At 34.7% G+C, this 50,696-nt stretch overlaps 1 protein-coding gene across 1 annotated transcript; it reads right to left on the reverse strand.

The window, feature by feature from the left end:
- Positions 1–3,270: 3,270 nt before the first annotated feature.
- LOC129226154 (E3 ubiquitin-protein ligase UHRF1-like) lies at positions 3,271–37,992 on the reverse strand. Its single transcript, XM_054860755.1, has 9 exons — positions 37,840–37,992; positions 31,218–31,340; positions 23,402–23,556; positions 16,182–16,400; positions 10,649–10,761; positions 7,792–7,978; positions 5,019–5,250; positions 3,466–3,570; positions 3,271–3,381 (listed from the first exon to the last, which is right to left on the reverse strand). The coding sequence occupies exons 1-9, from the start codon at positions 37,990–37,992 to the stop codon at positions 3,271–3,273; spliced, it is 1,398 nt and encodes a 465-aa protein (XP_054716730.1).
- Positions 37,993–50,696: the final 12,704 nt, after the last annotated feature.

The following is a 50,696-nucleotide window of genomic DNA, read 5'->3' on the forward strand; positions in this document are numbered from 1 at the left end:
GTAGGTATAGGGTAGCTCATGTTAAAATAACCTCAAACTTCCAATGTAATTGAAATATTTCCAAGATGAAAAGGGATTGAAATCTGCTGCCATTTTCGGCAGAGCACGTGCTTTGTTGAACATGCAATGTGGAAAGCTTCTAAAAAATTTAATTTTTACTAAATGAGTTATTAATTGGAAAAATTCTTATTCCCTGACATTGGTAGACAAGAAAAGGGTGCCATCTATTGACAAGAAAGTGAAACTTTTTGATGATTGACAGAAAAAAGTGCAAAAACGGGAAATCGGGAGCAAAAAATGGGAGTCTCCCGTTAAAAACAGTAGACTTGGCAAGTATGGATATGAGGATGTTATTAAATGCATTTAAAATATTTTTACAGGCAAATCATAAAGTGACTGGAGACAAATTTAAAAAAAAAGTCGACCCATGATTCAAAATTAACAAAAATAAATGCATTCATGAAATAAGAAATGAATGAGCAGATGGAAGGTAGCAAAGGCTAAAATTAAGCTTTTTCTACTACCAGAAGAAAAGAAATAGTCGTTTTGTTAAAACAACAAGAAGTTGGCTTAAAAAAGTGACATTTTCGGTCACCGTCTCTCTACGGATTCGGATCGATCCGAAAGTCTCGAAAAAAAGCGGAAATCTTTCTCGCCGGGTCAGTCATGGCCACGATGTTGTAAAGAGAAGGGTTTGAAAATATCACAATATTTCCGAAAATATCCGATATTTTGATATGTATCCAATATTTTCAACCAACACAAACTTAAGTCTTCAAAATAGTAAATGCATCCTCAAATCACTCTTTAGTTTCTAAAATTATTATTACAATATGTAGAGACTTAAAATAAGGTGTTATTTCATTATTTATATCTAATATTACATTTCACATTTTTATCAGTTTTAATAGAGTTTATTTAGGATTTTAGCTGTTTTACTCATATTTCTTCTGCTATCTACTTTTACACAGTTATGTGATTCAGACATAAAAAATATGCATTTGTCAGTGTATAGTCATCAGACACATTTTCTTTTTTTCTGACCAATATTCAATATTTGATTAGGCACTTTTAATGTGAATTAAAATTGTTACGTTACAAATAATCTTACGACATACTCGCCAAACTCCGAAGGAATAAAAACAGGAGATTCCACTAGAGGGAAAAAGGCAATTCACCAGCAACATATCCTCACAACAGAATTTTTAAATTATGCTTTTAAATAACATGAATACTAAATTTAAAGTGAAATGGAGATTTTTTTTACAGATGTAAGCAAATTGGTAGCAGCAAGAAAAATATGGTGCAACGGAAAAACCAAATAATGAGTGAATTAGCTTAAAGTTTCGTACATTCCCGAGTCTCTACCAAAAAAAGTACAGCTACAAAAATTTAATTACTAAAATCCAAAAAAAAAAAAATCAATATATAATGAAAATAGTATATATAATAAGTAGGTTTTGGGTAGCACATGTTAAAATAACTTCAAACTTTCAAAATAATTGAAGTATTTTCAAGATGCAAAAAGATTGAAATCTGGTGCAATTTTCGGCAGAGCACGTGCTTCGTTGAACATGCAACGTGGAAAGCTTCCAAAGAATTAATTTTTACTAAATGAGTTATTAATTGGAAAAAAATCTTATTCCCTGACATTGGTATACTAGAACAGGGCGCCATCTATTGAGAAGAAAGCGAAGCTTCTTGATGATTGGATGAAAAAAGTGCAAAAACGGGAAATCGGGAGCTGGAAGTAAAAAACGGGAGTCTCCCGTTAAAAACAGTAGAGTTGGCAAGTATGCTTACGAATATAAAATAGAAAGAAATATCATATTACTTTGTTTTATTATTGATATATTAATAAATCATAAAGATGTAGCACATCACTTTTTGTTTATTTTCCTCAATAAATGAACACTATTACTATGATTAACATAATTTTTATATCGAAAATACCACAGTTGTAAGAATAAATATCAAAAATATAAAAATATCAAGGTATTTTCAAAATAAATATCGGATACATATCAATTGATACATATCGGCAAACCCTGGTGGAGAGTACTGTCTGACCATCTATTACATGGAAAGGCTAATATCCGGTTTATAGGCGGAAATGGACGAATCTATTAGTTTATAGGGCTGTTAGTTGGTTTGTTTCAGATGTGCACTTTTGCCTCTCTATTATTTAGCCTTAGTTTTGCAAAAATCAAAATTTGCTCACAGCAACATTTTATAAATCTAAAGTATATTCGATCCATATACTTACGGCAAAAATTAACCGATTCATTTATTCACAACAAAGTTTTGAGCTTACCATTTTGCTTCTACGTTCCTGAACGAAATGAAAATATTTCCTTTTCTTTCTGTTGTTTCCATGGTAACTATATTTGTTTCCCCTTATTTAGTTTTGAGAATGCAATAAATGAACAAGGCACTAGTGACATCACAAAACGCGTGCATCGAAATCCCATCGTTAATTTCCCTTCTCCCCCGCTAGATTCATTCAGATGGAATCGTCTTTACTTGGCAGATTGCCAAATTACGTACAATCCGTGGTCAAACAGTACTTCCTTTCATGCACTCTGTGTATTTAATACGAGCTTTGAGTTTACGAAATGTCCCTATGGCGACCGGCCACTAAAAGCAGTCGCTTCTTTCCCTTAAACAAGAAGTTCTGTCTAGAACTAGACGAGCCTACTTTCCCGTATACCCATACTACTTTCTAGTACCTGATCAATATTCTCAAAAATATTTAAAATCGCAAATGTTTTCAAACATATTTTTAAAATACTTTAAGCTGATTTCTAGGAATAAAATATATATATATATTTCTCACTCATCTAAAAAAATTAAATGCGTAAAAAAAAAAAAAAACTGAACAAATAAAATAGCATCTTTTAAACAAAGCAGCTAATACACTTTTTTCCATTTAAAAAATTTTTAACAGCTTTCAAATTGAAAAAATTATAATTAAAATTAATAAGCTCATTAAAATAAATACATCATATTTTTAAAAAAAAAATATTGCTTCTTTTTTCCTGTTGCCAAAAACAATTTATTAAATGAATTAATGCACTTACCAAAATAAATAAAAACAATAAAATGTCAACTTAAAGAAATAATTTTCATTGTCAAAAAAAAAAAAAAAAAATCTTCTGCGCATAACTTTGTGTTGAAACATAAATGACTTCGAGTTTATCGGCCGAAAACCGAATACCTAAATTAAAACTTTAGCGATTTAAATAAAATTAGCGAACTTTAAATTAAAACTCACCTGTTCATCCTGGTGAGCGTCTGGTCGCAGGACTGCTCGGCGCACCGCTTGTTGCCCGACAGGTCACGGCCCCCGCTGCCCGTGTACTTGAACTCCTCGCCCTCGTCCTGCGTGGGGGGAGAGAGAGAGAGAAAGAGTGAGAGCGCCGCCCGGGAGGGAACGGGGAGCGACAGAGAGAGAGAGACACTCACCAGGTCATCCTCGTAGCCCCCGGACAGCACGATGGAGAAGGCCCCGTCGCCCTCGCGCCCGTGGATGCCGGCCACGTGGGGCCGGTGCACGCCGCTCTCGGACACCTGGGGGAGGGGGAGAGGAGTTAGTGTTGTATAATGCACTCGATCTGATTTGGTCTTGTCCATAGACTAATAATAAGAATAGACCGAGCTATGGCAACCCTTTTGCTGTTCATAAACCAAACCATGTGACTGGTGGATATCCTAGCAACAGCGAGAGAAATAAAAGAAATAGAATTGATGGAACACGGAATATTTATGGAGTCCGATTTGTAAATTTGTTATTCTAAGTTGTAAATATTTTGTTAATATAGCGAGTTTTTCGTTTAGATAGTATCGAGCATATTTTCTTTATTCAATTTCAATAACTTGCTAAGCAATTAAAGATGCAAGCACCCAAAAGGAATCGGCAAACGTTGAGATTTTTACCTGCCATTTCAATTTAAGATACCGATTAGTACATTTTTGCGTTAACGCAAAATGTTTACGCTATTACGTTCACGGCAACGCTGATGTAGCAGTTCCGAATGAAATAAAAGTTACTGAAAATTGTGATGAAAAACTAGTTACTGATCTCAAAATAATGCATAACTAAAAGAAAAAGAGTTCAATCTCTGCACCTGGAAAAAAAAATTATCATGAAAACACATTACTTAAAATACATGTCGAGTGCCAAACTATAGATAATGTTACCATCTAGCAACCATGCTGCCAAAGTTTTCGCCAAGCCTCCCACCAGTCACATGATGTATCCATGAACCCATTTTTTCATCAGCAAGTCCGAGAAAGCTCGGTCTACTCTTATTATTAGTCCATGGTCTTGTCCTTCAAACAAACTCCCGTGATCATCATAAATGTATCGATTTTTCAATTGTTTACAGTAAATCCCGGTAGATGGGGCCACGAGTATGTGTCAACTCAATTTTTTTCTGTTCCTGATCATATGGTTTATCATAGGAAATGCTAAGATATAAAAGTGGGATCACTGGGAGTTCTGTGTTAGTGTGTGGCTGTCTACTTTACCGTCCCGTAATATCACGGTGCTCTTTCCCCATGTCCGAATGGTGTATGCAATTAGAATATTCACCTTACAGGTATGAAGTTAAGATTCATCCACCCTGGTTTACAATATAATGTGATTTTAACTTGCCAACTATTTTAAACAAAAGCTTTTAATAGAAAAAGTATCTTTTCTTGTAACGTTTATTATTCACTACTTAGCGACAGACAGTATTAGAGTGTGTCGGATATCTTAGCTAGTGGCGTTTAATATTGTGTACACAGCAACAAGAAGTACGAAAGGAGAGTCATCATCGCCCGTAAGATAGGCTCGCACGGTACTCGAAAACAAGCGAGTTTTATAGAAGCAGATGCAATCAAATTTTGATATGTGTTGAAAATCGGCAAAAATCCATGTTTTATTGAAAGTTTGCTCGAATCGGATTGATATTGCAGATAAAAAATCAGGACGACACGCGATAAGTGTGCCGAGGATATTGTAGGCGGCTCACCTGCACCCTGAACTTCCAGAGCGTGCCCACCTCCACGCCCGGGATGGGCCCGAAGTGGTTGGGCGGCACCAGGGTGCACTCCCGGGTCCTCCCGACGCAGGCCATGCCCTTGCCCCAGTCCCGGGAGGAGGAGGAGCTGGCGGACGCCATCTTGGCCTTCTTCTTGCTCGACTTGAGCCTCTCCCCGGCACGCACCACCTCCGTCTCGTCGATCTTGCACCCGGGGCAGTACCTGGGGGAGAGAGGGAGAGATCCGTTGAGAGACGAAGAGACGGATCCGCGAATGGATCCCACGCTCGAGTGGATCACGCCCGTTCCGCCGTGCCGAGCACGAGAGTCGTGTCGCGGCCCCACCTGATCCTCGGAGGCCGTGACGATCGCCGGAACTCATGGCAACGAAGAGGGCGCTACAGGGAACCCGTCTGCATCGATTGGTGGATGCAGGGGTTCCTTTCAGCGCCTCTTGCGGACAAAATGGGCGACATCCAATCAAAAATAAGCAAAATTTGAAACGCTGACATTGATTGGTGGATGGATGAGCTGCATCGGTTCAACACAGAAAAGTCATAAATTGTCAACGCCTGTTAAGCGTCAGCACCATCTAGTGGGGCCATGCACGGTCTCATGCTCGAGTGGATGATATCCGTCCTGCCGCACCGAGCACGAAAGTAAGAGAAATTTTATTTAAAAATTCTGAAAAAGTAGCATTCAAATCAAATAGATGGAGGAGCAAAACTTTAAATGGCCATTTCTCATTTTGAACTCGGCAACAAACTTTTGCGCTCCAAAATAGTAAATGATTCCTCGAATCACTCTTAATTTTCTTACATTATGAAAATATGAAAACAAAGTTATTGTTTCTCTCCTAAAATACATATATAATATTTCATTCTACACTAAACGTGTCCATTTTAATGGAGTTCATTTAGCATTTGCTGTTTTACTCATTTTTATTCTGTTACTTTTACACAGTTATGTGATTCAGAAATAAAAAATATGTATTTATCGGAGCACAGCCATTAGACATTTTCTTTTTTCCTGACCAACATTTAATATCTAACTAGGCACTTTTTATCTGATTTAAAATTGCTACATTACTAATAATTTTTATGAATATAAAATTTAAAAAAAAAGAGCATTATATTACTTTGTTACATTAATGATGCATTAATACATCATAAATATAGAGTCCATCACTTTATGGTTATTTTTAATAATAAATAAACACTATTACTATGATTAATATAACTCTTATGTTGAAAATACCCTAGTGAGAAAAAAATAAGCATAAAAAAATCATGATATTTCCACAATAAATATCGGATATATATCGACCGATGCACGGAACACGATTCAAACGAATGGTCATCAAACAAACGAGATACTTGCTGTTCCATTAACGAGGGGCAGATGTCACCAGAGTCGGATAAAAATATAAAGTATCTGCGCATGCAACTCAAAAGTATCTGCAAGCTACTCATTGTCTATCACGTAAAAAAATGGGGGGGGGGGGGGAATTGTCCAGCTTTCAAAAAAAAAAATTTTCTCCTTAGAAATAAGTACTCTCAGGTATATGCTTTGAGGTTATAAGGAACTAATTTTCATGCCAATTATGTGAGCCTATGGATGCTCACATGGTACTATCATGGCTATGGATACTATCTTGTAATAATCTTGTATCTTGCGATAAGGGGCTTTCAGATGAGTAAAAATTGGTCAAACAAACGTTTTTTCATTCATTATATTTCTAAAAATTAGACCTTTAGCTGAACCGTTTGAAAAGAAAAAAAACTGAATCGGTGGAAAACTGGCGAAGTTATGACACTTTTTGTAGGAGCCACGCCCCCTTTTTTTTACTAAAAAATGCATATAAAAATGCATATAAAATGCATGAGTAAAAAAAAAGCATATAATATTTAAATTTTTAATACTAATACCATTTTAAATGAATCATTAGACCTTATTTGTGGTGAATTTGTATTTAAAACTAATTTGTTTATTCAATAGTGAAATTGGCAATAAAACAGAAAATGTTGATTTCCTCAAAACTTAATTTTCGACATAATTACAAAATTCAAACTGCTCCTTGCAAACGAATTATTATTTCAATTTGCTGAAAATTTTATGCCAAGTATTTAAGCGGTTTGTTAACATTTTGTTGTGAAAGATGTTTCTGTTTGATTAGTTTTGTGGATTATATTTGCTATATTTTATTGAAATATGAACATATTTTATCGAAAACGTCTAGTTTTTGGCTTTTCTTCTCATTATTTATCTTTAAGACAAAATTTTGAAAAAGTAATTCCAACGTCCTAATTTCGGTTGTTTTACGTATCATATTTTGCTACTATTTTATAAATTTGATGAATTTTCGTTTGCAAGGAGTAATATAACAAAAGCGTTATAAAATCTAAATTTAAATTTAAAAAAAAAAATTAAATTTCAAAATAATTAAATGAAATTTTATATTTGAGTTACTGTTAGCATCATGTAAATATGCTGAAAATTTCAAAGAAATTCATTGAAAATTACTTTAAAAAAAATTGAAACCCCCGTATCGCCTTAACAATCTAAATAAATAATATCAATATCAACAAATTGCTCTTCAGTTGATCTAATCCTTATCTTTTATTTAAGAACTTTTACGATTATTGGGTGACGTGCGATTCCTCCACGAATATATCCACACGTCGGCGGACGCATCCGCGCACGGCGTGCGTCCACATTATCTAGCTCTGGACGTCACTAAACAAAAAAGGAAAAAAAGACTCGCCATTCGTCTTCCTGGGGGATGTCTTTGAGGGGCGGGTGCAGGCACCAGAGGTGGTAGGGCAGGTCGCACTCGTCGCAGATGATCTGCTTGCCCGGCTCGTCCTTGCCCCCGCACACGCTGCAGCTGCACACCTTGCACTTGCGGCTGGGCACGTCCTTGCAGTGCGAGCACTGCGGCTTCTTCAGTCCTGGAACAAAAACATTTCAACCGTCACGTAATACATCGACTTTTAATATGTACTTTATTTTAGTTCAATTCGGAAACCAGCTTTACGTCACAACATTCATCCCATCTCGAGTCGTTCCGACACTATTTAAAAAACCTAAAGTCAGGCTCAGTTGCAATTATATTAAAAGTAACATTTGATTCACTAATTAAATACTCAACGCTAAACTATGTTACACTTCGTTCCCGGAATAGAGATTATCATGTGAAAACGTTTTGACTTTCTCTTAATGAGGTGGAGCATTTTAGGACTTTTAGTGGTACTGTTTGACCACGGATTGTATGGAATTAGCAAACCTCCAGTTAAGGCGACTCCATCTGAATGAGGGGGAAAATAAAAATTTTATGCGCTCATTTGAATGAGACTCTGCTTAATTTAGAGGCTAACATACATCTGCAAAATCTGACATCCCTGAAAACTAATGGATGTTTCCATGTTGGGCTAAATGCCTTTATTTTTGGTTCTTGAAGGATTTCACCAATATTGTTTAAAAGAAAAATCATTTTGTGACTTACCTTTTGCCATTCCGAGAGAAAACTTTGCGCGAAGAATCCCATCCACCTGCCGCCAACACTCAAATGTCCGAGTTTGAATCGGAAGTGTTCGGAAAACATGCGGCATGCTATGATTGGTTGTTGTCATTCGGCAGATGTCGGTAAATTTCCGAAAGAGCACGTGTCAATGACGTGATGAAATCATGTTGAGGTGTTAAGTGCTGAATGCCAAATTAAATAATGATTGTGCAACCGGCAAGCTGTGTTTTCTTCGGGTTGAGTTGTTTTGGCAATATGCAAATTAGGTAACGTCACATTGTTTCTGGAAAGGCCGAATCGGGCTATAAATACGCCGACCGGCTGGAGCTCAATCGCTTCGCTTCGTTTTTTCTACTTGTCTCCTCGTCTTGTGTTGTGTGTTGTGAACGTGTTCGTCTGATGTCCTCCTAAATTTTTGTTATTGGCCTCTTGGTGAGGTCTGGTTTTTCCTGGAAAAGCACTGGTGATGTTTTGAGTTTGGAACCCGTGTGTTGTGATGACGTCTACAAAAGCAAAGAGTTCTAAGTTTCCCTGATGTGGGTTTTTTGTTCTCCTGCGGAAGAAGATCGCGTCCATCCCTGGCATACCTTTCCTTGATGTGGTGAACTGTGGCTCACGCTGTGTGAATCGACCTGCCTGCAATTCGTGGAAATTGCCATGCTGTCCAACGACCGGTGAGACGTCACCTTGGAACACCAACAGGACTTTTAATCCATGCATGGACCCATTGTAAGATCTTTTTTCTAAATTTTTCCCGGGGAACAAATCATTGTGTTGTAACCAATTTTCAATATGTGTCAAATAAATGTTTTTCAGTGTAAAGAATGATTCATGTTTTATTTTCTCCGGGCAGACCACTACCTCAAATTTTTAGTTGGAAATGAGTTGCCTAATTTTCAGCTTAGCTGTAGGCCATAAACCTCAAATTATATCCAACATTCCATTTCCGCGTGTAAACCGGATGTTTGCCTTTCCATACAATCCGTGGTTAGACAGTAAAGTCCTATTAATGTTTACAAATATTTCTTCATTACTGTTTGCCCGAAATCCGAAAACTCGAGAAGTACGGACCGTACAGAAGCGGCGAACGTCCGGTCGAGACGAGTCCATCCGAATGAAGTTTATGCCACATTCGAACGAGACTCATCGAGAGGTTGACATACGACCACAAAAGGCGACATCCCCGGAAGCCAGCGGACGCGTCCGTTTCCGCCCCCGAACCGGACGTCTGCCTTTCCGCACGATCCGTGGTCGGACGGTACGGAGAACGCCTCGTCGGATCCGAAACGGATGCGATTTAAAATAGGCCCGGGTGAAGCCCGAGCCATCTCGTCCTCGGTGCGAGCCTTTAAAAAACCCCGTCATGTCTTTCTAGTCTAGAGGCTTGATTTTAAGGTGATTTTACGGGCATAATAGAAAAAAAAACAAGTAGCTATTTTCATCATCCATTTTTATCAGATTTTTATTGATACTTTAAAAGTATACAAATGCATAATAGTTGAAAAAAAAAATCGAAGTTGAAGTTGGTGGAGACTGACTCGTGGAGTCTCCCGGTTGACGAGATTCCAATCCTCCAAGTGGTCTGAAACATGTAGTTAAGGTTACTTCTTACTAAACGAGGATGCAGAATTGTCTGGACGTAGCCGATTTGAAAAAAAAAAAATCTTCACAACACTTTGTCGTTTTGAAGAAAAAAAAAGTTCAATTTTTGGCTCTTTTTTTGAACTTTGGTATTTTAAAAAAAATAATAAAAATCAAAAAATACTCAAAAACCCCTGCGTTGAGACAATTTTGATAGTACTAAGAAAGTCTACCAAATTTCAAGTAAATCAGTGCTTTAGAACTCGAGATACCTCGTATCACAAAAACTTGTTTCGAGAAAAGCGCATTTAAAGTTTGCGGTCTCATTTCGGCAAAAGAGTTCATTTTAACAAAATTAACCGTGTCTCCAAAACTAATTCGAGTTTCCGCAAATCCTCTCAGAAACCTATTCTTAGAGGTCTAAACTTTGAGAATATGAAAGAAAAAAAAATCAATTTTTTTGAATTTCTAGACTAGAATACCCCCCCCCCCCTTAAATGAGGGAATGCAAACTCACTCAGGGGCTGCTGCCCGTCCTCCTGGTGTCGGGAAGACGCCACGTTCTCCTCGATGGCGAAGATCTCCTCGGTGAACAGGATCCTGCAGTCGTCCAACCTCGCCTCGCTCGGCCTGCAAGAGACGCCGCTCGCATTCATTGATCGGGAAATCGAATCGATGCGCATCGGAATCGAGCCCCCCCCCCCCCCCCCCGGGGGAGGGCCCGACTCCGACGTTCCCTCGTCCAGGAGAAAATTGGTTTCTTAGGAATGGTAACATAAATAGTAATTCATCCACGCTTTGTCCTACCGATACTTTCCGCTCCGCCGGCATCCCGGCCGGGATGCATATAAGCAACCTTTACTCTGCTAGAGACCATGTTAAAATTTGGAGACTGCTGATTGGCTACCGTGTGAAAACATCATTCATCTCCTGTATAGCTTGTTTTGCGCGCTCTAATTATTGTTTCATTTCAAAACAAAACTTGTCTTCTAGACATTATGAAAAGAGAGGGCGGGAATTTTAATTGATTGAGTTTTTCGGTGCAAGAGCCTTACTAGGCTATACTGGCGAGAATTTAAAACATTCAAACATAAATTTATAACTTCCGAGGAACAAAATTTGTTCATTCAGGGTTCGTGGGCTCCAGGACAACCTGGAATTGTCAGGAAAATGATATAGTTAAAAATGTCAGGGAAAAGTCAGGGAACTTTTAAAAATTCTCCCCCCCCCCAAAAAAAAAAATTTTTTTTTTCCAATTTTTGCTCATGGAATTTTGTACTATGAGATCTATTCTTCATTTTTGTCATTGTTTCCTGAAAAAAAAAATGGTAAAAATTTAAGGCAAAATGATGCTGGCAATAAAAAAGCGACCACACAAAAAAAATTCCACAGTCGTCGTTTTTGGTCCTCAATAGTTCCCAAGAAAAAAATTCTTGAGTGAACAGTAATTATGTACATACTCAACAGAGAAGAAGACCACTTACAGCTTTGAAAGCACAAGCCTGACGATGGGAGTTTCGATCGTTTAAATTCGTTTTTTGTTGGGAGTCTTTTCAGCTACGTGTGAAACATAGTCGCCATTTTTGGTCATTCACGAGATAAAAGAAGACCCGATGCATATAAACAACCTTTACTCAGTTAGAGACCTTATAATAGTTTTGGGACTCCTGATTGGCCAGTCGACGCAAATGTGTTGGCCGTGCTATTTCCCCATCCAACGTAATGACAGGGTTCATACACTTGTGGTTAAAAAAATTCCCTGTCGTTTCCAGGTTTTCCAAGTTGTTTTTTAGAAAATTTCAGGTTACCCGCTTCATTCAAAACTAAGTTTAAATAACAATATTTTTAAAAGAGTAAGAATTATTTAAAGTAGTAAAGTGGAAAACCAAAACTTTTCCCTCAAATTAAAAATAAATAAATAAATAAATAAAAAAATAAATAAAAATTTAAAAATATTGGATTTTTTTTCTTCTTTAATTTTCCTCAAAATTTTATGTTTTTTTTATGTTTTGTTCAAAATTGTTTACATTCCTTTTTTACTTGTTGAAAACAAAGTAGGGGAATATGGGGCAAAGTGAAAAGATGAAGTATTTACTCTGCGTTTCGCACAACATATCTGGCAATATTTTAACAAGTAGTTGCACACATAGTCTATTCCAGTCAGAAAAAAAAAATGCTGCAACAGATTGAAGCTTATGATCAGGCAATTTTAAAAAATTGATACTCTTATTGTAATATTTGTTGCAAGTCAAAAATTATTTTTGATATTATGAAACAATCAAGTTCTTGTTATTAAGATTTTAAATATGATTTGAGACCTTCTAATATGCAGTACAGTATTCATTTAGTTAATATTTATCTAACTTGCATTTTAGATATTTTGCTGAAGTATTCGAGTACATGCGGAGCAAAGTGAAATAACTTATTTCGTTTACTCACTCAATCATGTACTAAAACATTTACATATTCATTTATTACTTAATTCACGAACATTCCTTCATTCAGTTATTCACTTATTTATTCATCCATTCACTTATTTTCTTATTCATTCACGCTTTTACTCACTCATTTGTTTTTCTTCAATATAAATTTATTAACTTTATTATCCGTTTATTGTTCCATTTTTCTTTTCATTTACACAAAATTTTATTTACAGATTCATTTGATCAAAAATACTTTTTACAATCAAATAAAAACCATTTCATTACAAAAATATTTCATTTTTCACTTTGCCCATAAAAAAAAAGTGAAAATTTTCCACTTTTTTTTTTTTTTTTTTTGAAGGCTCAAAATAACTGCCAAAAATAAAAATTAATGTTTCCATGCAAGGTTAATCATAAAATAAAATGTTCTTTCTTTATGTGCTGTAATTTTCAACACAAATTTCCAATTGGTTCAATTTGGAAAAGATCAGTCATCTTAAGAATTTCACAATAACAAAAATCAACATATGTCGATCATAGACCAATGCTAATAATCATCAGTTTTTTTTATTCTTTTGCATACCAAAGGATACCTACATTGAAATTAAAATTTCTCTTTTCAGAAAATTATTTTTAAAAAATTATAATTTATTGCACATTTTTGTTATTTCCAATAGTTTACATTGAGATAAACATCAAATTCTATTTTTTGGAAATTTGTCTACTTCCATCCTGCAAACATACAAATTATGGCGACTTAATGAAAAATTTAAGATAATAAGTAAATTTTTGAATTTGCAGCATAAAAGCAGTTATAAATAATTAATAATCATTAAAAAACTACAATTAGCACAAAATAGTCAGTTTTTAGCACATAAGCATCTAAATTAATTAGAATAAAAAATGTTCTGAAGATAAAATATTTCATTTCTCCAGAAAAAAAAACTATGAACTATCCGGAAAAAAAAAAGGCACACTTTGCGTTGTTTTCATTAGTTTGCATTGCAACAAACATCCAATGCCGTTTTCGGAAACTTAGGCACTTAAAAAGTCTTGTGTACTTCCATCTTGGGAATGACCAAACATGGCGGCTCTGCCACAAAATAAGAAATATTTTTATGAATTTGTAGCATGAAAACAATTTGAAAATGATAAACCTTCATGAAAACAATTTGAAAGTAATAAATCTTCATGAAACTACAGTTCAGTTGAAAAGTTTTTAGCACATTTACATCCAAGGCAATGAGGATAAGATTAAGTTTTACGAACAACATTTTTCATTTCTCAAGAAATTATTTAAAATAATAATAATTTAAAAAAAAAATGAAGCACATTTTGTGTTACTTTCATTAGTTTGCAGTTAAAGAAAACATCCAATTCTGCTTTATTTCGGAAACTTAGGCATTTTAGCATCGGGTCTACTTTCATCTTGTGAATGACCAAACATGGCGACTACGTTTCACACGTAGCTGAAAAGACTCCCAACAAAAAACGAATTTAAACGATCGAAATTCCCATCGTCAGGCTTGTGCTTTCAAAGCTGTAAGTTGTCTTCTCTGTTGAGTTTGTACATAATTACTGTTCACTCAAGAATTTTTTTCTTGGGAACTATTGAGAACCAAAAATGGCGACTGCGGAATTTTTTTTGTGTGGTCGCTTTTTTCTTGCCAGCGTCATTTTGCCTCAAATTTTTACAAAATTTTTTTCAGGGAACAATGACAAAAATGAAGAATAGATCTCATAGTATAAAATTCCCTGAGCAAAAATTGGAAAAAAAAAATTGGGAGGTGGGGGTTGCAATATGGAAAATTCCCCGACTTTTCCCTGACATTTTAAATTGTCATTTTCCTGACAATTCCAGGTTGTCCCAGAGCGCACGAACCCTGAATGAACAAATTTCGTTCCTCGGAAGTTATAAATTCACGTTTGAATGTTTCAAATTCTCCCCAGTATAGCCTAATAAGGCTCTTGCCCAAAAAAATCAATCAATTTAAATTCTCGCCCTCTCTTTTCATAATGTCTAGAAGGCAAGTTTTGTTTTGAAATGAAACAATAATTAGAGCGCGCAAAACAAGCTATACAGAAGATGAATGATATTTTCACACGGTAGCCAATCAGAAGTCTCTAAAATTTTACATGGTCTTTAGCAGAGTAAAGGTTGCTTATATGCATCCCGGCCGGCGATGGACGAGGTCGGGGGCCGGTGCGGATCTCTGTCGAGATCCGCACCGATGTTCTGCAACGTAAAATCACTTAAACGATATTGTTCTGCAAGTACTTCAAGCATTGTAGGCACAAGCAACCAACGTGACCTTTCCCACAAATCGGGAGCTTATAATCAAAATTGTTTCACACAAAAGTTTTTTTTTTCTTATTTTTCAGTTTTTAAAACTCCACTGTTGCTTCGCATTTTTGTGGAACCTAAACTGGTTGATTACATGCTTTCTCAAATGCATAGAAAGAGCATCAAAGATGCAAAATTTCATAAAAATTCGAACCTAGGAGTCAAATTACGTTTTTTTTTTGGTTAAATTTACATGGCATGAATGAGCAATTAAAATAATGTTACAAAAAAATACTAAAACATTATATAAAATGAGTCGAGTTAGGGTAGCATATAATAAAATCTTCAAAACAATTGAAATAATCAGGATGCAAAAGAATTGAAATCTCAAACAAGACACGCAATTTTCGGCAATAGACATGCTTCAAATATTGGCATGTTTCCAAAACATACGTTCATGGCGGAAATTGCAGCGGATGAAGATCAATTGGGAAAAATAAGGGAAAGGGGAACCGAAAACGTTAGAAACTTCAGAATCTTTTCAGATTTAGAATATGAAATTTCTGCAGAAAATGTGTCCGAGTTTTCCTCTCACATTTGAACAGAATTGTTCTCCAGCTCAGGCATCTGTTATGCGACGTACGTCTCAAATTTAGTATTCTGAGTATTTTCAGTAAGTTAATACAGTAGAAGACCGTTATAACGCCAACCTATACAATGCAATTCTATAAACCGCACAACTTTTCAGAAGTAAACAATAGGTTTTGAAGTTCAAATATCCCTTTGTTTTTCTTTGCAAGCATAAAAATTGTAAACCTAATTAAATTTTTAAACAGTTTGTCATCTTTCCATCTTAATTCAAAGCTTTTAAAGGAAATTGAGTACTCACAGTAAACAGAAAATACCAGATGGCTCTTGAAAATGCAGCTGTTATGCTAACCATGGAGCTAGCAAGAAGTGCAGGATAATTCCTTTTCTTTTCATTGTAAAGCATATTTATTTGTGAATGATTAGTTGTATAATTAGTGTTTTAACACCCATTGCAGATAGAACTCATTCTGAAGTGCTAATATATATATATATATATTCTGAATATTAGTTTCAAAATTTGTGAAATGATCTGTATAACGCAAAAACCTGTATAATGTAAAAGCTCTGGTCCCAACGTGTGCGTTATAATGGTCTTCTACTGTATTCTGCTTTGGAAGTATCCAGAAACAAAGGATTTCAAATTGAATGAGAACGTGGTTGAATATCATTCAACGCGGCTGAATATCGTTTAACGTGACTGAATATCGTCTAACGCGGGGGAATATCGTTCACCGACGTCCACCAATACTCACCCCATAGCGATGGATCCCAGCAGCTCCTTGCGGGTGCGGGTGTCCCTCTTCCCGGTGACGGTGCAGTCGTACCAGAAGCCGCGCTCCTTGGGCTCCTCCACGTTGTAGTTAACCATCACCACGTCGCCCTCCTTCACCTCCCCGAAGGGGACCAGCCTCCTGGCCCTGGGGCGCAGGGCCGCCAGGCGCACCTCCACCGGGCCCTCGGAGTCCTCGTAGCTGGAAACGGAGGCGGGGATTGGTCAACGTTTTACGGGAAATGAAATTCAAAAAAAGGAAATAAAAACCTGCTGTTATTTCTTCAAATAAAATATGTTTTTTCCTCACGCAGATTGTATCGCAGAATGAGTACAGTATTCTTTCATGTAAATAAATAAGAAAAATATTTAATTATCCATTTAAAAGAAGTATAAAACTAAAGTATTTCTTGATTTAAACTCAGTGATTCAGTGTCTTTAACTGTAGCCAACACGTGATTGGTCAAGAGCTAGAAGCTCATTTAAATAGGATGATGCCAATGGACCAATCAGGTGTTGGTTGTACATGTACTGTACAACTACAAATGTACTGCTACTACTGTTGGCTTTCAGCCACATGTCTTGTGTTTTCACTACTTTCAGTGCTGTTATCTTGCAAGAAGCAAGTTGTGTTGAATAAAAAGGTTTCTACTGAAAGTTCTTCACTCTGCTGCTTTGAAACAGATAAGTCACTTTAATTTAATAACATTTTCTGGAAAGCAAAATTTAAAAAAGAAGTAATAACCTGCTGTTATTATTTCTTCAACTAAAATACATATTTTCCCCATGCAGATTGGATCGCACACGATCGCTTCGAATGTAAACGAACATCATCTCGTGTCATAATAGAACCTCATTCAGGCAGTTCACTTTTTGAACTGGCTAAATTGTTGTAATAATAACAATAATGTCCTAAATACGTAATACTGTGCGAATGGCAACAGATGTAGATGAAGTTTGGAATGAAATTAAAAGTGGTTACTTAGATATAAATTGCACGTTACATAAAATGCATTACTTTTTAGAATTAAATGCATTTCCTAATACAAATTTATTGTACATACAGTCCATAAAAAACACCATTTTTTAAAGCATTTAGCGAAAATGCATCATCCATAAATTTCGGTGAATTCGGCCAGTGACTAGAAGACGATGCTTGTCCATTTTTATTGTTCCCGTTGAACCGGATTCAAAGTCGATGCATTGACTCATATAGATATCTCTAGAAAATAAATGGATCATTTCCTTCGGACATTTATTTCACCTGTGACTCTGCTTCCTGTTTTCATGGTCTTAAATGCTTCCTTCCGACCTAATGGGACGAGGGTTCGTACTTAATTTCAGAAACAAAATGAAGGAGTTTTAGAGGAGTTTTGAAGGAGTTAATTGGGATTTTGAAGAATGGACTGTCATTAAATGATGTTGCACTTTTTTTTCAACATATTTGAATTACATTATTATTACGCCTTTGTCACACTTCACCTAACTCCTCCTGTCACATGTCACATTTTTCATAAAAATATTGTTACAATAACTGTTACTTTGTCATCCTCTCTCTTTCCCTTGTCAATTTCATGAACCCATCTCCCCTCAAGGCATAACATCACTTGACACAATCACTTAATGTAGTACATCTACTTATGTATTTTTAAATCTTTAAACAATAATTAGACAACCTGAGTCTAGCTGCTGAGAGTGTGGTGGAGGGAAAAATAATGATCATAAAACTTGAAAAAAATAACAAAGCACCATTTAAGCATGTTTTACTTTACTTATGAAATGTCTTAGTCATCCAATAACATTTTCACCTTCAACTTTTTATGATTTCTCTGATCAATTTATACATCACATCTTTATGAAAACAAAATAAATGTATGAAATTACTACATTAAAATCGCTCTTATACAACCGCCCTCGTGACTAAGTTAAGTTGTCGATTGAAGTATTTAAGTTACCGTCATAGAGGAAAGTTATGTAGTCTTCAACTAAAAAAGGAGTTTTGAAGGAGTTAAAACGGAAATAAAGGAGTCTGAAGGGCCCTTCAAAAAATTTTCCTGAATGAAGGAGTATTGGAGGAGTTTTGAAGGAGCGTACGAGCCCTGGTCGAAGCAGTTTCATAATTTTTTTTCATTTTTAACCGTCGTGGAAAAAATAGAATTCCTCGTCTTACATAACGTGGAAACAGTTTTATTATTATATTTCAGTTGCTACTGTTTTCAAACAACCGTGCATAGTAAGAAAATAATGATATCCATCAAGGGCAAATAGTCAGGAGGGGGAAACGTTGCAAGAGCTCATAACGAAAGGGTGTTCATGATTTACTTAATTTACGGACACCTGCCGATGCATTCGTTTCTAGAGTTCGGGAATTGAGTTGGAGTACACGCCTTTATTTTTTTGATAGAAAATTTTAGCGTACGCAGGGGTAGAAGTGACCGATTTGTCACATGAAGGAAATTTTCCGCAAAAAATATAGGGCAAATATAGGACACATTATATGACTAATTTTGCAATGAAAAAAGAAATAATACATATCATGTATTATTTATTTATTCTTATCAATGATTTTGTTTAAAAAAAAACCTCAAATAAAATTATTCCTTACATCTGAAATGACTTTTCTGTAGTTGAAAGAATAATTTTTGAAACAAACAGTGTATTTTATAGACGAAATAATTAAACAATTTGAACAAAGAAACTTTTTATTTTTTCTTCCTCACTCATGACCCAAGTACTAACTCCACTGTTCTTTGATTTTATATCTAAACTGAACCCTTTAACACTTGTATTAAGAACAAACAGAGCTTGCAGGGGCCAATCCAGGATTTTTTTCTCGCTACCTATTTTTGTGAAAGTATTGTATCATTCTATTTTTGTGAAAGTTTTTTTTTTTATCAGCATTGTTTTTGTAAAATTTTAGACGCATCCTAATTTTTGTAAAAGAAGTAGTGGAACAAGTGAAATTTTAGCTCGAAAAGTGTAAATGTCATCTAGCATTATTTTTAACAGGTGTCGTTTTTTTTGGGGGGGGGGGAGCTGAAAACTTAAGAAGTGGGAAAAAAACCATCGTCATTTCAGCTTAATGGTCTATGTACTGCGTACAATATAGGAAATGATGAGAAAAACAGTTCCTTAAAACAGATGTTTAAAGATTGCGATACTATTGCATAAATACACTTTGGTGTGAAACAGCTAAAAATGAGTTAAAATACTACAAAAAGGTTTCTATTTAAGGGATTTTATTGTTCATATAAACCTGCTTGTAATTTTATTTTATGAGTATATTTTGTTTTAAACAGAGAAACAAATTTTATATTTTAGAATGCGAATTTTTGAGAAATTTTTGATGTTTTTGTGAAACTACTGATTTTATTACTTGATTTTTGCGAAAGTACCGATTTCAAAATAAGATTTTTGTGAAGGTACCGAAAAACGGTAGCAAAATTAGCCTGTATTGGGCCCTGGCTTGAGAAGGATCCTCTTGACGTTTTTCCCAGTTTTCTTTATGCTTGAATGTTTTAGCATGCTGCCTCCATTGCGAAAATCCACAATTGCTTATGGGCACTGCACAGTTGCAAAAATGGCAAAAAGCGGTAAAATCATCTTTTCCTTCAGTGCACCAAAATTTGTACTATTAATGTCCTCCTGGTTCAACAACAACAAAAAACGGAAATATAGGAAATATAAGACATTTTTCAAAAATATAGGAAATATAGGACGATTTTGATGCTTTTCTTGAAAATATAGGATATATAGGACTACTTCGACCCCTGCGTACGGCAACAAGTCACGTACAAAATTAGTGGAGTTGATTTTCAGCATTCATACAATTGACCGAAAAGATCGCATCACGAAGAAAGCGGCCCATCAAGCAAAAAGATGCAATTGCCGAGTCACTCACGATTCAATGCATTCGTAAAGAATTTAAACTCTATGTCAATGAATTACAACGGTTTTAAAGTTTCGAAGCGCTCAAAACTTTTTCGAGAGCATACGAAACCTGGAACAGAAATAAAAATGTAAATACAGGTGTCACGACAGGGCCCAATACAGGCTGATTTTGCTACCGTTTTTCGGTACCTTCACAAAAATCTTGTTTTGAAATAGGTACTTTCACAAAAATCAAGTAGTAAAATCAGGTAGCTTCACAAAAACATCGAAAATTTCACAAAAATTCGCATTTTGAAATATAAAATTTGTTTCTGTTTAAAACAAAATATACTCATAAAATAAAATTCTAAGCAGGTTTATATGTACAATCGCTTAAATAGCAACCTTTTTGTGATATTTTAACTCGTTTTTAGCTGTCTCTTGCCAAAGTGTATTTATGCAATAGTATCGCAATCTTTAAACATCTGTTTTGGGGAACCGTTTTTCTCATAATTTCCAATATTGTACACAGTACATAGTCCATTAAGCTGAAATTATGGTGGTATTTTTGGTACTTCTTAAGTTTTTAGCTCCCCCTCCCCAAAAAACGAAACCTGTTAAAAATAATACTAGATGACATTTACACTTTTCAAACTAAAATTTCACTTGTTCTACTTCTCTTTTACAAAAATAGGACACCTCTAAAAGTTCACAAAAACAATGCTGATAAAAAAGAAAAAAAAAACTTTCACAAAAATAGAATGATGCAATACTTTCACAAAAATAGGTAGCGAGAAAAATATCCTGGATTGGCCCCTGCACGACGATGCTGACTCCAATGAAAAAAAAAGTAAGCCAGATTCAGATTTCCACTTTTTTGACAAAACTTCAGGAAGAATGTCATTCAAAAATTTTTGATTTGTGATTTTAATAGAAGAGACATTTTATCGACTTGCCTCCGGCGGAAAACGAGAAACTTTCGATCCTCGCATCGAACGTGGATTGATCTCTTTGGCATGGGGGGCCTCGAAACGACGAAAACGGCATGTCGATAAATGTATTCAGGTGACATTGTTTCAGAATGACATTTCAACAGGTGATTATAACTGGCACTCATGAACACGATCAGCGAACATTTGGAGCAAGAAAAACAATGGAGAGTTAAAAACTGTGAGCATTATATGTAGTGAAATTAGACATACTACACCGCTAGTAGAAGTGAACTTGCAAAAAAAAAATGACCACAGCCTGAAGTTGGAGAAAAAGAAAAACACGTGAAGCATTTTTCCTCAAGGAAAATTTGTATTTATTATCTTCAAAAGATTTCTGAAGTTGACGAACAACATCTTCATTGATATTTAAAAAAACATTTAGAAAAATAAACAAATATTAGCCGCTATTATGCCACGAAACATTAAGTTTACGAACATGCCGATTCCAAGGAATATAAGGCATTACCGTAATACACAAAGATAGGCCTAAAGGTGTATAACCCCCTGCCAGGAGTAAAGAGCACTGGCAGACATCACGAAATCACGATGAATTACTACGTGCAACACATTGCGGCTATGTGAGGTGAGAGAGAGAGCGAAAAAGATCGCTCAAAGTATTTAAAGTCTTCACATGGCTTTCAAATTAAGAATATGCAAAATACAAGATGTGTTGCCAATGAAAGAAAGTTAAAGATATGTTGCCAATCAAAAAGTAACTCAATCAAAAAAAAACTTCGCGGTTATAAGATACAATGAACTGGTGACTCGGTTCGCCCAGAAGTTCATTCATTTGACCGAGTTATCGCGACTGATCGCACGAATGATGTCATAACGTGATTCAATGTTTACATCGAAAAACGATTGATTCTGCATGATGCAAAAATGTATTTTTAATGATTTTTTTTTTTCCAAATTAAGGGATTCTTTCACTTTTTGTGAAAGTTTAAATTAAAAATCTAACAAAAACATGACCGGAAAGATGCCGGATTTCCGGGCACGAAAATACCGGATAAGATCCACCACAGTATAAAATGAGACACATGACGCTCTACGTAATCATGTATTTCACTGTACGGAAGACATTCGTTCACCGATTGAAACATCTTACATAATTAGAAACCGAGCGTATGTACCTATCTATGTCCGAGTTACTTCTTCCGAACGCCAACCATCGAACCAGATATCGATGGATTCGTCATCTTCCCGTCTTTATGTTTGGCTATTCGACATCATCCTCTGATAATAACTAGCGGAGATATTCGTTAAAAACCATCGATTATGACGCTCGGATTTCGACACAAAATCCCTAGTTTACAAAAACTTTCCACCATTCAAATGATTATTCAGTGCTTCATCTCCACTTTCTGCAACAATGCTTTTATTTAAATTTTTAGCGCGAAGAAAATCATCGAGTCAAAAAGTCTGTTAGCATTTTTTTTCTCGAATATAAACAAATAATTTTCTAGTTTCAGTTGAGGTTTTTCCTGTCATCGGGCGATTTGAAACGTTTCCTTTTTGGTTATTTTTCTGCAGTCTGCCGTAACATTTTAATGATTAATTTGACCCTGATGAGATCTCTCTACGTAATCGTGTACAGTAGTACCTCCTTTAAGGGACACCTCTGAATAAGGGACACCTCTATTTAAGGGACAATTTTTCAGGTCCCAGTCCCTTTGAATAGGGACCTCCATGTATTTGCCTCTCATTAAGGGACACTCTATTTAAGGGACAGTCACAGAGAAGAATTCGAAAAATAAGTATGCATAATTTCATTAGAATCATCCAGTATATTGGAATTTAAGATCCTTTTTTGCTCAAAAATTAACAAAAAAAAAAGTTTGTCTTGACATTAACATGCAAAAAAGACAAATAAGTATCCTAAAATCCTTGCTGAGACCTAACATTCATGCTTTACTTACTCATTCATAAATTTTTCTTATAGGCTCACCCCGAAGATATTAGGCACCCATGGCAAGTTTTGTATGGAAAACTTGAAATGTGATTACACTGTTGCACTGTTTTTGCATTGTAAATTAAATGACATTCAACAAATCAATGTAATACATTAGTTCAATATTATAATTAATGAAAATTGTTTTTCCTGTTTGAATAGTTCTAAATTTTATTAAGTATACATAGATGAAACGTTTTCAATAATTAATCTTAAATGTTATTAATTTGCGTTTATTATGAAACTATACTGACTTTGCATTGCATGCATAAATCTATCTACCTCCGAAGAAGGGACACCTCTATTTAAGGGACAAATTGTCCGGTCCCCTGAGTGTCCCTTATAGAGAGGTCCCACTGTATTTCATCGATCGTAAAATGAAATTCTTACTCTTCGAAGAGGACGGAGTAGAGGAGGTTGTCCTCCTCCTGGTTGGAGGAGGACGGCCGAAGGGTCTGCTTCTCGTTATCGGGGAGGATGTCCACCACCTTGGCCTCGAACCAGGCACCAGTACCGGAATCCTTGGCATCCACCCTGTCCCCCACCTGAAACACAAGCGTTCGGGAGATTAGATCAAATATTGAAACCGTTGAAAGGTTGTGTAAAGCAGAGATTCAGACAGCTGAACATAAACAAATACAGTATACTCCCGATTAATCCGTGTGCGGATTATCCGTGCATCATTTCGGAATCCCACTTTTCTAAAGCTTCGATGATAACATCATTAATCTAAATATCTATCGATAACATCATTAATCAAATATAATTTTTCTAAAGCTTCGATGATGTTATCGATAATACAGTGAAATCCCGTTACAACGAACTTCAAGGGACCGCCAATTTTGTTCGTTGTAACGAGAATTTCGTTGTAATGGAATTCAAATAATGTAATGGCAATTATATAGGGACTGAGAATGTATTTCGTTGAAACGGAAATTTCGTTGTATTGGTATTCGTTGTAACGGAATTTCACTGTATCGATAACATCATTGAAGAAGTTAAAGAAATCGAAGGTTTTGAATCAGTTGACGCCGAAAATGTCGAAGAGTGGTTTAAAAGCGACGAACGTGAATCAGGATTTCAATGTCTGACGAAAATATCGTTGAACTTGTTACCGAATCAAACGCAAGTGATGATACCGAAAAGGAAGATGAAGAACATGAAGAAAATACAATTTCACATTCTACTGCTCTACAATCTGTAGAACATTTATTGGATTACATGAGTGAAAGAGGTTACTATTACGGAGAAATAATTGCAGTGAGAAAAATTCTACGGACACACGCAACAATTTAAACAAACAAAGAAAACAAAAATGTATCATCGTTTTTTTAAGCAATAAATTTCGAAAAAAGTTCCTGGTTTGTGTGAGTATATACATAGTTTTTTCTAATTTCCCCTTAAATAGTTATCCTGCATATTCCTTAAATGATTTTTTCGGATTATCCGCGTTTTCCGATTATCCGTGCTACGCCGCCCGGTGGTTAGCACGGATAATCGGGAGTATACTGTACGTTTAATACGAAACATGGGGACACACATACAGCAAGACATAGAGAAAAGTAGTGAAGACCTGATAAACAAGACTGTGGCTCTTTAAATAGAATAGAGGGCAGATTTTCGGCATCCAATGATGTTTCTCAAATAGCAATAAGCTTTCTCCTAAGTCCGATGGTGGATTAAAGAAGAGATTTCGCGAACTCCGTAGAAAGCTGCAAATGTCTCTTCCAATAAGAAATAAGCACAGTTCTTTCTTTTAAACCAATAGAGAAAGCGATTACATGCAACAGAAATACATTCATTTCATGAACGATTGAAAACGACCACAATAAGGACAAGCAGTCAGACTGACACACGTGAATCAGGATTTTATGAAGAGCATTCAAAAATACTTCAAAATACACAAGAAAATGAAGGAGCGAGACAGACTTAATACGCATATGTATTCTTTCGATCCCTAAAAGTTATCATTTCGAATGGATTTTCCAAAATAAAATAATCATCCAATGTTGGTAACAGACTTCGATAAAATGAAAAGCTTTCTGCGAACACAAATCCTAACAGGAAAATTTTCTGCACATAATTATTTTGCCTAACTCACCCTTGAATAAAAAATTAAATTCATTAAGAGGCAAAAAAAAAGTGCTTTAAATCATTTTTTTTTTACAATAACATCTAGTTTGCTTATTTATCACCAACTGAAGAAAACTGCCAAAACCGTTATTTTTTTTATACATGTGTTTTAAAAGGCTTTTGGAGAAAGGCTTTACAGAAATAAACTCTAGAATTTTCTTTAAAATTCCCTAAAAAAAAGTTTTTTTCTTTTTTTAAATCAACGTTAGCAGTTTGAAAAAAAATTTCAACAGAGCCAAAAATTTTCTTGTGAACGCCATTCGCACGTTCGTCTATATTATGCAAGACTGGTTGGCAATACTGGCAAAAAAAAAAAAAAAAACAAGTGGATAACAGTTCTTATAGTTCCTAAATCTGACTTTCCTATGAGTGAAATGAAATAAATAAAATGTATCATCCAGAGCTTGCACATTTCCATGGTTTAAAAACTTCCATGGTGTTAAACTTGTGCAATTTTGTTTTTTAATTCATGTTTTTAATACAATACATTCTGTAAATACAATGGAAAAAAAACTAGAGCAGCTTGACAATCTTTAGAAACAAATGATTGGCATTTTCCAAAAGTAGTTTGGTGGTCATTTAGTTTTAGATCACGAAATGGCGCCATGATAAAATGAAGAAAATCTTCACAAAGCTGTAAAGGATTCACAAATATATATATTTTCCCCTCAGTTCAAAAATTGTCATTTACTGCATTTAAGATTAATTATTGCACTGTATTTTGAACACTTTCAATTGCACGCATGCATATATGATAAAACATTTGCTTACAATGATGCAAAAAAAAAAAATTTAAATTTTTAATGAAGAATAGAATCAGCAGTATAAATAAGAAAATAAGTTACATATATATAAATATTGGAACGTTCACATTCATCAAATCTTCAATGTAAAACATAACTTAAGAGTATTTTTTTCTGTTTTTGGTATTTTCTCACAAAATAGTTTCTCTAAAAATGTAGTTTCGGACACAAGGGCTTTGTACAGGACGGTAAAAACCATGGTATTTACTGTGGTTTTCACCGTAATGTCGAAAACCTCGGAAACCCTGCTCGGCATGCCAAACATTACCAAAACATATTATCAAATGATCAGGCCGAGTTTCATTGTTCATGAGCGTTACTCAATCATTGGCTACAGGGTTCGTGATTTTTTTGAATTAAAAAAAAAATCAATCTGATTTGTTTTTATTTAAATCACATTTCTTTTATTTTTATTAAATTTATAATTATTTATTACTTTACATTTATAAACATAATACATTTCATACAGTAGATGAATCTATTCAGCTTGCTTTTCAAACTAAGATAAGTTCTATAACTATTCAATACATTTTAAAGATTTTTAAATACGTCATAACACTTCGATAAGAAGTGATTTTGTTTTTTGCTTTGCTTAAAAATATGGTTTCCATCATCATGTACCTTTTAGTGTAAAAGAATATGTTGGCAATTACTTTTCATAATTATATCAGTGATGGTGTATGAGAAAAACTGAACATTTTTATTTTGGTTCTATACTGAATTGAACTGTAATTTTGGAGTAAAAGCAATATTGCGAAAAGGAAAATCTGTTTCACACACATTAAAAGGGATGTATGTAGTTTTGTAGTTGTACAATGCAGTGTAGTTAAATTTAGAGCAACACACATTCTAAAAATACAAAATTGATTTATAAAAATAAAGTAAACTGATTTTAATTAAGGATATTGATTAAAAAAAATGATTTAAATCAATTGAGATAATAAATGATTTGATAAAAAAAAAAAAACTATTCAAATCAATGATTTAAAAAAAAATATTCAATTGATTTAAATCAAGCTGATTTAAATCAACAAACTCTGACTGGCTATTATGTATATGAGGATGAAGAAAGACAACTGACCTTGAAGTAGCGACTGGTCGTCTGGACAGAAGTTTTTGCGGGATCAGCATCGGATGAGGCCGCTCCAGAGGGCTGTGAGAAACAGAGAGGACCGTTCATTAAGAGTGTTTTTTTTTTTGGCTGGGGGGGGGGGGGCAGGAACTCAAAATGGAAATGAAACATAATAAAAATTTATTTCCCATCAATGCAGACGCTTGGTGCATCCCGGTCGACGTTTGGCCGGGATGCATATAAACAACCTTTACTCTGCTAGAGACATGTAAAAATTTTGAGTCTGCTGATTGGCTACCGTGTGAAAACATCACCCGTCTTCTACATAGCTTGTTTTGCGGACTCTAATTATTGTTTCATTTCGAAACAACACTTGTCTTCTAGACATTATGAAAAGAGAGGGCGATAATTTAAAACATTCAAACGTTAATTTATAACTTCTGAGGAACGAAATTTGTTCATTACGTCGGACAGGGAAAAAACACGGCTGACACATTTGCGTTGACTTGCCAATCAGGAGTCCCAATACTATTATAAGATCTCTAACTGAGTAAAGGTTGTCTATATGCCGTCCGGCCAGATTTACTGCCAAAAGTGTGCCGGTTTGAAAAGAAGCTGCACCCCACATGGATTGAAAATAGTGGCAGTAAAAGTGAGATATGAGGATGCTATTCAATGCATATTTGATACTATTTTTACAGGCAAATAATAAATTGAATTGAGACGAATTCTAAAAAAACTAAAACACCCCCATGATTCAATAACAAAAATGAAGGGGGAAAACAAATCAATTCTCGAAATGATATATAAAATGGGCAGATTCAAGGTAGCAATGGCTAAAATAGCTTTTAATTCCCAGAAGAATAGAAATACTCGCAGGATACAAAAGGATTGAAATCTGGATGTCTTTGTGCCGTGTTTGGCCATGCAAGCGTTCGATTGCATTCCAAAATGAATTTGTTTTTCACTTATATGATCTTGAAATGATAAAACTTCTTTTATAAGAGTCCCCCCCCCCCCCCCTGCAATTTCGGTCACTATTTCTAGGCGGATTTAGATTGCTATAAAAAATGACCGCAAAGCCTTTAAAAAGAGCGGATCTCCGCGAAAACATTTGCACCAGAGTGTGTGAAATTGATGTTGGGATGAAACCCATTTCTAATATTTTCATACATTAGCAGAGTATAATAAATTAAAAATTACTTTAAACTTTTTAAAAAGAAGAAATAGCTTTATTTGCTATCAACACTTAAAATAAAAAAACACAATCATTTTAAATAAATACTTCTACGATGACCCATTTAATCTGAAGTAAAAAGCTTTAAAAAAACTATAGCGCTATTTATACGAGTTGCCGAGATAAAATGGATATCACCGGTAAGAATCATTTTCCTATTATTAAATAGACTAGCTATGTAAAACTAACTCCTAACACAATCCCATTGTGAGGGAAAAAGAGCGAAGTCTTCCGACTACCCAAACATCGTGTACTAGATCGCAGAGTGAAGAGACGAAGACCAGTTTCTCTTTTATCTTTCCGCCTAATTACCATATCATTCACTAATGCCACGTAAGACCACATGCCAACGCCCACTACACGTGTCTAATGCAATTGGTTCGAGTCGGCAATGACGAGATAAGCCCCTCCTTCTTCAACGAGATAAGCCCCTCCTTCTTCAGAGTCACACTCGTGCCACTCCCCTTCAATGACCTTCACGCGGGGGACGAAAAGAGAACGAGATAACATCTGATTAGTGATGTCATATAACCGGGTATTTTTAGGGGTAAATACCCAGGTAAATACCCAAAATGGGTATTTACCAGGGTATTTATTTCAAAAATTTATATTCAACTAAAATACTTTTCTGTATGTATTGCACTATGTATATATATAACCAACCATATGCAAAACAATAAATTTTTGTCCAAAAATTGTATTTTAATCACATATTTAAAGAATTATTGTGGGAAACAACTTAGCAATTTAGTATGATATTCACATTAAATGTGTTGGATATGCCTAATCACAATGTTGATAGCCAAATTTCAGATATAAAAAGCCATTCTACAAAAAGTAAAAAGCTTAACTGGTAACTAAAAAAAATCAATTTTTTAAGGTCCTATTTTTTTATAACCCAGTAATATGTCCCTGCATGACATCAAAATGTAACGAAATGTCGCTCAATTTATTATTACTATTTATTTACCTATATGTTTTGCAGATTGTTAATGTGAAAACTGTTTCTATATTTGCCACGTTGTCACTTAAACAGCAATAAAATAAATAACATCAGTCTTAATAACTTCTCAGTTTGTTCTTCCAAACATCCCTCATGCTTCCTTTTTTCTTATTTTGGATATGACTAACCTAGCTTGTGATTTTGAAATCCTGAAGTTCATCATTGAATTGCTTATGCTTCTCCAACTATGACATTGAAAAGAAAGATTCTTTGGTTTACACGATATGTTTCTTTCAGAATTTCATCAAGTCTTTCAATAAAAAATATTATAATCCTCCCACTCATATATGTATGTACCAGTTTTACCAATTATTTCATATTTAGCTTGAAAAAAAAGTCCCATTCACTTTTTGCATTTTTTTTTGTTACCCAGTGTTTGGGTATTTACCCTGGTCTTGGGTAAATACCCAAAAAATATTTACCTACCTGCTGGGTATTTACCCGATCCACATCACTACGTCCGATATATTTCTGATTAATAATCGGTGAAAAATACGATGTAGGAAAGTACCGATACTAGATTAATATAATGCAGATTGAATAGTAAGAAGTGAGAAACATAATACAGCATTTTTATTAGAGACGTACTGAGTAGCACTTTGGCCGAGTAGCCGAGTACCGAGTACTCGGCCTTTCACTACTCGGCCGAGTTACCGAGTACCAATTATGTTTTAAGAAGAACCACTGACACACATGTGATGAATTTCGAACTTATTGGAAGAGTAGTATAGACCTCCTTGTCCATATAATAGTTTTTAAAACTAAATTACAGCTGAAATTTAATTACGCATTGTTTAAAAAAAATTGTTTATGCTAAAAATTTTACAAAAAAAAATTTTTAAAATTAAAAACTAATAAATAAAAGGTATGATTAATCAAGTTGGAATTAAAACAAATTATACCAATCTATTATAGTTCTAGTCTGCCAAACATAAATAATTTTTAAAAGCAAATAAAACAAATGTGCAGGAACACTGAAGAGACGTGTTTCTGCGTTACAAGGAACGTCTTTTCCAGTGCATAAAATGTGAACTAAGGAATGTAAAGACATTCGAGAGAAAAAAATCCGACTTTGTCGGATGCCTTTAAATCCATGAGCTCCCATTTTGTGCATTGAAAAAGGAATTCCTTGTAATGCTAAAACACGTGTCTGCACTGTGCTTTTAAACGTTTTATTTCCTTTTATTTTTTAAGCATAAGGTATTTTTATATGTTTTATAACTAATTTTTGTTTGCAGCAAAAATCCATTTTTTAATATAAAAAATTCCATATTTTCTATACTTACCTTTTTTGCACAATTTTTAATATATAAGTTTTATCAACTTTGAGGACATTAAAATAAAGATTTATTCCATTGAAGCATCACAAACGTCATTATTCTCAACATTTAAATTTGACATGTAAATTTTTAGTTGTAAATGATTGCAGAATATTATATATATGCTTGCGCTTTTTTATAAATTTTAATATCTGAAATATCTAAAATTCCATATTTTCTATACTTACCTTTTTTGCACAATTTTTAATAAATAAGTTTAACCTTGGGCACAAATTAAGAATTGTTCCATTGAAGCATTACAAACTTCATTATTCTCAAAATTTAAATTTGACTTGTAAATGATTGCAGAATATTACGTATGCTTGCACTTTTTTATAAATTTTAATATCTGTCATGAACAATATTCAATTTTTTGCAACTACTCGGTATTGGCCGAGTATCTGATCAAAATTTGGCCGAGTACCGAGTAGTTACCGAGTACTCGGTACGTCTCTAATTTTTATCCAACAGAAATTCACGTGCCCGTAGTCGAGCGTGAATGTCATGAAATGACCTTTCAAATGACATAGACATCGGAAGCATTTTTTTTTTGTTTCCATTTCAAGTTCTCTACCTCTAAAAAAACATTCAACAAGAAACAACAGTGGGGTTGCTGGGAAAAAAGGAATGTCTGCTCACCTCGTTCTCCTTGTCCTTGGAAGAGGAGGGGGGAGGAGGAGGAGGTGCCTCCTGCCTCACCAGGATCTGAACGATGTCGTTGAGTCCCACGTCGTAGTCGAACAGCGTGTGTCCGTCCTCCAACTTTCAGGAAAAAAAAGAAAAAAAATGATCGTTCGATGTTTTGGCATTTCTTCTTCTTGTGAATGTTTCCAAGCATTATGCCGTGCTTAGTGATGTAAAATACCCAGGTATTTATTTTTAGGGGTAAATACCCAGGGTATATACCTGGGTAAATAATCAAAATGGGTATTTACCCAGGTATTTATTTCAAAAATTTATACTAAAATACTTTTCTGAATGTATTCCACTATGTATATATAACCAACCATATACAAAACAATAAATTTTTGCCAAAAAAATGTATTTTGATCACATATTTAAAGAATTATTGTGTGAAAAAACTTAGCAATCTAATATGATATTAACATTAAATGTGTTGGATATGCCTACTCAATGATGATAGTAAATTTCAGATATAAAAAGTCATTCTACAAAAAGTAAAAAGCTTAACTTGTTACAAAAAAAAAGCAAACATCCCATTTAAGTTTTAGAATAGTTCATTCTAAATTCTGACAGTTTTTTTTTTTTTTTTTTTTTTTTTTTAGTGATAAGATTTCATCAAGCCTTTAATTAAAAAAATTATAATACATAAATTTTTATATTTTAATTTCTCATTTTACGATTTATGTTTCAAAAAGAAAATCCTGACCTTTTGATACCACCCAAAAATTCTTTGCAAAATGCGCAATTACTAGGGGATTTACCTTGCCTTCGGATGAATACCCAAAAAAATATTTACCTTTCCACCCTACATCACTAATTGCGTGTATTAAAAATAGTTTGAATAAATCATCATGAAGTACCGGGGAGCAAATGCAAATGAGCAAGGCAACAGAAAACAATATTTTGATTTTTTTTTTTTTTTTGCTTACTAATGTGAAAACTGTTTCTATATTTGCCACGTTATCACATAAACAGCAATAAAATTAATAAATAACATCACAGTCTTAATAATTTCTTAGTTTATTCTTCCAAACATCCCTCATGCTTCCTTTTTTTTTTTTTTCATTTTGGATATGACTAACCTAGATTGTGATTTTGAAATTCTGAAGTTCATCATTGAATTGCTTATATTTCTCCAATTATGACATTGAAAAAATAGATTCTTTGTTTCACAACATGTTTCTTTCATATTTTCATCAAGTCTTTCAATAAAAAAATATTATAAACTGTGTATTACATATGTATGTGTCAGTTTTACCAATTATTTTATATTTAGATTTTTTAAAAAAATCCCTTTCACTTCTTGCATTTTTTTGTAAAATACACAGTTTTTGGGTAAATACCCAAAAAATATTTACCTACCCGCTGGTTATTTACCCGATCCACATCACTAGCCGTGCTAAGCAAAAAGGTCGTACCTCCATTGGAGTTCCAAATGAAAAATAGTCATTTAAAGTTACGTATCTCAATGTATTTGATACAGATGGATGATACTTTTTAAGGATTTTTAAAAAAATTTCCCATTCACAAATGACCACAAAACGTTGTATTTAGGTAAAATAGGCGACAAAGAATCACTTGGTGACCATGACTCAATTTTGATAAAAAGTGCAGATACGACTTTTGTGCTCAGCACGGTAATATAGGGCAGAAAACCTATCTAAGGTTATTTTCGTACAAAAAATATACGTACAACTCTTTACATAGATTAGTCTTCAGGATCAGGGTTGGCTTTCTGCCGGCAGAAACTAGTTTCTGCCGTGCCAGTGGCAGAAACTGGTTATACCCAGTTAAAACCGGCAGAAACTGGCAAAAATTTAGAAATGTCTTTAATAACTCAAGTAATTAGTAAATGATATTTGTTTGAGTAAACTAAAAAATGAAACATTTCATCATTAAAAAAAATAAAATCCCATGCTAGTGCCCTTGATTTAGTTCAGAAAGGGAACTTTCCAATTGCAAAGGCTCGTAGTACTTGGATTAATTGAACAAAGGGTAAAAAATCATACAGGGGTGCTTAGGACAGAGGAGTGACAGACAGAATTAAACAGGCATTACTGATTGTAATTTGCTCACATATATGCTTCCTCTTAATTGTTTGTGATTGAAATTATCATGTCACGTGCTTCAAGAAGAAAGTGCCTGAATTTTACTTGTCTAAATTTTGTACCTAATGTCACAGCTTTGCAAAACAAATTGGCCCCATTTCTCGTAACTTATTTTTCCAGTCAAATTTTTACCACAACCCCAGTTACTACATGGTGGACCAGTTATACAATAGATTAAAGTTTCACGAACATTGCTTGCTCCTTGATGCTAATTTCTCATTGGTGCATAGTAAATTGAGAACCTGTTTAGATTTTTGAAACCACCTTTTCCAAGAGGCAATTGCAGGGTCCAAACAATGTAACATTTGATTTTGAATTGTGATAATTTTGTAATAAAAATACAGTACTTTGGTTAACAATTAATGATTTTTTCCATGCATTTTCTGTTATACATCAAGAATTTTTCATTTTGTGAGTTTTTGCCAGTTTCTACCGCAAAGTGGCAGAAAGTGGTTTTTGCCATGCCGGTTTTAACCGGTTTCTATCAGTGGTTTTAACTGCCTTGGCAGAAACTTGCCAACCCTGTTCAGGATGGTTCCCAGAACTTTCATGCACAGAAGAGGTCACATGTTCGAAAGATTCTATCCCAATTCTGCACTGGATTTTTGCTTCTTCTTGAAATGTTTCCTTCCTTTCGGCACACGTTGTTTTCTTTTCGATGAGATTTATCGGTCACCGATTCTGCTTCATCAGACCGGTTCCGAACATCAGCCACGAGAAATTATTTATCGTTCGGAATTCGAACCCTCGTGCCAAATATCACCTGTTTTTTTTTTGACCAGACACTTTTTAATGATCAGTGATAGGCACGCTTTAACTCAAATGCTTCTAAAGCCCTTCTAATGTTGAACCCCACGGAGTCGGTGGAAATGAAAGAACGAGGCTATGGATTTCCTTTCTCCTAGAAGTCTCCCGTGAATCAATGAGGAAGAAATGTTTATTGTCTCAGGATTGGACGATGATGTTGCCGTAAAAATGTTAAAACATTTCAAATGTAGAATAATTTGCAATGACAGCACTGGATGAAGCTTATATCGTGGTTATAATTAGAACTCGTTTCCACGTCCCGAGCAACTAAAAAGAACCATTCTCATCAGAAAAGAAAACACTGATGGCATTTGCATCAAAAAAAAAAAACTGCCTACGGTCTACATTTAATGCAACATCAGAAAAATACAAAGTCTAACAATCTAAATGATTATTAAATGACATCTAATGGCAATAAAATCACACAAATTAACGTTGCAACCATCGATGCAGAGAAAGAAAAAGCGAGATAAGACGCCTTTTACGGCAATGGCCTCTGATTTTTTTTAAAATTTTTTACTTTGAAATGTAAATACTAATTTTATCCAAAGGCTTGATTTGCGGTGCCAAACATTAAAAGATTCGACTTCCAGAAACCTATGCATACTTCGCATCGAATAAACGATATGAACAATTCTGTACCTCAGAGCCAGAGTAGCATAAGTCCAAAAATTGCAATTTTCAGTTTTTTTCTAAATTTAAAAAAAGAAATACTTGCTTTTCTGTTTCTTAAGCTAAAATAGATTTTTTTCCCATGCAGATTGGATCATACACAATGTAAACAAACAATATATCATGATGCAGTATGACGTCATTCAGGCGATTCTTCAATTGAACTGGACGTGGTTTAAGTTCCTTTTTATGAAAACTGCGGGAGTCGATTTTTCAAAGTTTTCATGCCAGGCAACCGTTCTTATTGTTTTGCAAAAATGATGGAAATTTGAGTTTTTGAACGTTCTACCACATGTGACTACAGGTATATAATGTCGTGGATTCGAGAACTCTCTCGTCTCTCATTTTACCGTTTGTGTCATTTTCATGAACATGTCCGTCCAGTTCCATAATGTAAATGGCATAGTACTTTGAAAGTTTTTTTTTCTTAATGTGAAAATGCATTTTTGATAAATCTTAAGTGTCATTGGCCATTTATGATGAGATGTTGTTTGTGAAAAAAACTTCGTTATTTTTGTTATTTTTTTTTTTTCGACAACGTCAAAGCATTTGTTTAGGAACGCTTTCTCTTGAAGCTTCAAAAAATAAAGGATATTTTTTCGGACCTTTTAGCCATGAGCTCTTTTCACCCGCGATTCCGCCACAAAAAATTTACGAGGTTTGAAATGACCCTACACCTCGTAGAAGTAGAATCTTATTCCGCATCGAGCCAAATGAACATAATTCTAAGAAAAAAATCCTTTGTCATTTTTACCAGCGTTAAAAGTGTGTGCTCCCCATCCTTTGCAGTTGCTTCGACTCCGAGGTACAGAACTTATGGCTCGTCATTTTTTTCCTCTTTCCTTTTTCGTGTCGTCTAAGGGTAATTCCACGCCAGATCAATCACCTTCTTGACCTCACTATTTCCAATTTTCATGACATTTGGTGTGTTTTGAGATATTCAAGGTCAAAAGTCACTGTGAATAAATTTGAAACTTTAACCTGTCGTGAGATAGTCATGTTTTATATCAATGGAAAGCTCTATTCTTCAGCTTCAAAATGCTTTTTAAATTTTTATTCTACTACAATTAGGAGAGAAGTTACAGTCATTTGTATAGCACAAATTTTCGGGGGGGGGGGGGGTTTCACAATTTTTCAGTTTTTTTAACAACTCTGTATTTTGTAAAAGTTTTAAAGTAGAATTCTAAAAATGGACAGGATTACTTGATAGACATCGGTAAACAATATTTAACCGCGTTCTCATTCCTAATGTAATGTATTATAAAATTTACTTTATTCAAATTAGATTAACTTCTCGACTCTTTCGGCACGTGTAAAGTTTCGGTTTTAGGTTGACATCCTTTGATGCCCAATCCTATGCAAATGAGGCAAGTATAAATAGTGAACGATTCCAATCGTTCTCTCTCTTCTCTTTCGTGTTCGTCAGCCTCTCGCGTGTTAGGTCCGGTAGGTGTCGGGGAGTTGTGAACTCCACTTCGGCTCATGGCCAGAGTTTATTCTTATAAACTTATTTTGTCAGTTTATTTATTTTAGTTTCTATGGACCAATAAATTTTTGGTAAGATTTTAAACAAGTTTCCAATGTTCATTTCCTCCAGGGTTGGCCGGATTGGACCCAATTGGTTTGGACCCAATGGGTTTTTTTGAAAAAACCCATTTAAAAAAACCCATTATTTAGCCCACTTTTGGGTTTTTAAAATTTTTTGAGAAGTTTTTTAAAAAAGGAATTAATTTAAATACTTTTACAATTTAAACTTCTATTTTATTTGTTCTTCAATACAGACAATGGACATAAGAAATGAATTTTGAACTTTAATAGTATTTCTTAACTCTTAACGGCATTAAAAATACTTCAAAGATTTAAAAAATATATATTTAACTTTTATCTTTAACTGGTCAATAAATAACTCAAATTATCTTGACTAAGTCCTGTCACGTCTGGTTTTCTCAATATTTGTAGATTGTACAGATGAAACTACTCTAGCTAAAAGGCTTTCATGTGAATTATTTTCTGCAACCCGACACGTCACAAATTTCGAATTAACAAGTTATATTTTTTTTTAGAAATTAACAGGTTTTACAAATGGTTGGACAGAAAACAGAATAGGATGTACAGTATTTTCATTATCTTACAAAAAAGTTTAATATTTCTTAATCTGTACACAGAAATAGAAAAACAGGCAACATAAAATTCAAAGAAATGTTTTGATTAAGCTGGAATTCAGTAAATAGGGATTTAAACTACTTGAGGTTCTACAGTAGTTTTGCATAAAAAAATGAAATACAATAAAGTAAAATGCAAAAAAATAGTAGTAATTAAAAACGAACAATAGATTTTATCACTCAAGAAGTAATTTTGCCTTAACTGTTGGTATTCATGGAAACTAAAAAATCTGAAACTTCACCACTCGTGGGTTTTGTCGTCTTTCATACTCTTCTTCAGAAAACGCTGAATTTTAACTCGTTTTCCAGCTTTTTTTACCCCAAGACAATTCTTGTGCTTTGTTCATATACTTTCGCTACAATATGCTACAAGTACCCTACATTTTCCCTAAAAAAGACAAAAAAAACCACATTTCTTTTAAAAAACCCAGCTTTAGTTGGGTTTTATTTAAAAAAAACCCCAAAAAACCCTGGGTCCATGGGCTTTTTTAAAAAAAACCCGGGTTTTTGCCAACCCTGATTTCCTCACATTAACATTTGATTCTGCATCTTCCACTGTGTGGTATTATCTCTGCTTGTATAAGCAAGTAACATTATTGACTGACTTACGGAATTTAGCCTTTTGGCTTTTCGTTTAAACATCGTAAGTTATCATTACTTATCTCGTCATATGTGTCCCTCACACCAATTTTCGTTAAAATCCGAAATCGGTGAGGTCAAAAACTTCGTTTTTCGATTGATTTGACGTGGAATTACCCTTAAAAGATTTTAAAAAGCGTCGCATGTGCTCTGCGAGAATCATCAGGTTGGGAAAAGAAGGGGTGTCACCTGCTTGCCCCTGTAGAAGAGCCTCTGCCTGGAGACGGGAGCCGAGAACTTGTCCACCAGGAGCTCCCGCAGTTCCTCGATCCTCGTGAGCTTGGAGAGGCCGTCCACCCGGGAGCTCTTCTTCCCGTCCATCGAGCGAACCTGGATCCACATCTCTGGAGAAACACAAAACGTTCAGAACTGTTAGAAACTGTGTATGTTGCCCACTTCCTCCACTAGACGGCGCTGTCGCCAAATAGGAACTTTAATTCCTTGTTGGAACTCAATTCACTTCTCTCTTACTGCTTATACTGTAAACATATAGTGCTGTAATATATATATATTAAATTTATGTTTCTTAGTTTAGAAGGAGTTATGTTTTTAGTGAGTATTCATCTACGGATATCAGTCTCATTTAGCGGAAGATTCCTCTAACATATCCATTTGGATTATAGGTATACAAAAACAGATGGAGAACATATATGATAAGGTAAGCTGCATGCTTCCTTAACTGCATTGATTTAGATGGCTCTCTAAGAACGATTCCAATTTTCATGACATTTGGTGTGTTTTGAGATATTCAAGGTCAAAAGTCACCGCGAATAAACTTGAAACTTAAACCTGTCGTGAGGTAGTCATGTTTTATATCAATAGAAAGCTCTATTCTTCATGATAGATATTTTATGTTTATTTAATTCTAATAAAAACAGGGTTCGTTGATTCCAATCACGATTAAAATCGTTATTTAAATCAAGTTTTTTTTTTTTCTTCAAATCATTGATTTGAATCAAGTGATTTTTTTTTAAAGAATCATATATTAAGATCAAGATTTTATTTTTATACATTGAATTTGCATTTTTAGAATGTATTGCTCTACATTTAACTACACTGCATTATACAGTTGGCTCTCTGTTTAACGACGCTCTATTTAACGACGTTCTCTATTTAACGATGGCTTTTCGTGGTCCAAGATGGTCCACTGTAGTGTTAAAAGCATTCTATTTAACGACGTTTTCCACTTAAGGACGATTTTTTGTGGTCCCTTGAAAGTCATTAAACAGAGAGCCAACTGTACTATCTTAACTTCCAACAGGCAAAACTACATAGATCTCTCTTTCTGTGGATGTAGCAGATTTTCACTCTTGCAATGTTGCTTTTACAGTTTAGAAATTAATTACAGTTTGGAACAAAATAAAAATTTTGCAGTTTTTCTTATACACTATGAGTAATATAATTAAGAAAAGTAATTGTTCAACATATTATTTTACATAAAACAAAATCACATCTTATCTAAGCATTATAACATATATTTAAAAATCTTAAAATGTATTGAATAGTTAGAGAATTTGTCCTAATTTTAAAAGTAAACTGAATGGGTTCATCTATTGTATGAAATATACTATGTTTACAAATGTCAAGTAATTAATATCTGAAGATTTAAAACAAAAAAAAAAATTATCTGATTTAAATTTAATTTTTTTTAAATAAAAAAATCATGAATCCCGATTTAAAAATAGTTTGGAAAAAAAAAGCCAAATATGAAGTCGATTGAAATGACTGCAACAAGAATATTGTTACACAATTTAACAATATTTTATTTTATTTTTATTGATTTTAATAGAGCTGTTTTCATTTTTTCTTTTGTTAGCTACTCTTGCAGTTATATAGGATTGAGAAATAAAAAATGTACATTAATTGGCATAGCTTGGAGTCATTTTTCAGATTTTTTTTTTCAGAAAATTTTAAAATTTAAGGGGGTCAGGGACACAAAAATCGTCAAATTTTGCAATTTTTTTTATCATGTAAAAAATTACTCCGTGTTTTTCTACTTAAGAGGAGGTTTGAATCTTGTTTCTATCTTAAATAGAACAAAAGATATAATTATTTTTGGTTCATGCACCTAACTAATGTGTACTTAACTTTAAAACTTTAAACGCGTTTTTCTCCATGATGCCATTTTTCCCGATTTCTTGCATTCAAACTCTTATAAGTCAGGAACCGATAAAGATAAGGTAATGAAACTTGGAGCATATCTTTTTCAAACAGTTTACTTTAAATTTTATTCGTCGAATTTGAAAAAAACATTTACTGCAAAAATTACGATTTTTTTTAAAAAAAAGTATCTTTGAATTTTTCGAAATTTTTCTTCAAATATTTTTTATTTTTTATTGAATCAATATTTTTAAAATCGCCGAATAAAAATTAAAGCTTAGATATTTGTGCGTAATTCATTGAAAATTGTTTAAGAATATTTTGAGTTATAGCAATTTAAAGCAACCCCATTTTTTATAAAAAAACTAATTAAATTTAAATAAAAAATTTTCTTTTTTCCATATTTATGTTATGATTTTGCTTATTAAATAAATGGTGAATCAGTGCAAAAAATTTCAAAAGTCTAAAGTATATAATAAAAAAAATTTCAGAATGTGTCCCGGACCCCCTTAAATCTCTAAAAAGTTTTTAGATAATGTCCTTTGAAAATTTTAAAAACATATGCATTTTGACGCATTTTAATGAACACATCCAACCACTTTCAGAGTTGGTCCATCACTAAGAAAACAGCAGTTACTAAACAATTTTAACTCTCATTTCAAAAATCGCCCAGCATTATTTACTGGTTGACAAATTCATGGTCAACTCAAAAAATGTTTGTATGTATTCATTTAAATACCCTAAAAACCTTTTTTCTTTTGTTTTAATTTAAAAAAGGTCTTTGAAAGGTTTGAATTTTTAAAATTTAAAATTGTGGGAAAAAATTATTCAAGACTCAAAAATTAATTAGAGAAAAATTATTCAAGTTACATATACCAAATTAAATTACTAAGCAGCTCTGTAGCTCCCATAGAACTTGAATGCTAACATTTTAAAGCACTGTCAGCTATCAAAAGTTGAGCATTTTAACGAATTAAAAAAATTACTTACCTATTATGAAAAATAACTTTTTAAAAAATAATCTAAATTTCAGATGTTTAAGAGTAAGATTTATGAAAGTTAATCTTAAAATTGTCTGTTTTGGGGAATATTAAATGTAAAAATTTAATTTTAATATTTTTTGAGTTCCACATCAATTAAAGGAGCTTTAAATCAAAGCCCATTTCAAGCTTCTACCTGTTTTAGTTTTTTAAAAAAAAAGCACTATTAACAGTCTCAAACTAACATTTTTTAAATGAAACTTTTTACCCGGAAGTTATATATTGAACAAAATCAAAACATGGCACAGAAAGAAAACTGAGTAAATAAAGAAATATGTTGTACACACAAGATATCAAAACTGTCTGCAAACTTTGAAAATATCTTGTACATTGAGCATTATTTGTGACTTCATTTATGAAAGGAGAAAATGACATCAATGTTAATGAGCAGAAACAGTAAAGTTTTTATGTGTAAACATGTACACACATTTGTAAAAATGCATGTGACAAACAGAAACAATTTAAACAACTTTCTTCAGAAATTGCTTTTTTTTTTTAAACTGAAAATCACCATTAGAGACATTGAATTAACATTCATTCAATTGACATTAAAAACTATATACAAAAATCACATCATGTCACAAATGAATGGTTGAGTGACAATTTGGCGTACGTTAACCACTTTTGGTATTTTAAACGAGGAAAGCTATATTTGTCGCAATTGATCAAGGTTAGCCTTGAACTTTTAATTTTGGACTTTTCCTTCCGCCCACTGCTTTTTGGACCTGAAGTGAACTGAGGGAGATTTTCAATACAGTCCAATTTGTAAAGCTTTTTATTTGAAGTTGTAAATATTTGTTAATATATTGAATTTTTTTTGTTTAGAAAGTACTGTGAATTTTTTAGTCAATTTTAATAATTCTCTATGCAGCTAAAGGTGCAAACGCCCAGAAAGAATCGGCAAATGGTAAGATTTTACCTAAAATTTAAACTTGAGATACCGATTATTACAGTATTGGCAGTTATGATTCAGAAACAGGGTTGGCCGGATTGGACCCAATTGGGTCGGATCCAATGGGTTTTTTTTGAAAAAATACATTTAAAAAACCCATTATTTAGCCCACTTTTGGGTTTTTTAAATTTTCTGAGAAGTTTTAAAAAAAATTAATTTAAATACTTTCACAATTTAAACTTCTTTTTCATTTCTTCTTCACTACAGACATTGGACATAAAAAATGAATTTTTTGAAATAGTATTTCTCAACTCTTAACAGCATTAAAAAAATGTTTCAAAGATTTTAAATAAATATATTTAACTTTTTTCTTTAACTGATAAATAAATGGACTCAAATTATTTTGACTTAGTCCTGTCACGTCTGATTTTACAAATATTTGCAGATTGTACAGAGGAAACTACTCTAGCTAAAAGGCTTTCATGTGAATTATTTCCTGCAAACAAACACGTCGCAAATCTCGAATAAACACAAGGTATATTTTTTAGAAATTAACAGGTTTTACAAACGGTCAGACAGAAAACAGATTAGGATATACAGTATTTTCATTATCTTACGAAAAAGTTTAATATTTCTTAGTTTTTACACAGAAATAGAAAAACAGGCAACATAAAATTCAAAGAAATGTCTTGATTAAGCTGGAATTCAGTAAAAAGAGAGTAAAAACCTTGAGGTCCTACAGTAGTTTTGCATAACAAAATAAGATACAGGAAAGTAAAATGCAAAAAAAAAAAAAAAAAAAAAAGTAGTAGCAATTAAAAAACGAACAATAGATTTTCTCACTCAAGAAGTAACTTTGCCTAACTGTTGGTAATCATGAAAACTAAAAAATCTGAAACTTCACCATTCTTGGGTTTCGTCTTCTTTTATACTTTTCTTCAGAAAACGCTGAATTTTAACTAGTTTTCCGGCTTTTTTACCCCAAGACAATTTTTGCGCTTTGTCCATATACTTACGCTACAATATGCTACAAGTACCCCACATTTTCCCTAAAAAAAGACAAAAAACCCACATTTCTTTTTAAAAAACCCAGCTTTAGTTGGGTTTTTTTTTTTTTTTTTTTTTGGGTTTTATTTAAAAAAAACCTCGATCCATGGGCTTTTTTAAAAAAAACCTGTGTTTTTGCCAACCCTGTTCAGAAAGTGTATTTTTATAATGCCAAAACTTGAATGTGTATCTCTGTCAAGGAAAAAAATGGATTGCATCTGTTTTAAAATAGTTAATATTTCATGCTTTCTTAGGAAATATAACTTAATGTCCCCTGGACCTAAAATGGAGGAGGACACTTGCCGACCAAAGGACACTCCATCCATTATAAAAGCCCTTTCTCAAAAGAATATTGTACAGGGGCCAATCCAGGATTTTTTTCTCGCTACCTATTCTTGTGAAAGTATTGCATCATTCTATTTTTGGGAAAGTTTTTTTATTTCATCAGCATTGTTTTTGTGAACTTTTAGAGGCATCCTCATTTTTGTGAAAGAGAAGTAGAACAAGCGAAATTTTAGTTCCAAAAGTGTAAATGTCTTCTAGTATTATTTTTAACAGGTTTCATTTTTTTGGGGAGGGGGGGGGCAGCAAAAAACCTAAGAAGGTCTTTTTACGATGGCGAAAAATACCATCGTAGTTTCAGCTTAATGGGCTATGTACTGTACAATATAGAAAATGATGAGAAAAACGGTTCCCCAAAACAGATGTCGAAAGATTGCAATACTATTGCATTAATACACTTTGGCGAGAAACAGCTAAAAATGAGTTAAAATACTACAAAAAGGTTGCTATTTAAGTGATTGTTCATATAAACCTGCTTAGAATTTTATTTCATGAGTACATTTTATTTTAAATAGAGAAACGAATTTTATATTTTAAAATGCGAATTTTTGTGAAATTTTCGATGTTTTTGTGAAAAGCTACTGATTTTATTACTTGATTTTTGTGAAAGTACCGATTTCAAAACAAGATTTTTGTGAAGGTACTGAAAAACGGTAGCAAAATCAACCTGTATTGGGCCCTGTTGTAGTAAAAAAATACTAAGTTTTATAGTTTTACGTCCCCACAGCCATTTGTGGGGGCGAGAGAGCTACATTTCAAAGTCATGCTGGTGTGAATTTCAACTTTTCAGACAAGAAAATTTGGTTTTCTGATCAAGCGCCGATGCATTTTGAACGCACATTGGGAATTCAAAAAAAAATGGGGGTAGAGTGCAGCACAATCTTAAACATGTCCGGAAGAAACACTAACTTACTTGAAAAAAACTTTTATTTTTGTGTGTGGACGTAAAAAAAAATGAATTTTTATGCAAAAAACTTTTTTTGGTGCCTCAGAATTTCCCGAAATTTTCATCTCTGCCGATATCAAATGTTGAAAAGGTATAACTTTGATATACCCCCCCCCCCCCCAAAAAAAAAAAAATTATGCGCCAAATATGGCACTACTACGGACTTTTTAGGGTTGCTGTTTCTTATTTTGGTTTTGCCAATTCAGGTTTTTTCCAGCTTTTAGGTTTTTGCTGTTGCCAAATTTAGTATTTTCTTGTATTTTGTATCATTTTTTGAGTTTTTTAAAAAAAGTTTTGTGAAAAAAAAGGCGCTAAAAACAGGTACTTCCCTTGGCGAAAAAAAAAAAGTCGCCAAATTTCCGATTGGGGGGGGGGGGTATATCAAAGTAGTTCCTGTAGTTGAAATTCCAACTTAATTGCTCTCGCACGGAAGGCTCTACACCCGAGTTCTCATCATTTCACACATGGTCGTTCAGAACAGTTTGGACATCAGAAAGGACGGCACATTTCAGCTGCAACGCGAGATTTAAAAAAAAAATCGTTTCAATTATGTTCACGTTATCTCATAATATGTCTCATAATACAAATGAAAAGGGGGTGGGGGAAACACATTACTACGACACGTTTGGGTACCCCGAATCTTTCCTTTTTCTCTTTCAATAACTCGGAGGGGTTGCTAAACACGACACTGCATAAAATTATGAAAATACGTAAATAAATGATAATGATAATAACTAAATAAATGAAACTCACTGAGTCGAGAAGAAAATCAGAAGTCACTTTTCCTAATCAGCACATTCGATTGCGAGCCCTTCTTTCTGTAAATCCCGCCGCTTCAATGAAATTATTACATTACACTGGACGAGGAGGAGTAAAAAGGCGACGAGAGTTCTGTAATTCAAGTCCCTTCCCTCCAGCGGTAAAAGGGTATGTTCGAATAAAGTAGCCGGTTACACGTGAATGACCATGGTTGCGTTCGACGAGCTCGACCGGTTAGTTAATCACGTGACAGCTAATGATCACGTGCTCCAATCAACCAATCAACGGCTGAAAATGGTAACCGGTGAGATAACTGATAGATGATAGAACGCTGCGGTTTGTAACCGGTTACTTACCGGTCGAGCGGTGAGATTCGTCGAACGCAACCCTTGTGTATTCTGAAGGTTGTGTTCAATGAGCGACCGGTAGTCTACCGATCGGTTGATCACATGACAAATAATGACGTCAGCGCAAATGCTTTAGCATTGACTGACCTCATTATCTGTCACGTGATCAATTGATCGGTCGCTACCGATAAGCTATTCGAACGCAAGCTAATCACTGAGCTGAAAACTAAACCTCTTCGATTTTTAGACCAATGGTTCTAGAAGAGCTACGGATTAATGAAAGTTAATGAAAACACCCTATGGACACTCATTGTGACGTCATCAAAAGGACCAATAGGTCCTACCCTCCCCAGAAGAGAGCCTTTATTCCCCACGCTTGTCACTAAAGATAACATTAAAAAAATTTCTGGAGGCGCCGCATTATGAGGGGCGGAATAGGCAATCGTCCTTTTTTTTTTTGCGCCCTTCAACCAGAGCGTCTTATTTTTTTTTAGCCCTCGAATCTGTGCTCCTTTTTTTAGTCCTCGAATCTGTGAGCTTTCGGATTTTTAAGCAATCACGATTGCTTATTGTTCTCACTTGCCTGTTTTGATTTCTTTCGATTTTATTTTCCCACCGCCACCCTCTGCAGCATCACCGTCGACCGGCTCCTCACGATGCTGCTCCTATAGCGAAAGCAGTCTCCAGGTTGCATCCATGTCCTACACACACGCGCATACACACACAACTACACACACACGCACGCACACACAAACACATACACACAACTACCCACACATTCATGCCTGCACACAGACACAAACACATAAGCCTACATACACATACCCTCTACACACAAACACACACATACACATGCCCTCTACACACAAACACACATACCCCCACACACAAACACACACGCCTACATACACACACACACTCGTGATTGCGAAAAACATAATTTGAATTCAAGATGTCAAAATTCAAATTAATTTTTACATTATCTTTTTTTTTTGTGCCCTCGTGCACTTTTTTTTTTTCCGCTGTCAAAAATTTTCTTTTTTATTTTATTTTATGTGTGTCCTCGAACGTGTGCAACTTCTTTCTTTTTGAGTAATTACGATTGCTGATTGTTTTCACTTGACTGTTTTTGCGTTCCTATGATTTTATTTTCCCGCCAGCACCCTCCGCAGCATCACCGTCGACCGGCTCCTCACGATGCTGCACCTCTAGCAAAAACCGTCTCCAGGTTTCGTCAATATCCTACACTTACACGCATACATACACGCACCTACACACATATACAATAATATACCTACACACACATACATACACCTACACATATACACAAACACACACCTACACACTCACATACACACACTCATGCCTGCACACAGACACAAACACACATGCCTACACACATACACATACCCCCTCCACACAAACACACATACCCCCGCACACAAACACACACGCCTACATATACACACACACTCGTGATTGCGAAAAACAAAATTTGAATTCAAGATGACAAAATTCTTTTTTTTTTTTTTTTTTGAACTTGAACGTGTGCGCATTTGCTTTTATGCGATCTCAAATTGTACGCCATTGTTTCCTTTTTCTTTTTGCTCCTTTAAACCTATGCGACTTTTTTTTTCCGGTGTCCTTGAACAAAAGCGTTTTTTACAATATATTTTTTTTTTCACCTTGCGTTTTTTTTTTCTTTTGCACCTTTAAACCTGAGTTCCATCGGTTTTTCTTTTGCGCCCTCGAACGTGCGTGCTTTGTGTTTTTTTTTTTTTCTTTATGCGTCCTCACACCTGTGCGTTTGAAGGGTTTTTTTTTTGTGCACCTTCGAACTTGTGCGTCTCGTGTCGTCGTCGTTTTTTTTTTTCGCCTTCATTTTTTTTTATTTGATAATTTTATTTTATTTTTAATTTTAATTTTTTGTTCGGTTTTTCTCACCTTCAGGTTGTTTTGTTTATTATTTATTTTTTCGCCGTAGGTTTTTTATTTATTTATTTCTATTATTATTTTTTTGTTGGGGAAGGGGGAGCCTTCGTTTTTTTTTTTTTTTTTGAGAGAGTCAGCATAGACGTGCTGATAATGTAAGGAGTTATCAATATTGATATTTTAAGATGAATACAATGTTGCATACGTGTTGTTATTACAATACTGTTTTTTAATCTTTATGCAGTGTGAAACACGCTCATATTGACGCTGTCAGTATAATGTCAAGATCTGTCGAGGTTGATGCAAGAAATTTTGCTAGTAGGGCGATAGTTAAAAGGCACAGTAATAATAAGTTCAAACTGCTGACCAGGGGCATGATGCTTCCATTTCCCAAGATCAAGAGAATCATATTTTTGTTCTCTTAACAAAACGTGGGGAAATCTATCGTCTAAAATACACAGCAAAAAATTTGATGCGGTGCAGACTCAAATTATTAAAGTTTTAAAGTAAAAAAAAAAAGAAAAAAAATTTAATTAGCGATATTGCCTCTTTTTCTTAATTTATTTTTTAAAAATTACTACGCCTTCTTTTTTTTCTGATGGTCCAAGTAGAGCCGCTATATAGATAGGCCGACGCATCAGCTTAAGTTTAGCCATTTTGGATCAGATTTTTCACTGTTGCAGTGCTACGGTTAATATGCAGCTAAGTTTCGCCGTAATAAGTATTTTATTTAATAAACAATTCACTAGCCGCTAATAATTACTCACCGTAAACAATCACCAAACACGATAACTCTCCAGAAAAGACAACAACTCAAACACGCGATCCGATTCAAAATGGCTAAAAGCTGATGCGTCGGCTTGTGTATACTATAGGGGTTTTCCAAGTATGCGTGACGGGATTCTTGTTTACTTCGAGTCAGACGTTGCCATGATCAAGCCCTAGTAATATAACTCAGTTTTCACTCACAATTAAAGATACTCTTCCAAAAAATAGCATGTGGCTTAAAATCGGCGAAGGATTTTAACGAGCACTTTCAATGTTACCTTCCTCTAATACTTTCTTCTCACCTATAGCTTCGACTCGATTCACTCTTGTAGTAATGGTTCTGAATCTTAGCTGGGTGCCAAGACAAACCTTGCATTCATCTCGCTCCTTTTTTTTTTTTTTTTTGAGCAATCACGATTGCTTATTGTTCTCACTTGACTGTTTTGATGTCCTATCATTTTATTTTCCCACCGCCACCCTCTGCAGCATCACTGTCGACCGGGTCCTCACGATGCTGCTCCTATAGCGAAAGCCGTCTCCTGGTTGCATCCATGTCCTACACACACGCGCGCATATATACACAACTACACACACAAACACATACACACACACAAACAAATACATACACACACATATACCTACACACATACACACAACTACCCACACATTCATGCCTGCACACATACCCCCCCCCCCCCACACACATTCATACACACAACTACCCCCACACTTATGGCAGCACACAAACACACATGCCTACACACACATACACATACCCCCTACACACAAACACACATACCCCCCCACACACAAACACACACGCCTACATACACACACTCGTGATTGCGAAAAACATAATTTGAACTCAAGATGTCAAAATTCGAATTATTTATTTATTTATTTTTTCAGATCGATCTACACCTCCGCTATAATCATCAATTTATACTCACACTCCTCCCAATCCAACAATCTCTCACTGACCAGCGACAACATGTTCATAATTGTTCGTGTTGCATGTAACTGACTTTAGTACTTAAACTTTATAGATAAAAATCTACTCGAAAGAAGAGTCGAAATACCTTTAAAAACCTCAGAACCGACACGACGGAAGTTAAAACAGCAGACAGCGCTCGGAAGCCAGACAGTAAAATGCTTTCCCGACAGACGATTTCCAGAGCTCTGGAGACGGCCCGCCGTTCGGAAGACAACCTCGACGTCGAACGGGATATCGGCCATCCGAAATCACCCCGAATCCGGGACACGAACAGGGTGGACGAGTCCACATCGACCATTGGGTCGCCAGCCCGGTCCAGCATCAGCAGTTTACGAAATCGGTCGCCAACCGCTTCGGAGAAATCGAGTTATTCGACCATCGGCGAGCGTCACCTCGACAACGCATCCATCTCCACCCTCCCGGCAGATGACGTCACAAGTCGCGACGGGACGTTTCTCGATGCGAGCCCAGAAGACCCCTCGTCGACTGCCGAAGCATCGATTCCAGCAGTGGTTGGCGGGAACGCGCCAGCTCTCAAGAGCGCCAGGAAGGATCCGTACCGGAACCCCATCACCGGAGAAGGGATGGACAGAGAACCCTTCCTCATCAGGAGTGGCATCCGAATACGGCAGCCCCCCGGAGGGACTTGCTCGGGAATATTTTAACAGGGGTTCGGAGAAGGGAACATTTTCATAACGTGAAACATTTGGCCCACTTTCAAAAATTTTCGCCAAATTAGTTCACAACAAATCGTTAAAGTGTTTATCACATACTGTAGAAATTTAAAATTAAAAGTGTTACTTTCCACACAAAGTAAGCGATTAAACGAGGATAACAGTTCCAATAAAATGAAAAGTAAACCAGCAATTAATTATGTAAGGTCACTAAATAGTGAGATTATCCGCCAAATAGAAAAAAAAGCATCCAGAAAAATTTACCCCTTTGCAAAATAGCAACAGCAATTTCAGTAAGAAATTTTTCCCCTCCTGTTTGGCCTGCTTAAAGTTATGATAATAACCCTCAGAATTTTCGAGAAGCCGCATCTGAAACGATATTTTAGAAAGATTCCCGGCGTTCGATATAGTTTTCCTTTGATGATGATGAAGAAGAGCTCCCATTCAAGGTTCCCCCCCCCCCCCCTTCTGGAATCCGATAGCTAAATTAATCTTTGTTGTGTTTCAATGTGAACTGCATTTTGGGTCACTATAACACAATCATAAATAAATTTGTTATTATTATTGCAATGTTGAGTGTTTCATGCTTTATCCATATAGAATTGCGTCAGGTCCGACGAACAAACAAAAAATGATCATGTTTTTATTACTGGCGACAATGTTTTTTTACTGGCGACAAAACGGTTAACGGTAACAACCTTTGCTGTTTCTGTTTTACTTGCTTGGCGACAAATAGGGCAGCGCTACAGAAGAAAAGTAACGAGGTTGCTTTCGGAACATGAGCTCCAAGGTGGGGGTATGTGTGTAGGGGGCATGTGTATGTGTATTTAGGTATGTGTGTTTGTGCCTGTGTGCAGGCATGAATGTGTGGATAGTTGTGTGTGTGTAGGTGTACGTGTAGTTGTGTGTGTATGTGCGCGTGTGTGTAGGACATGGATGCAACCTGGAGACTTCGCTAGAGGAGCAGCATCGTGAGGAGCCGGTCGACGGTGATGGTGCAGAGAGTGGCGGTGGGAAAATGAATAGGACGCCAAAAACAGTCAAGTGAGAACAATAAGCAATCGTGATTGCTCAAAAAAAAAAAAAAAAAAAAGACAGAAACGAACTGCTGTTCTCAAAATAAAGATTATCGCTACGTGAACTCTGTGAAGCAAAGTCAAACAGTTTACTTTGACCGATGTATTCAGCAAGCAATGGCTTTCATT

The sequence above is a fragment of the Uloborus diversus genome, chromosome 7 (assembly GCF_026930045.1).
Source record: "Uloborus diversus isolate 005 chromosome 7, Udiv.v.3.1, whole genome shotgun sequence".
Lineage (NCBI taxonomy): Eukaryota > Metazoa > Arthropoda > Arachnida > Araneae > Uloboridae > Uloborus > Uloborus diversus.

Bases quoted from the DNA above. Each gene is read 5' to 3' on its own strand.
- LOC129226154 (XM_054860755.1), bottom strand. From the start codon at position 37,992: ATGTGGATCCAGGTTCGCTCGATGGACGGGAAGAAGAGCTCCCGGGTG. The intron at 23,557-31,217 runs GTGAGCAGACAT...CTTGTGTTTCAG, and splicing joins CCAAGGACAAGGAGAACGAG to GTGGGGGACAGGGTGGATGC. The intron at 3,571-5,018 runs GTGAGCCGCCTA...CCCCTCCCCCAG, and splicing joins TCTGGAAGTTCAGGGTGCAG to GTGTCCGAGAGCGGCGTGCA.